Below are 72,089 nucleotides of genomic sequence, written 5' to 3'. Positions count from 1 at the left end.
CTACGGCCGCATCCCCACCTTGCTTTGTTGCGTGGCCACGGCCCCCACACCCTCCCCCAGCACAACTGGTAGGAACAGACGGCATATGCTAAAGGAATCTTTAAAAAAATATTAAAAATCTCCTCATCTGGTTTTACTGCTCTTGACTACTCTAGCTGCAAAGTAAGTCACTATTGTTTTAATTAATCTGCCTTTTCTTGATTGATTCAGACCTAATTGCCATTTGTAGGGATGAGCCACCCATTCTTTGCCCCTCACTACATTTCCCTACAACAAGCTGGGTTCAAGTTGTTGAACCCTCTTAAGGTCTTTCCAGCATGGGATGAACTCTGTTTTCCTTTCAAGTCAGTGGTAGAATTCCTACTGACTTTTACAAGATTTTGTCCATAGCGATTTCAGTATATGGCACCCCTTCATTATTTGTCTTTATATAAGACAATATATAAAAGTTTTAAATCTGCCAAAGCTGTATCTGAGAGTTTGCACTCTTTATAATAAGATCTACATGTTTTTCAGTCATCAACTTAAAAGAAAAAAGTCAATTTCTGCAGATCTTTTCCCTGGTTTTTGCACCCTTGTCCTTCCCTTCAGAAAGAATAAATACATTTCCAATGCAGTTAGATCTTTTCTACAATAGCACCTAAGAAATGGCCTCTGCCACCAGACATTTGCAGCAAAACTGTGTTATTACATTTAAATTTCCAAGACTCAGTAGTCAGCAAGTTACTAGAGTTCTATTATAGTTGTGATACATGAACTGCACATTGTTATGGTAATGACATTTTTTTTTCTTCCCCTTGAAGTAGCAGTGTAAATACAAAGAATATCACATTGGTCTTGGAACGATACCTCCTTCGCCGCAGCTTCGTGTACCACGCAGTACTCAGAATTGCATAAGAAAAAATTAAAACACGATATAGCTCATTCAGTGTTCCTGCTAGCTTAACAAAGGTCAAAACAAAACCAAAGCATATATGGGCATTAACTTCAAAATAAGTGAAGGGAAATATAAATGATACTTTACCTGGCCATCGGCCATGATGCCCAGGAAGCTGGTCCTCAGGTTCGAGGATGACCTTGGGGCAGAATCCAGATCTACGCAACTGTGCTCTGAAAGCATCATGGCGGTTTACAGTGGCGGCGAAAAACCAACATTGTTTCTTCATATATTCATCATAAAATATTACAGCTGACCAGATGGTGGAGCAATTACATTTCCATAGTTCTAAATGGCTATTTAGCTTATCCCCTTGTGAACTGTTAATTAAAATTGGAAAAGATATCTTTTACGTTCAAAGGTTAGACATAACTATATGGGGCACGTTTAAACAAAGGCTCAAAAATTTTATTAAACCAGAGATCCATCTCCTTCACCTTCCCACCCGCCCTAGTAAGAAACAAACAAACAAAAAGTCCTTGACATTATGGCTGTGGCCTAAACAGATGAAAGGCAGGAAGCTCAGGGAGATGAGGTGTCCTGAGAGCCCATGTGCGTAACGTATCACGTTTGCTGCCAACGAGCTGAACCCCTCCAGTTGCACGGGTGGACTCACGCTGCACTGAAGGTGACACAGACACACAGAGGGAGGGATGAGCTGCTGTGTGAGTGTACCCCCTCCCCCAGAACCAGCTAACATTGACACTACCGACACCCTGTACCATCAGGTCACGTTTGTCTGGGTGTTTGTCCTAATTCAGCTGCAACGAAGATACTTTGTGGGCTCAGCTTTACGCAATAGTTAATCAATGTTCTATTAAATTCTATTGCAAACAGGATTAATTTAGCTAAACAGTCATACAGTTCAAAATACTTATCTATTAGGGTAATGATGTATTCCTATAAAGTGAATTTTTGCGCCATTGCCTTGATACAGGTACACAAGAGCTAATTCATTAACAAACAACGGAGTCTTAGGGATGAAGTGAATAAGGCAGGGAAGGTTTTTAGGAAGAAGCAATATCTTTTATTGGACAATCTAATTTATATGGAAAAAGGACAGACAATACTTCTTTACGACTGAAAGAGATGAGAGAAGAGAGGGGTTTAATGTAGCTTAATGCATTCACTTTAAAACGCTCTGCTTAGTTGGTTCAAGTTAACTTTCCTGAGTGCCTCCATGTGGACTGACCCTCAGGCTTCTGAAGACCGAGCTGCGACGTGGTGGGTGTCCCCAGCTCCCAGCCGGCCTCCAGACGACGCAACGTGAGTCTCAGTTCTTCTGCGGTATTACTCCTTTGAAAGGGTAAGACACAGGTTCCCCGCCTCCAAGCTGTGCCCTGTGGTACCAGAGGGCAAGAAGGATGTGCGTGCTCGACAGCATGGTTTGTGCTATGTCCTGTCTCCCTTTTCCCCCTCCTGGTGAATCATGATCCTAATTCTGCTGGAGGACTGCAACTACCTCAAGCCTCCATGGGCTTCTCTCTGCCCATGGAGCAGGAAAGCACGGTCTGCTCTGGTTGTCCATGAGGGTAAAAGTACCCAAAACAGCTCAAACAAGAAAATGTAAAGAAAAAAAATGAGGAAGGGAGAGAGCTATGTCTCATCCACCATACAATGACTTCAGGCACCAGCAGAACTCTGTAGTTAACATGACCTTGGTAACCTGGGTTCATTGAGAAACAACAGACTTCAATAACTGAAGTGGAGTTTGATGTCATTTGAAAACAATTAACATACTAAATGCTTTTCTAGTTTACCTACTGGGGGTGCTCAATGCATATTGGTGATCATTTCTGCCCATTTGATTTGTCAGTCATTTTTAGATCCTTCTCCTATGAAATGTAAAATGTTTGAAGGAGCCACAGGAGAAGTGACCTGGACACCCATACCACCGTAGCTGCACCATTGCTGCTTAGGAGGAATCAGCCAAGTCTGTAATTCGCAATTTTTCTTCTTCAAAGGATTTCTGAAGTGTCTCCTGTTAGACTACCCTACGGCAGTACCTTAAAATATATGGAATTACATGTTAGAAATAATGTTCCTCTCCATTATGAAAGACCTTTAATTTAAAATGCTCTTTCATAGAGACCACCCTTTAAGACTTGTTCCCTCTTTCCGAGGAGCAGCTCATAGCTTTGTGCCTGCCCTTGCTCCAGGCCCCCAGGATCTGCTGCACAGTCCATCTAGCGGAGCAGCCCTCGTGCGCCCAGCTGGGGAGGAGATCGCAGCAAGGCTCTTCTCACTCCACTGAGCAAGAGCACTCCTTTTTCAGAGGACAGGCATGATACTTGAACTTCTCAGGCAATCTCCAGGGCAGTAATTGGAGGTAAATAAAATAGCAAGTGAACAGCTAAGGCAAGCTATTTTGTCCTTGCCATGGCAATTTCTGAATGCAGACCCAGAGCAAGAGCTCCTTCTCACAGCTCCTGGCGCCTTGGCTAGGACCTCATTAAGGTTATTTCTTGATGATTCCTTTGACTTTCTTTGTCATTTCCTGCCTCTTGTATCCCTTCCTTTTAATGCTGCGTCTGTCCTATAAAAGTATCTCAGGTAGTTTAAACGCTGGCTTGGATGGCACTGCCGGCACATAGCAAACCGGCACCTGCGTTCATACCCAAAGTCCTGAATAGACTTGTACAACCTGCCCTCAAGCCTGTGGCTTCACTCCCACATCAGTGAAAGCTAGCACACGATGTAAATATGAAGAACCGGATTTCTTAAAAGCATTAGAAGGCATGGGCTTTCAACGAAAAATGAGGGACAAAAGCAGAACTAACTGCTGCCTCTTTTTTTGAGCCATGTCTGTAAATGTTCCATTAAAGGAAAAGAGAATCTGACCTCCAGAAGCAGAGCCGGCTCGAGCCTTCGCACCAGGGGCTGCCAAGTGGTTTGATTTCTATTTTTAACGCTTTGTTTTTTGTGAAAAGCAGGTGAGTTGGGTCTAGCTGTATTTTACAGAAAATGCATCTTTAAGTGGAAACTGTACAAAACATACTGGTTCTCAAAACTCCCAAATTTAAGAGAGCTATAATTAGTATTGGATGGAAATGCTTAAGTGACGCAAGCTGTAGGTACCATCCTCACTTTTCTTCATCTAGAGAATCCCAAATTACCTCACAGTGAATTACTGTAGGAAGATTTTGGTGGCTGTTTCTTGTTCGGCAATGTTTGCGCTCATTCTGCATTTAGTGAAGTGGGGCACCCACATGACTGTGTGTGCTTTGAAGAGAACGACTGAAACCAGCGTGCCGAGAGAGTCTATGGGTATGACCTTTAGCAATATGTTAACAGTCCCACTTGCAGGCTATTTGCAGGAATTGGTTTTCTTTTCCTTCACTTCAAAGTTGGGTGCTGAATTATACGACTCTCCAATTCTTTTGACTGGTCTTTCTGTTCTCTGAAGATTGACTCATTTCCTGTATTTGAATAAGATAGTAAAAGTGGATATAAAATATTATTTTGCAATTGTAATCAGAATAGCTCTCAGTGCAGATATTAATAGTGAATTCTAAGACTCTGCCCGATAACAGCTGAGTTTATGGTTTCATGGGCTAGATTCTGCTCTCATTTATTTCATTGTAAACCCAGAGTAACTCCCAAAAGTCAATGGACTTACTCCGGATTTCTGCAAAGACAGCGGAGCTCTGCCTCTTCCTCTGTGTTTCTTCTGCGGCGGTGGGGGTGACATCATCAGTCTGGATATATGAATCAGGGCATAGATGAATCAGGCAAAATTAAAAGCGGCTCATTCTCTGAATTGAAGCTCCTGCTTTTTTTTTGATTAATTTGTATCAAGAGATCCATCACCTCACTGCTCCTCTGACCCAGGTAGATCCTATTTAAAGTCTACCACTCCTATCAACTTTTATCTGTCATTTTTTCGCTGCAGTTCATACAATGTTCTCCAAAACAACGAAGCGTTAAAACTTGCAGAATTCATAACAGAGGTACAGAAACAACAGGCAGAAATCAGGTATCTTTTATCAGCGAGGCATGTGGCTCTTAGTACTTTTAAGGAGAGGCTGTTGAGCAAGAGCTCTTTTGGAATGCAGTTTGGCTGTGAATTCTTGATTTTGCCAGCTGCTGTGTTGCTTCAGACTTTGCAGAAGTGTGTGCATATCCACATGTGCGTGTTTGAAGCAGTGTGGGAGGATCTCACGCTGAATCTTGTTTTGCTGGTTCGAGTTCAGAGGCTGAACCGCAGAGTGTAATTCCGAAATTTACCCCTCTCATTAATTCAGATCAGAAGTGTTCCTTTGGCACACCTGCCCTGAGCATACAGAGGAAAAACATCAAAACCGATAACACATTGGAATTTCATGAGCATCCCGTGCCAGTTGTTTCCTCTTTTGATGCCAATGTCTATCGTGGCTTCTTTATTCAGCCTAAAGAAGGAAGAGAAAACACAAACCTTGCTGACCACCAAGGCAAGTAGAGAAGAGCCTACTCTGCCCGCAGGCCGGGGCAACCACTGCAGTGCACATTTTGAGTTACTCTTTGGTCTCAGAGAAATTAGATGTTAAATACGGAGCTTCACATTTCTACATCACCCCCTCATTTCTGCGGTAACTTAAAGATACCTTTGGTGTCTCTTTTGTGGGCTACAGTGTGTGAAGTACATTGGCGGTCCGCTTGTTTCCTAGTCTGTATGTTTTCCATGTTTCAAAGATTGCCACTTCACATTATGAGCTGACCTTCTAGGAAAGCCAGGTGTGAAACAAACCACAGAAAACAAATTGCTCTCTTACGACTAGATACATTAGAGTATATGTATTAGCGTATATGTAATTTTTCTGAGGTCAGTATCTTACCCAGAAGTGTCATCCCAGACATATGTTAAGAATAACATTGGTCCTTTTTAAGGTTCATAGCAATGCAAGAGCATTCTGCAAGCTCCTGGTGGGTCTCACTTGTCCAAAGTAACTACAGCAGTTAGGGCTTAGCTGCAGTTCAAGTTTCCCATGTATTCCTCGACGTTGCAAAACAGCAGATTTTGAAGCATGGTTACAGGCTGGTTGCTCAAGCTGGATTTTGAAGCAATGCTGCGAGAGGTCTGCACGTGTTTAACCTGGTGCTGTGCCCAGATCCATATCATATCAGTCCTGTGATTAAACCAACAGGACAGACCCAGTAATTTAGTTATGGGTCTCATGTCCGAGGTTCTGCATATCTTACCCGTTGTCTGCATGCCCAATGGATTTTGGGAATCTGCACCTTCAGAGGGAACAAGTTTTAGGGAAAATGAGAAAAATTGCTGACCACATGGGCCAAGATTTGCAAACATTACTTATGATTAAATTTTGGGACAGACATAGATGTGGGAAGGAGGAAATGGAAGGAAAGAGGTTCACAGGACTCTAGGGTTCATGGAGGCTCCCAACGAGGTGCCAGAGACATGGGACTGCCTGGGTCCTCATAGTAGAGCAATGCCACGCCACAGTACATTGATACCTTCTGAGGGAAAGGAGAGGAAAGGCCAGTCTGGTGCTGAGGTCCTGTTAGAGAGTCTGCAAAGGTCAGGGAAGTTCAAGATCATCTCTTGACACACGTCAGTCTGCATGGATGACATACAATCTTCCTGATACCTCAGTTTCTCATCTGGATGTCTGGCTCCTGGGCCTTCTAGATAATCCTGAGAGGACTATTAGCGTGACCAATGTCAATATAACTGCCTTAAATCCTGCCCTTGCAGCCCTTAAAGCCACCATTCATCTGGTTGAAGGCCCTAGGGATCTTTGGAAGGAATTCTCCCTGAAACAATGAGTATGCACAACACATGCCAAATAGTAATGAACTACTTGATTACCTAAATGGGACTGTGGGAGGTAGGGCTGATGGACCTAGCTGAACGCCAGATCATTATTAAAGCTGGGTTTAAAAATGACACCATTTCAGTGTGTCATCTCTTGGCAGACTCTGCCCGTTCAGAGGACCCTTGCAAGGAATCTCACTGGGGGCTGCTGTAGAGTGGAGAGCTGTCAACTCGTGTGAGGAGTGGATGCTGTGGGAGAGCAAGGAGGCTTCGCCAGTGCTCTTCTCACCTTGTGTGAGAGAGGGCAACTGGAAATGGTCCAGTGCCCGCGGGAGCTTATAATCGTGGCAGAGAACGGTTAACATGTTGCTTTGCAATACAGCTCTAAGGGGTGGGGTACCTTTCTTGTCCAAAAATAAAAGATGATTGTGTGTTTCTCGGATGTCGTATACGTATATCAAATAAAACTAAATTCAGGAAAAAAATTGCATGCTAAGATACGTTTGGCCCATACAACAAAATGCACCGATGGACATAACCTGACATGGAGTAAGTCAGGCACAGCTACTTCTTAATGATATCTGTCTCCGTTGGTTCTGACTGTGATTGCAGTTACATTTCCAAATATGTACTTGCTGATGTTTTCATTTCTTCAGCGCTGATGACATAAAAGATCTTCACACTGGGTATGCTGTTTGCTGAGGAAAATTCCACTTGAACTCCGGAGCAATCTGAAGAATTCTGACAGAAAGTTTGAGGGGGCAGGATTTTACTTTGCGCTCTCTCTTGACTTCGGTCTGCTCCCTTTGAAAACAGCCGTAAAGCTAACATTGATTTTAATGGAAGTGTAAGTAAATCGATCCTGTTGCTTTTGGAAGCCCTGCCCTGAAAATTCTGAGTTCGCAAAACTTCTGATTTTATTTTTACTGCTCCTTTGTGCTTTACAGCTTAAAAAGAAAGACACCTGCCTACTTAGACTTTCCTTAATGTGAGTTAAACTCATTCATTATAATCTTTTTTAATGAGCAGTGTTGTTCCCCTTAGATTTGTAAGGTCTGGAAAAAGTAATGCTTCCAAGAGATTGAAGCAAAAAGAAAGAAAACACTGTGCCTGTGTTGAAACAACTTGTTTTAACATTTTGGAACAGGTTTTGATAATTAATTTTTATGTGCGTTTTTTTAAGAAGCAATACGTAAATAGAAGCAATATTAATTTTAAAATAAAAATGTGAATGAAATGTTTAAATTGTTTAAATAAATCATTTTTACCCGGAAAATTTTTCTGCCTGAAACTTCATTTGCAGGCTAACTTAAAAAATATTTGCCCTCCGTTTCAATTCCAATTTGGAATTTCCCAGAAAATAGAGAATGCCGTTCCTGACATTTGTAATATGTGGGAGATGTTTCGCTTAGCATTGCAGAATGATCGTTATACTTGCAAAGCTGTACGCTTTCTAACAAGATTTGTTATAACATGGTGGAATACAAGGTGTTTTCATCTTCTGGAAGAAGGAATGTTGCTCTTATTTTTAAAGAAGGGACATGCCTTTTGGAAAAAAGGGTTGAAATAATTGGGGCTAAAAATAATTGAGCTCTTAGCGTGGGAGTTGGCAGCTGAGAAGTTTTGGGGTGGATCAATGGGGAAAAACTAAGTAGAAGCCAGAGCCCTAATATCGAGCATTAGTGAGATTGCTACTGGAAGAACAGCTTGTGTTTGCCTATCTGCCCCTGAAGAGGACCCTGACATAGAAAGGGGTTACAAGAAAAAATCTGGGAAATCTGTCTATGGTAAGAAAGTAAAGAGGTACCATCTTTTCCAGTTTATCCAGAAGAAGATGAAGAGCAGGCTTGACCACAGTCTGTAATTTCTACAGAGAAATGATTTCTGATAGCCCGCAGCTCTTGAACTTTGCAGACCAAGACACAAGTAGGTAGAAAAAATTCAGACTAAAAATAAGGCAGTTTTATGGTGATGCTAATTAACTTTCAGAACAACTTGCCAAGAGATGGAGTGGATTTTCTGTCATTTGAAATCTCTAAATCAGGATTTTTTTTTTTTTTTTTTTTTTTTACTATGTGTCTTCCTGTTCATCCCTGGGATATAGGCGATGCACAGGAATTACCAGCTGGAAACCTCTGTCCCGTGTCATGCAAGGAATTAAGATAGCCCTTTCTGGCTGTAAGTCTGTGCATATATATTTTAGCTAGATGTGACAAATAAAAGAGTAGAAAGAACAGAATAGAAAAGTGTAGAGGTTGATGGTAGAATTGCCTGATTACTGCAGATATTATGCTTTAATATTCAATCTTTGATTCATTTCTTTTGGCCTCAATCTTGAAGGGCTCAGGTCTTAAAAATTAAACTAAATTAAAAATTAAATGGGATGGGTTTTGTACGTAAGGCAAAGCCGAAGGGCCTGGGGGTGGGGAGGGAAGGTAGAGAATTTGTGAATTAAGAGCAGGCAGCCAGCCTGCTTATCTTTGCTGTTGTTTTTAAATCTACAGATTCCAAAGGGAGAGGATTATATTTATATAGATGTATAGAAGGAGGCTTTTGCTCTAAACAGCTCCTAATGCAGGTGAAAACCATGTATTGATTACTTAAAGAAAGTTAAAATAAAAGCAATTTTTCTCCCATTTCCACACATTGCAGCTTTTGGCCTATCCACTCATAGCTAAAAAAGCATTCTTTCCTGATAATCAAGCTTCAGCTGTCTGAATTTCAGGCCGAGCCTCTCATCTTGAGCTTTGCTGAAGAGCTTCTTTAATTAACCATTATACCACAGATGTTATTGATTTTTTTTTTTTTTCAAATCTGGTTGAAACATCATTGTGCTGGATCGTCGCCAAGACGAAGGCCTGAATTTTTTGTGCACTGCTTTTACTCCTTCTGCATACCTTATTAGTCTCCATGTCTGTTAAGTGCAACCCTTAGTATTAACTCAGAAAATATAGCATTGATTTGTAGCCTTGCAGCCGTGATCTAAGGGCTCCTAATTTGGAATGTGGAAGCCAGAGTTCTGCGAGAAGCTATATTACTGTACACTGCCTACAAGTAAGACCTTTCAATCTCTTTACCTTTTTGCCAGACTTTTGATGTGGTTTAAAGTTCTCGGAATTGTTTTTTTGCAAGAGGAACAGAGCGGCGCGTCCAAAACATATCTGCTTACATGCCTATAAATAAATACAAGTTTATATATATTAAAAAATATATATGAGTAAATGAAAAGTCTGCTTTGCAAAGGTGCTGTTCACCACAGTTTCTAATGATTTCAGCTGGGTTGTGGCAGCTCAGTTTCTCTGCGAGCCAGTTTGCTCACTTTCAGCTGCCTAAGTGTAATTTGGGGAGTTAATTTTGCTGCCCAGGTTTCAATACTTTGGCAGCGTTGTTTTTAATTTGACTGTATTTTTCTCTTTTCCCTTGTCACTGGGATACTCGTGTTAGTTATTAGCACGGTGTAACATATCATAGAACGAATTCTTGAATTTAAGGACTCAGTTAAATCGAGCCTGCGTTGTCGGGGGTGGGGTTTATGCTTTAGCCTGGGGGAGAAGCTGAGTCCAAGCCTTGAGTGAATCTCAGCCTTTCTAACAACAAGGCATTCCTTTCAAAATACGTCTTCCTCTGATGATGAATTCAAGAACTAAAACAACGACAATAGGTTCTTAAATTCCGATAAGATTTCTCCGAGTTTAGCGATACGTTATTTAAACATAATTTGAAGCTTTTAAAATACTGTAATGGCACCTCTTGACCTTTCCAAAATCACATGGAGCAAGAGATGGTGAAAAATGTTTATTTACTCTGCATTAGAAGCTAAATCCCTGTTCCTTCTTAGAACCGGTAGTTCTTTTATACTGGGGAACTCATGCATGGCACTTCCATTCTTCAAACAAGAGCTAGACAGTCCTACTTGAACTGCAGAAACAATGACCTGCAGTCTATCCTATGCCTGAGTGATAAACAACAATGCAGACCTCTTGACAAGCTCTGGCATCAAGCGTGGAGTCTTGCAGCTCAACATGTCTGCTGAACAGAAGTTAGAAAAAGAAAAGATCATCTTGTAAACAATTAATTAATGTTTGTCATGAATTATCATTTTTACTTCCTTCTCAAGAGGCTCAAAGGGAATAAAAAGGCATTTTTGCAGGTGGTGGCATTCAAAGTAAGGGCAATCAAATGTTTGAGAGCAGTGGCACAGCACTTTGAGTCTCTAAGGGTGAATGGTGCTAGGATTAGAGCACAGCAGGGGGTTGAGGGTTTCAGGTGTGAAGCTTAATGTTTGTGATCAGCAAAAAAAAGTCTTGAATTTATCTAAACTGCTCTTCTGCTAACAGTACTTCTAGCACATAAATGTTCCGAAAGTGACAAGTGTTCTCATTGCTCTTCTAATGCAAACATGATCTGCATTTGAAAGATGCATCCCTTTTGCCTAAATTAGAATGTGCATCACAAAGAGCGTAAGATGATGACCCAAAAACACTTCTTTACACTCTCTCTCTCTCTCTCTCTCTCTCTCTCACACACACACACACACACACTTCAATTCAAGATACAGCCACAAAAATGCAAACTTCCACTCCTTTTTACGCAGCTACCGGAGCTGCCGCTCTGTCCATTATCCGCCTGCACCGCAGGTTTGTAATTAGGATGCTTTACCACCGGTGCTTCAGTTCTTGTCTAGCAGCATTCACACAGAGTTTCGGGTCTCCGCAGCGCTGTGCACGAGTAGCTCAATTTTATTTCGGCCAAGCAGTTTTCAGGGATTTTATGCTCTGCCGTCCTAACGCATGCACGCTCCTTACCTCCTCCCCCTGCCTATATTGCCGAGCACCACAGAGAAGATGGCATGATAGGAGTCTTAACAATAAATTTAAACTATTCTGAGGAAATTAATGGGTTTAGGATTTGTGTTAGAATGTTTGCTGAATCCTGGGAAAGAAAAAAAAGGGGGGGGGCGATGTTAATAAAAAGACTAATAAACGGATTGTACAAATTAATTTCTGTCTCTCCTGGGACCATCTATTTTGCTTTTTGGCAAAATATTTTTCCGCTATCTAACATCAAATACAATCTTAGTAAGCAGCAGGAAGAATTTGTCCCTAACAGAAAAAGCATTGTGCAACACTGGTTAGAAATGAAAGCAGCAAGGAAAAAAAACTCTCAGATGTATGTACAAATGTAGGAAAATTTGTACGGATCCTCTATTTTTGCTTCAGATGTTTTCATGATGCAATACGCTGTTACAATTTGGCAACCAGAGGGAGCGTGCTGCGTTCTAGAATTTGAGAACTATTGAGGCAGACAGTGCAGGCTGCAGACAGTAACCGTAAAGGTAACTATACATATATATATATATTTCCTACATCTTAATTAAACTATCAGAAGAGGGAGTGTTTTCTAATGATTTACTTCAGGGGCCTGAACTGGCCGTATAAGATTAGGTGAATAACTTCAGCTTTCAGTTCGTACGCTTGTCTGCTTGTAAAATAAGATATTTTAATTGGTGTAGAAGCTAATTACCTGGGAATTTTGACATTTGTCATTGTCATAAATTAATAAATTAATTTTATAAGATACTATTCAGATAAAAGAGAAAGAGTGGTAAAGTAAAATAACTTCATTTTTTTCCAGTCTCTCACATAAACTGATACGAATTGACAATAATTGATTAGTACACGTTTTCATCAGCTAACGTCTGAAGTCCAAGGACTAGATTTCTATTCACCCTAAGGTCCTTTCACCTCTCCTTGGCAGAGTGTCAGGGACTCCATGACGTAGCACTTTCTCATCAGAAAAATCTCTATTTGTCGAAACAAATTAGTTCTAATCCATGCCGTGGAAATATCTGTTCCTAGGCAGGAGAAAGCGTCTCAGCTCTAGTTCAGCCCAGGGGGATGCTCTGCGGGAATAACCAATCTCCAGCTCAGAGCTCTCACTCCACTTGATTTAGACAAGGGTCTGGACGTGGTCTTTCGTCCTCCAGTGAGTCTCTAAACCCCTCTTTTGGAGTGCCGATCAGCTGGGCTAGAGGGAGTCTCCCTCAGCCTCTCTGTTTTGGAGTTGTTCCTTGCTGGGTCATCCCTGACCCTCACTCAAGGAGAGGGCTGATCCCCAGGAACCATCCATCTATTCTCACCCTTCCTCGCTGGTTCTTTCTTGTTTGCTTGCTTTTCGCAGAAATAACTAAATAAGAAAGAAAGGTCTTCCTGAATCACAGTAAGTAATGGGGAAAGGTTTGCAGCCCGGGAAAAGTTTTCTGCCCAGCTTAGTGCAATTCCCAGGCAAAGACAATTCTGAATAGAGAACCTATGACTTATACCCCCACTTTAAGGACCTTTCTACACCCTCAAAGCGGCTCAAGGGGTCCCAGAAATGAAAGGGATCTGGTCCAAAATGTTTCTGCCTGAATTCCTGTTCCTGGCCACTCGTTAAGGTGGTGGCAGGAAATAAAAAATATCAGAAGGTGCTGTGGGACCGTTTGTGCGTTTGCTTTTCCCCCTCTCTCCCGCTGTCTCTCCTCCCCTGATTTCAGACATTTCTGAAATAACTCACCCCCCTCCCTCCCAGGGGGACCGACGTTTCGGGGGGACTGAGCCGGGACCTTTCCTCTCCGCCGGTCAGGCCCGGCGTCAAAACACTCCTGACTCCCGGGAAGCCGGCTCTGCTGAATCCCGAGGCTTGCCAGTGCCAGTCAGCTGCTGTTTGAACTAAGTCCTGACCGCAAAATCAAAAGTGGGTCCAAAGAAAGCTGTAAACAGTGTGCAATGAGCCATTTGAAGGCAGCTGATGCCTCATTTGGGGTGACATGTTGTGGCTGATGAGTGTGGATGATGTGGGGTTTTCGATAAGTGCCTCATCAGTATCCTCATCATGATCGTGTTGCTCAGCCACGGCGTGTGCCCTGACTTGATTGTAATTGCCTGAATCTGCTCCTGCTGCTCAGGAGCGCACAGTAATATGCAATAAAACAGCAAGAAGTGAATGTTAACCATCTGAGTTCTGACATGGCTGCTCGCAGTTCAAGTTTTCCATTAAGGACAAAAAAAAAAAAATCTATATAGACACACAAATATGGCTATATAATTGCATGTTTAGAATAATTATTGTTTGTATGTGCAATAAACTCGTTTTATAAACAATGCACGATGGTCATATACAGATACATAGACAAATGTATTTATATACATCGTGCCCCTGACACCTGTATATACCGTATACAAATGAATGTCACATGCTCATGGCATGTAGGTAAATAGTAGAGGGACGAAGAGCATCAGGACCATACTTTGATTCAAATGTTTAGGAATGGAAGCAGAACCTGTAGTTAAATCTATGCATAGCCTTCATAAACCTTAGTAACACGTGTGCATACAGATAAGTAATTGATTTTTAGATGCAGTTAATCTACTCACGTAAATGTGTGCGTGTGTGTACTTGTGCAGGTGTGTGTGGGGGGGTAAGGTACACATGCATATGTGCTTCGTGCTGCTAAATTATTCTTTGGAGAGAATACAATTTATTTTCACAATTCAGCCACTTTGGATTAATTCCGTAGCATCACCGGCTGGAAAAAAAAAAACCAAAAAACCACAAAAACCAAACAAAAAACAATCAAACCCCAAACTTTCTGAGCCCTGTGATTCTGACCATACAAAGTACTGACAACTTGTGCCCAAGGGAAGCTCTTCAGATCAGAGACTTTTTGTAAGGTGGGAACTGTCATTACCCTGTTGGGGTCCCCAGTGCACGAGAGGGGTTCCAAGGTGTTGTGTTCGTGCCCACCAGTGGCAACAGAAAGAGCAGGTTTGTTGATGGCTTGTCAAAAAATAAAATGTAATCAAAACATGGGCTATGCTCCTTTTTAATAAACAAGCGGCATGGGTAGTGTCCTTGACTTTAAAATTACGTTCAGCTTTGGTTATAGGTCAGAAAGGTAACAACACAAAGATAACCTGTATAATTGTAATCTGTGGTGTCTCAGAGTCCAATACTACACCCTCGCAGTCAACAGCTTTGGGGTTTCTGTATGCACCTCTTTTTTTGGCATACTTTGGGGACATTTAAATAATAAAATTTACACAGGCAAACTCTGTTTGCATTCAGTTAATGCTTGATGGAATGAACACGTGGGTTTTCTTCATCGCCACCGTGTTATTAAAGCATTTCAGTAAAAGTGCACAAAAGTGTTTCGAAAATGTCCTTTGCAGCTGCTGTTGCTACCGAGCATCGTCCTGCGAGCTCTGTGCCTGCGTACGGAGGCTACCGCTGTAAGGTACGGGTCCTGCTGCACTGAGGCAGAAAGATCAGTGCCAAAGTGAAGGCGGAGAAGAGAGAGATTGTTATTTGCAGACCAAAATCACCAGGGCATAAGATTTTTGAAACCCTTTAAAGATAATTGTCTTTCCCCAATTCAAGCGAAATTTGCACTGCCTTGGAAATATCCTTAATATCTTCATTAGAGAAAACAAATCTGTACAGATTAAACACTCTAAGTCTGACCATTTGAGAGGTAAGACAATCATTATAATTATAAATACTTCTGTTGTCATGTGTGATCAAGTGGATTCGCTGTTGTAGCTTAAATATATTAACTTTAACCCTTTTTAATTACGGATTTAGCACAATGCTGACGGAATCCCTCCTAGAATCCCGCATTCACCCTGGGCCTCTCTTTATGCTCAAAATATGTAGACAAATAGAGAGGAATTCCAAGGAGGATAGAAAACATGACTGAGAAGTTGGAAGGATTTGTTTATGAGGGAAGATTAAAAGAATGAAATGGGGAGATTTAGTTAAATGGGATTAAAAGCAACTAATCTGCATAGCGTTATATTTCAGCGGATGAAACTCACCGTTCCTATTAAATTAACTAAGCTTCATTCTCCAAACTTGTATATCAGATATCTGATTACTGCTTTACTTATTTAAAAAAAAAAAAAAGCTTTTACTATCAAGGACTCTGTTTTTTCATCATTTTCAGAAAAGAGCCTGCATTTCTTCAGCAAAGTGATAACAAAAGGATGGGTTATAACCGGGTACAAGCATACGGAGTGTTCAGACAAGGAATGGCATTTTTTGACTTGGTAAATATTGATTTTGACTATCAGCAGCGAGAATTTTTTAAAGGGAACGATAGCTGGGCAAAACCCCAGGTTTTCTCTCAGAAGCACCTACAGGTAGCAAAACAGTTTTTCAAAAGGGGGGCGAGGATCTCCATTGCAAGAAACACAGACTACCAGTGGGGATTAAGAACTGGGACAAGATTTAGCATTGAGAGCAACCTGACAGCCCTGAGTTACACAGTTTTGCTCTCCAATTAAATCATTCTTGCGATTTTTTCTTTTGTTTGTTTGTTTGTTTGTTTTTTTTTACTTTTTCCTCTCTCTCTTTTTTTTTTTTTTTAAATAAAGTACGCGTTGCCTTCACATGCACACGAACAACTTTGGATGTGATTTATTATTATTGTTAGAAACTAGCTTGAGAATAAATTCATTCTGATTTTTGCCAGGGACTTTCTAGATATTCAGAAAGAGGCAGCATGTGTCTTGAAAAGTTTTTGTACTAATTTAAATTAACTCAAAAGCAACAGCTTTATGCAAGAGAAAACTAAAATTAATGCAGTGATGAATCGGGCCCCACATCTTGGACCTTTCTGAGATCTAAATAGCAAACCACAGAATCTCGAACACAAGGAAGATGCAGTCTGGTGTGAACGGGCTGATTTGTTAACTTTGCAGGATTAACTTATCTTCACAAGAAAAGTTTTCTTAAAAAATGGAGCATAAACAATTCTTTCAAATTGTAGTTTCTACTTAAAACCCAGGACAAGAAAAATGGTTTTTTCGCCCTGAAGGTTTGTGTAACATCAGGATTCCTTTGCATAAAAGAAATACTCCCTAATAATAAGATATAAAAGAGAGTACAAAAAAAACCCCCGAAACCCAGGATGAAAACCTAAGATTCAGCATAAATCAATTGTAAAAAATTATTTTTCTAGCCCTTGGGTTCATAAACAAATGCATTGGCCTGGGTTTTTTTGATCTGTGTAGTTTAAAACTCCTCTTTAGTCCTGTCTGTGCCAGCTGTGATCAACCAATTCGATATGTTTGGATGCCACTTCTAATTCCAACCTGGTGCTCCGAGCCCATCCAGTATAGAAGTGTTAATGCAGCATTTCTTCATCAAATGATCAAAGAAATCCTGCCAGATCCAAGCTGGGCTGCAAATTCGTCCTTCCCTCCCTGCCTCCAACCCTCCATTTCAGCAACGTGCATGATATTACCCCCAATTTTGCTTTCCTCTGCCCAAACAATATTCCCAGGAGGGTGGAAGAAACCATCCCATGGGATAGATATGCTCACTAGGTTGCCATCCTTGAAACAAAGGAAATTTTGTGAGATCTTGGTTTTGCTCAAGCCAGCATAGCAATGACCGACAAAGGACTTAATTGTCGGTAATAGGGGATTTAACACTGCATAGGAAGAATGACATCAGATACAAATATGATTGTCCAGTAATAATGTTAGAAGTCACTCATATCTCCTTGCAAGTTGAAAAGGGTATTTGACTCATAAAGAACTTTTTCTTTCGTTAACTAGCTGTAGAATTCCAAATTAAACTTGGAATTAAATTCTTGCTTATTCAGAATTACACCTTTAGCACAGTACGTGTGAAGGCTGCAAGGAAGAAACGTGCCCGTGCTGCCCCTCAGGACACGGTTTGCAGAGCTTTACTCCTGCTCCAGAACGACTGTGCTGAAGCACAGGAGGATGATTTGTGACCCATCTCCTCCGAAGGAGTTTCAAGATCTCCCTTTTTTTCCTGTTCAGAGCATAAGCCTGCTGCGCGCCTGAATCTGACACCTTGCCGCCACCACCACCTCAGGCATCTCTTGGAGCACCAGCGGGGCTGGGTGGGGCTGTAACCATCCCTTGCACGCTTTCTGTAGGCATAAGGCCCAAACCTTATGTCTACATTACATCCGCCATCAACATCCAGCTCCTTCTCGGAGCGCTGCTGGCGTGGTCCCTGGGCAGGGGGGCTGCTCCTGGCCAGGCCCCCCCTGCTCGGCGCGGGGCACAGCAGAAGGAAGGTGCAGCTGGGCTCCGGGTGAATTTTTCTCTTGCTAAATGGTGGCGAGGGAAGGGATTCTTCTTGCCTCACCGTGGCAAATGTTCTGCCTTCGCCCTGAACACATGCCCCAAATATTTCCACGTTCTCAAGATAACTTCAGAGATAAGGAGCCATTTAACTCTGCCAAATCATGGCGTTTGTTCTACACGATGTATAACTGCCAAATATTTATGTGATTAATATCTGAATTCAAGCATACTTTAGTAGTACAAAGATGTGATTAGTCTCACCAGAATATGATTTTTTTAATGGACGTGGCTCCCACTTTCCAGCAAAGATTTAATAGCTGAGTCCTGCAGGGAAGTCTCCATTTACTGAACTTTTATAGATTTAAAAATATCCTAGGGTACATTTCCTAGCATGCAGCACGGCACAACACAGAATTTAAATGAAATGCGGTGTTCAAAATGAATGAACAAAGTGCGTGGTGTCAATCACTACCCTCGTCCTTTCCTTTTTTTAGCCAAAATCATTAAAATGACTGGTACTGACAGTGGGCATGGTTCTGGTGCTTGGGAGAAGAGTTTTTCCTCTTCAGTCTGAAGATCCGAAACGGGGGGCCTAAGAGGCTCTGAGCACACCTTGGGGTAGCTCCTCAGCCTTCTCCACTTCCCTGGAGATCCGCTGGCATCTCCAGTGTGCAAGGGAGAGGCATGGAGGCAGACCAGCTCCCACAGCTGTTTTTGAGTGTCCTCAATCCCAACGCACACAGGGAGACAGGAGCAGTGGCAAAGGCACGGGCACATCCCTTCCACCCCACCACATGTATCTGGTTGCCTGCCAAGGTCCAGCTCAATGAGGGCAGTTCTGACCCCTATCAGATGTCCCAGGGGACCTGGGCTCTCAGCACACAAGCTCTGGTAACAGTCCCTGGGCTGCAGGCGCCAGCCATTGGGACTTGCCATGAACCTCTCCCAGTTTGATTTTTAAACAAATGTGCCTTTTCCTGCTCCACACCACTTCCCTCAAGATCAGAAAGTGGCTCCAGAGCCACCTGCCAGAGGGCAGAGGCCAATTTGGATGTCAGTGCGTTTGCAGATGGAGAAATGTAGATAAAACAGCGGAATCGTCTCAAATTCCAAACCCCGCCACCTTCCGTGAGAAATTGTACGGTTAAGTAAACTACGAAAAATAAACAAGTTGGTTGTTATTCTGAGAAGAAAACCCGAACTAAACAGAACATATGTAACACGTTTTGTCCCTAACAATGGTGAGGACAGTCGGTGATCAGCCAAATTGCCTTCCACACGCAACCGAGGCCTCGGACTATGAATCTGACACAAGTAGCTGGGTGTGCAATAACTGCAGCATCAGCATCTTGTTTTGAAAGGACTCCTGCAAATCCTGCAGGAACATTTCAGTACTAGATGGTGTTGCTATGGGCACCAGAAAGAAGCTTAATATAAGAGAAACTGTCTTAGGAATTCACGGGGGATGGGTGTAAACAGAATACATGTAGGAACTGGAACGTCCCTAGCACTAAAAAGCGAATGGCATTTTGGGAGTTTTAATGTTCTCCTAAGACCATTTTGGCATAGGTCTTTCCAGAGGGAAAATATAAGGTGGTACCTTTTTTCAAGTTGCCTAAAGTGAAAAACAGGTAAACAGGCAGTCGAGTTCTGTAAGGTATATCTGCATCCTGTGTAGCAGAAGCATAATGAAATCTGGATGCTCCAAATAGATATAATTTCCCTGTAAAAACAGATGTTAAAAACGGAAATGGAAAATGAGAGAAATAGAAGAACTACAGTTCCCTCCAGCATTCAGGAAAAAGGATTCTGCTCTGCCTTTGAGCGCAGTTCAAACTTAAGGCAAAAATCACATTGGCGAGGCACAGCCGGATGATTTAATTCATGGCTAGATTTCTCCCATTCTGGCTGTCTCCCCACCAGTGTAGACTACCTAAGTGGATGAAAAGAAAGAAAAAGTAACCAGCGTAGAATAACTGCAAGTATGTCTCAAGACAGACAAAGAGAATGCAAAATTAAATTCTTGATGTGAAACGGATGGGACAATGAGCCCCTCTCCCCAAGATACCTTCAGAGAGGATTCCATTTCAGCGTTTTCTTTCTTGCTTGCTTGCATTATTTTTCATTGACACGTCCCAAAGAAAGCCTGAAAGCCTTTTATTATTTCTTATTTTCCTTTTCTTTTTAGTATGTGGCATAAGTTCTTTTATATATATATTATTTTCCTGCCAATGTTAAAGCAGTTCCCATTTTTCTAGTTTGTTTCTGACACCTAGCTGTGATCAACAATGCTTCCCACTGAATCACTTCTTTCATCTATTCAGCTTCTGTTATTTCCCTTATCTCCTCTCCCCCCTTCACCAGCTTACCTCTCATTAACCCTCAGGGTTCCAAACATATTGTATCTCTCCCAAAGATACATATTTTTATTCAGACATAAGTCATTTTTGCTCGCTAGCCTCAGTTTCCATAATTCCCTAATGGAATAGCTGTGTGTAGTACAGACTCTTTATGGCACAGTGAACAATAAACCCAGACATTAATTTATACTTGTGCATTGTACCCTCTTCCACTTCACCTTTTTCTCCCCTCTGAACTGATAGTCACATAAAAACTCATTCTTCTCTAACGTAGGAAATATAGTTCGGTCCACATGTAAAAGTCTGCTTGGCTAGCGATTTTGTTTGACCAACAGAACTATTATTTATATAGGAGTCACTTCAGCCCCTCGCGATATATTTAAAATCACGTTTTAAATTTTAAAAGTAGTGGTAGTGATACAGTAAGCTACATTTCTCCTAGTATAAAATATACAGGGGATTTCTAGGAAATAAGCTCTCTCTTATGTATACCACTGTATTTATGGCTCGTTTTCAGACGTACAACTGCCTTAACTTTTCCGAGGAAGAAAAATATGCAAAACCCAAGAGTTTTAATTCCTGAGTTTTAGCTATAACTTTTGTGATTGAAACCGGTGAAAACAGCTGGAAATATATCCAGCTATTCACGTAGACTTCCCTTTCTGCTACCCCTCCAGTTAATTGTGTAACCCAACTCCAATCCTGAAGTCCTTTCCCAGCTAAAAGTCATATAAAGTTTTTGGAAATGTGTGTTGTGTAGCATGAGGCGAGAGTGTAAGTTCAGATGCACACAGAGAAGGTTCGTTGCTCATCCTGCTAAATAATATATCTGTGTCAATAAGCTTATGCAGGCATCTATATTTAAGAAAAATTAAGGTAATATATGGGAGATTACGTAAGTAACTTCAGAACTCGTCGTGGATGTAAAAAGAAAACGTATTTTCAAAAACACTTTTGTTCCTTGCTACTTCAAGCATTATTAACTTTGGCTCTAAACAAAGGTCATTTAACACTCATGGAAAGATTTGCTTTGTTAATACATTAATGGGCATGTTTATTGGAAGCAGATAGAAGTTTTTATGTATGATATTAAAGATACTAAGCTGTGTGGATTCATCTGTCTCAACTTAAAAAATATCATTTGGATTATTGATGTTTATAAAGCACAAATTACTTTTTTAATTTGGGCAACATTTCTCCTAATTTTAGTATGTAAATAATCATTATTACTTGACTGTATAAAGTATCTTTTACCAAAAAAAAACCCCTTAGAAAAATGAGTACATCTTTCATATTTTTAAATGGTATGTTTATATTGGTTTACGGTAAACTTCCTCAAAATTCAGTAAGATTCTAGCACAATTCAGTGCAGCCTTTTGAGCAAAAGCAAATCACACCCAAGAACATTCTTACAGACATTGAAAATAATTGGCATCGCTGACAATTTCAAGTTCGTGCCAGGAGCAAAATAAATATTGAAGTTACATTTTGTGCAAGTAGTCCTGGCAAACGAAATCCTCAGAGATACTCAGTCCTGTATAACTTAATCTCTCCTTCATCTTATATTTATTTCTTCAAAAGGCTAGTTTTCTATTACAGAGGAACTTGTTGCTGCGTCAAAGGTTTAATTGAGCTCCTTTTAAAGTATCATGATTGTCACTATAAAATCATGCATCCGCAGTAAGCGCGTTTATAGAGAACTTACAGCTTTAAATTTCACTTAGAAAAAAAAGCCTTATACTCTCCTGCAGGTTCTGAATGCAGATTTACTATAAAATAAGTGAATAATAATACCAGGTTATTTTGGAAAGTGTTCTTTCATGCAATCACTGCATTTAGCACAATCCCAAAATGGCAGCCCAACAGGTGGTCCTTTCACAGCCTTCAGCCCAAACAATCGGAACAAAAAGGACACCAAGAATCGAATGTTCTTCAGGATTTAAAAAGCTGTTCACTTCCCTTTGTTCATTTTCAGATTTAGCCATGTTCATTATTGTTGAGCCACAAATGCAGGACATTCTTTTTTGACATTTTGCCATAAATAGACACTGACTGAGGCTGACTAGCCAGCTAGCTGCTTTGTCACATGCAAGCGGAAACTACTTCTTCACAAAGCGAATGCATTCCTGGTGCCTCAATGGCCCCGGCAAGCACCGGTTGTGACATGCTGCAAATCTGGCAAAGTCTAGGTTAACAAAAGTATGGGTGACAAAGGCTGAAGTTTCTCTTCCTATATTTCCCTCCGCGCTAAGTATTTAATTCTGGCCTAATGAATTTGCCTGGAAGGCCGGGTGTCACGTTGACAGGCTCTTGAATGTCTGAAAATATACTTCTGCATTGTGGGCTCTCTTTGGAGGGAACCGTTAGTTAACCGGTAATGACGGACTTTGGGGGCGAAATCTGGGATGAAATACTTGTCTCTCGGTATTTTAAAAGTTGTGAAAGTTCCTTGTTACAGTGATATCAGTCTCAACATACGTAACAAAAGATGGGCCCGGTCCTATGAGTCTCTAATGATGCGAGGAGCCGTTACAGCCGCCCCCACCGCGCTGCAAGGAGTTACTCACACAGGTCATGGGCGCAGAGGCACGGATCAAGCTCTTTTCCCTCACGTGTACGAATAAATCCGCAAAACGCACCTTTTGTAGAAAAGGCAGAGCTATAATGGCACCTAGCTGCTCAAGTATAGTAAGCGAATTTATTTTCAAAATTTTTAATTTACCGAGTCAAATCCTCTTCTGCTACTGTATATTTTAAATGTAGTGCACACAGCTTTTTTATTATTTTTTTTTTTTTTAAATCTCCAGCCAAATTCAAAACTTCCAGGCTCTCCCGCCGTTATTACCTCAGTGATTTTTCAATGCCCGTGGGAATCCAGGGCTTCTGACACCCACTGGGGTGTGGATGAGACAGACCTGTGTTTGTCGGCCGTGCTGGCTGCGAGCTTGAAACTGGACTCTTGTTAGATTGAAATTAGACCCTCTTAACCTCTTTACTTTCAGCATTCCGTTTCTGGCGGAAAACCTGACTTGCTTCCAACTGCCTTACGAAAAGATATGTTGTGGATATAAATAAGAGGTTAATGCATTTTAATTTTAAAACATCTATGTTCAGAATTGCTTATAACAGTAAAAAAAAGATATTTGATCGCTGCTGGTAACAATTCCAGCACAGGCACAAGGAAACACGTGTCCTTCAAGTCCCGTGGCTGCCAAAGTCAACAGCGCAGTCTGGAAGAAAACGACTTTTAGGTACAGACAGAGTCTCGCCTATGTGAGTAAGGCAGCAGCTACGCTGAGCAGCGGATTTTTCCTCTTCAGTTCAAAAACCTGAAATCTGTAATGAATAAAAGATTGGCGTTGAATATGTTATTGAATGAAGCCGATGTTCCATGTTGTTTGCCAACCGGATGTTTGTTCTGTTGTTTACCTGAGCCCGTTGTTATGTGGAGGAAGCAGTTTGTAAACGAACGAACAGGCGAAAGCCAAGGCCTGGGGTCGAGACCCTGAAGGTACTTGGGCAAACTCCTTCGCTGCGGGTCTCCCCTCCCAGGCTCCTGAACCCACTGGGGTGTTCTCTTTGCAAACCTTCATGGAGGGCTGTGAGTCCTCATGGTGTTCCTCCAAAGGAGGAGGCTCCTGCCTTTTCACGTAGTAGCAAAAGTAAAATTGTTCAACTTCTTAATACATGAATGTAAAATCCATAGCCCTCATAGATTTCAGGGGGAATCAGTTAGTAAGATGTTTAGGCAACCACCAGCCAAAATGATTATTGGGTGCTAAACGGTGAGTATGTGTTTTAAGAGGATTGTGGCTTATTTCAACCACAATGCAAACACAGGCCAGAAAAGTCAGCTTGTTAAAAAGAAACAAAACAGTACAATGACACAAAAGTGGGACTTGATACTCTTTCTGATCTTATCCTTATTTTTAGTTTTATTCTAGCCTTGCTATTATTCCAAAATTCCCTAACAACTGTTTTAAATCAAGATATCTTTCCTAAAGAAAAGTACTTACACAAAACAGCTGCATACATTTTTGCAAAGCCAAGTCCAAGTATCGATTTAAAACTCTGGGAAAAAATATAATTCTGTTTGTATGGCAGTGCTGATTTAAGGGCAGAAAAGTTGGAGTCACAGGACACAGAGAAACTTCACCAGAATAAATCAAACGGCACTGAAAGTCAATTAATGCGGAGGTAGAAGGAGGAAAGCATCCAGCTTTACCTCTCTCCAGACAGCAATAAGTCTCTTGCAAATTTAGCTGTCAGAAATGATTGCTTTGTTTTCGACAAGTGGCATTACTTCCTCTTATACTGGAATTAAAATTGATTGAAATTGATTCATGACTTTTCAATATTTCCCGCACCCCTTCATTCCTTTCAATTTGAAAACATTATTTCAGTGAAATAAACACAGATAGAAACAGCATATATATGTTTTTGGGTTTGGTTGTTTTTTTTTTCTTTGAGATATCTAAGTATTAAGATGAGAGAATGGTATAACTAGTGTTTTTTGACCCGGTATTAATTAATTTTCCATTAAAGAAATGCTTTCAAAAATGATGTCTTGCAAGGTTTTAAAAAAAGTTTTTTTACTGATTCTTCTGGGGGGAAAAAAAAAAAGGAATAAGGTAACTATAAATTTTTAAGCAGCCACACAGAAATGTTCAAGTCAGAACAAAAGTTTTGCTGTGCTGTTTGGAAGGGTTTCCCATTTGAAGTCTTGCTCTCGCTTTCGGGCCCACCTGGACGAAGGGCCACAAGCAGGCGGTGGTGCCAAGCGGTGGGCTCTCCCCTGGCAGCAGGGACAAGGCGGGACAAGGAACCTGCTCCAGGCAGGGACCCCTGGGGGAAAGCAAGAGTCTGGCAAAAGTGTGCTGATGGTTCAAGGAGCTCGAGATGACATTTCATGGTGGGACCGCCTGCAGCGTAGCTCTGCCTGAACTTCTTTGGCTTCAGCAGATGTGAAACTGTGCGTGTTTGGGTTCGGCTACAGGACCAGTTTACCTAAAGTCTCGCAGCAGCAGAATACAGTATAATTCAGGTATCTTTACTCTGTAGCATTATTAAAACAAGATCCTCTTAAAAAGTCTGCTTATTCTTGTCCCAGGTACTATATGTGATAGCACCATTTTAGGTGCAGGACCCAACCACATCCCGAACATTTCTTGATATATCATGACAGCAAACTTGGAAGACAGCCAGTCTCTCTGATCCCCATTTACCTACAGGGAACTAAGGGACAGAGCACGGAAAGACGAAATGATTTGCACAGAGCTTCACCAGCAGCTTGTGGATGTGGCAGGCACTGGACCAGTCCCTGCTAAATCTCAACAGAGAACTGTAATCACAAAACATCCTTTCCCCCAGAGCACAGAAGTTTGTATTTAGTCTAATTGAACTCTTCGTTTTTCAATGTTTCTACACCCTTGTATTTCACGCCTTTGCTGACTTTTGGGCCTCTGCAGAACCCCACATGAAGCCAGGGTGCCTTACTTTAAAACAGAGACCTGCGTGTCACCCACATATAGACCCACTGACAGCAGTCCAAAGACTTCCCTTACCCCAGTGGACATTTTCGCATGTTCCAAGCCGTGAGCAATGAGAAGATCACCAAAAGCATGGCAGAAAAAAGGGATGACAAGGGCAGTAATCTGAGCAAGGGAGAGCAGGTGGGAAAAGGTAGCAGTGATTGTGTCACTAAATTGTCAAGAATGGGCATGACTAACATAAATACAACGCAGCTGGAGCCACGGGGAACATGCTGGGTTATGGTGAGGAGTGTTGGATTGTGGAAGGATGGCAGGGCTTCTTTCTCACCATGTAGGTATGCTGTGTTCTTGGTGATTAGTACCAGGTAAACCTCTTTTTCTAACTCTTGCTGTAGTAAATCTATTCCCTCAGAAGCAGGCAGAGTTGCCTGTTGTCACACAGCAGTCTCTGAGTGACTGACAATTTAAATTGAAAGGCTATAACAAACACTTCGTAATTAATCAAATTTGTGCAGTTACAAAAATGACTGTAACATTCTCCCTATAAACTAGATTGCGAAGCCAATTCCTTCCTTAGTTAATCCTTCAAGAGCCCTGAACCCTGGTTATAAGCTGCAATGTTGATATTAACAGAGAGAAAACTGTTTCCTGAAGCCCGTAGCCATTGCAGGCAGAATCGTGGGGCTCTGCATCGCTAGGAGTCAGAAACACCTTTTGCACCAAGGCGTGCTGAGGGGCTAATAGTCTGGTTTTCTTCGGCACGGAAACAGCTCTCCTCTCTGCTGTTAATGACCTGATACCCTTTAGACTTCTTGGCGTCTGTGTAACCTGCAGCAGCAGCCTGTCAGAGTCACGTAACCAGAATTGGTTCCTTCCTCTCCTGTCAAACTGCTTTTTCTTTGTTTTCATCTCCTCTGTGCTAACAGCCCTTCTGTGTAGCATCCTGCAAGGTCAGTCTCTGACACTCTCCTTTGGCCCATCTTGTCTCACCCTGGTCTCTTCTCTACTTTCACAGCTATCTGTGCTGGCTAAGTGTCTTCTCTTCTGCAGCTCCACCACCTGGAACAACCTTATTTTGTCTCTTGTTGACTCTCTGTCTTGTTTCAAATTGCATTTGAAATAGCTTTTCACCTTTGCTATACCTATTTTTCTCGTTCCCTGCTGCTTGCTTGCCTTGTAATTGCGTTAGAGGCACTCAGTGAAACACTTTGGCACAGCTAAAAGACAAGTCCATATACACAAATATTACTGTGCTGTGTTAAAGTGGAACTCAGAAGCCAGAACAGTTTGTTGTTTGATATGTGTTATCATTGTAAAACCAAAGCAGAGATGAAATGCCCTCTGTGAGGGGGGGTTTTGAACTGATGCTTCCCACAACCTATGCTGGAGGGTGTATCAGTACTGTTTCTCCATGGTAAAAAGCAATTAGTGTTAGCAACTTTTAACATACTGATTTTTAAATACTCCAAAACATCTCCATTTTGCAATGTTTTTTCTCCTTTGCTGTTTGGGACATGCAATACTGAAGAATCGTGAGTGTTCACTCTAAGGGAGACTCTCTCTCATCCCCACAATGGAAGAAATGTTTTTGTCGTAAGCTATTGCAATGTGCCAGCAAAGATTTCCCCCCCCGCTGCGCTGAGGAATTCCTGTGTTTGGCTGTCTAACGTTAAGCTGTGGTAGATAACTCAAGCAAGCGTGACGCTTCTTCTTGCACCCTGTAACTGAAGTTACCGGCGGTACAATCTGCTCAGCGGCGTCATCTGAACAGGCTGCCTTCCCACGGCGGTAGTTTAGTCTGTATTAAGCAGAAAGCTCTTTCTGCTTTCCTCTCCCACTTTATGGCGTTATTATTTGGTGACATCAAGTTCTGAAAAATGAATGCGTACATGAAGGTGGCAATCCATACGTTTTTCTCTCCTTCACAAGTTTTGTGCTAAGGCTGTAGCTCAGGATTTGAGCTTGTTTGATGCTACACGCGCCCTCTTGGGCCAGAGAAGCATCTGGTTGGTACGACTCCTTGCTAGTTTTCTTCAAATTTATTAGTGGTGGCTGTTGCGACTGACCAAAAAATTAATTCCCTGTGTGGTGGTCAAGGAAAGCAGCTGGCATGCTTGAGCAAACGTCTACAGTATGGTGTGTACAAACTCACTGACATGAAAGTGTATCTCTCATTACTGCAATAATTCTGTATACATCTTGCTTTCTTGCTATTATACATACAGGTTACGCACACAAAGCTCCAACTACATAAAGCGGAGGTGGGTTGTCAGAAGGATGGGGCCAGGCTCTTTTCAGTGGTGCCCAGCGACAGGACAAGAGGTAATGGGCACAAACTTGAGCATAGGAAGCTCCACCTAAACATGAGGAGGAACTTCTTTACTTTGAGGGTGTCAGAGCACTGGAACAGGCTGCCCAGAGAGGTGGTGGAGTCTCCGTCTCTGGAGATATTCAAAACCCACCTGGACGCGTTTCTGTGCAACCTGCTCTGGGTGACCCTGCTCTGGCAGAGGGGTTGGTCTGGATGATCTCCAGAGGTCCCTTCCAACCCTACGATTCTGTGACTGCTGGGTAATGAAGGGCACTTTCTTCATTTTTTGGATGATTTGGATGATTCAGGGTCTGGGGTTGATAACAATTCTTCTGTATAAAGACAACTACAGCACAGGTTATCCCAACTACTCCCCATGTACCCGGAAGACTCAAAAAAGAAGCAGAGGAAGAGCTAGGTTTACAGGCCAGCACTTGGTGAAGGCTTGTCATGCAATGTGTTTTCACAGACGGAGAGGAGACTTTTTGGTGGAAAACACCAAGCCAACTTTTCATTTCGACAAGTCCAAGGGAAGTGAGAGAGTCTCCATCAAATGCAAAGTTCTCTATGTATAAAATAACGTAGTATATGCATCTACAGCTGCATGGGACACTATGTATAGACATCAGAATTGTCATAGAACAGGCTACAGGGGCATAGCTTTTATTCTCTTGCCAGTGTTAGTAGGGATATAATTCTAGTGTTGAGCCAAATGAGTTTGTGACAATTGATTTAGCCTGGCTGTTGCTACAAAACTTCATAATAACAGAGCATATTGTAGAACCGGTTAAATAGGTCATAATTAAGTAAGAAATTTTATTATATTTATGTATAAACAACTTATTTGTATTCATAGTGGATTGTCTCCACAAATCTATTCTTGTCTCGGAGCCAAATAGAAATTTAATGTCATTGTTATGTTTAGGTGAACATCACACTCTTGTGTTCCCCTCTGTTTGGCCTTGAATAAAAATCAGAGCAACAATAATATAAATGGTATGAAAGTAGTCATGAACAGTAGCCCATCTGTACTGGACAGAATTCTACAAATCAATTAGATGGTCATAAAAAGCTAAACAGATGTGGATGAATCAACTGTGGAAATAAAATGGATTGAACTCTTACGTTTATTGTTCATGTATAACCCTTTTTAATAACCAAGATGGGTAAATTACACTAATTAACCTTTAAAAATTTAGATGATTTCTAAATAATAGCTTCAAACAATGCCTATTCTTTTCATTGTTACTTCTAAGTGTTTTGTCCATGACAAGGCAGTTTCATTAGAAGATCTACAGAGGCAGTTGTTTAAATGTGCTTTTTCTTTTTTCTTAGTTCTCAATTAGACTTTCTACACTACTTACTCCCACCTCTCCCCATCAGGTAGCGCCTGAAGTCAGAAGAAATCAAATCCATATATCCTAGGAAGTAACAAGAAAACTCATCTCCTGGAGACCACTTGAGTTGGGTCTTGCTGCTCTTGGGTGGGATAGATTACCCGAGAGGACAGCAAATCCTATTCCTAGCCCCAGGAGCACGCTATCTGGGCTAAGGCAACGCTGGCAGCAGAGGCAACGTTGTGGCCCAATGCTTTTGGACAGGTTGTGGGGATCCCCACAGGACTGCGGGTAGTTTTCATCCACTTTCTGCCATGCTTCGAGGCAGCAAGCAATTGTGAGAGGATTATATGGGTTCATGTGATAGCACAGCTGAAATCAGGGTAGAGAGATTCCTACTGATACAGAAGCCTGAAGTACTCGGCAAGTCTTCAACAGGAAGGGTTAGGGGAAACACTCGCATTTCTGGGAGAAGGGAAAAAATATCTGTAAGGGAATCTTTCTGGAGACTTTCCCCCCCCCCCCCCCGCCTCTTCAAAGTCCCCTCTCCATGTCTTCATTCAGGAGAGGATGGTTCAGCATCTGTTACTGTAGAAAATGTTTTGTTTGTTCTAACTGGTGCAAATGATTTGCAAACTCATCAATCAAAAATATTTTTTAGTTCAGTGTTTTGACTACTTCTTCAAATAATGTATCTCTGGCATTCTGAGGTTAAAATTTCTCAGTGGTCATATAAGGTCTTAATTAAAACAAAAGAGATAACCTATGATGTGTTAAAAAAAAATAAATAAAAGACCCAGCACTGATCACAATACATTGGATGGAATGGTGAATGGTTTGGGTTTCCCAAATTACTGATATTACCTGCTGATACGAGGGCTGTTCAAAAGGGCACTTCACTTTTGGGTTTATTTATTAAAATCCTGCACTCAACTGCAAGAAATTAGCCTCCTAGCGCTGAATCGCTCCCTACTCAGGGGAGCCTGAAGCAAAGAGACGGATCACGCACATGTTGCAGAACTGTACGGTAACACGACCTCCAGCGCTTTACTGCAGCCCTCGCACAAGGTGCGAAACAGCAAAGGGAAGCAATCCCTAAGGGAAGCAAACGTTCTTGGCTTAGAAGTGATGCTCTTAGACATCTTCCTCAAACAATTAATGCCAAATTTACAGTGCTGTATGATTGTCTTTTTTGTCTTGTAACTGGAAGTCCTTAATAAGTGAGGTGGTGTGTGAAACACAGGCTATTGGACTCTGGCAAAACCGGGGAAGATGTCTAGATCAGCTTTCAGGTAAGCATGAATAAGGAGACAGAATGCCTCGTTTTATCTGTGAAATTTTACATATTGCAGATGGGATACAAATCTGTCTCGACTTCTTGCAGTGGAAACCAAGCTGTCCTTTCAGTTCTTCGCTGGCTACAGAGATTTTAAGTATTTCCTTCTTCAGGGCAGAGAGATGCAGCTCAGCCAAGAGCCTTGGCAGCCTGGAATGCTTTGCAATCTCTCCCTGGAGGACACACCGTGGTCATTCTTTCTTTTCCTGCCAGGGTACAGCAGAATGAGCTTGTTGGTGTTGGTAATGTGGAATAGCTGTAGACCAGAACAATGGTAAACCTGGCTCAATTAATTAAGCAATGCAATTGCCTGCAATTTTAACATATATAGATTATATATATGTGTGTGTGTATATCATATATATATATGTGTTTATATTATCTGTATATTATATATATGTATGTGTGGGAAAGGTTCACCAACTTTCATCTGAACCTTGTGATACAGCATCCTGCCATGGGTTGCAGTTACGTTCAGCGCAAGAGGCCCTCACCAGGGAAGCCCTGTAGACAAAATTACCGTCGTGTAACCCAAATCCGTGTGGTTTTGATCTACTACCAAGTTAGGGCTTCACACTGTCCTAAGAGAATTGCTTTTCTTCCTCTTGTGTGACTCCAGTAACGAATCCTAGAATCCAGCTATGGCATTCACGCATGACTGATGTCAATAGGATTTCTACTGCTGACTGGGGGTGGGGGCCGGTGCTGGGACCTCCTCTCAAATGTCCACGTCTTGAAGGCGGGATAGACTTTTAGTAAACAGCACGCTTGCTTGTGAGCCTGAGCTAATGAAGAATCTGCTCTATGTTTATCATTTTTATGGCAGTGTGTTTGCTCACGGACTGAGATACCATCTTACACGAAAACCAGAAGCAAACCTTCTCAAATTGCTTGCAAACTAGAGAGCTCTGGACTGCCAGCCAGGCAGAATGCTTGCTGCCATATGATAGCTGTTCTCACTGAGCTGCAGACAAGCTGCAGGAGTGGAGCTATTTCCACAGAAGCGCTACTGTCCTTTCCCAGGCGAACACTTAACATTACTAGGATTACGTATGCTGGAGGGTGGTGAGCTGGATCACCTAACTAACTGACCTACAAAAATGCTTCGGTATAGTTTTCTCTGTTCAGTAAATTCCTGTCTGGAATGAACTTGCACATCTAAACCAGTCCTTTGGCCAGTGTGGATTCAAAAATGGCCTTTTGCCACAGGAGAAATGTTTTGTAGTAGGCAGCAGGCACAGCAGCGCTTCTCGCTACACAGGCTTCTGGATGCCAGGAGCAGCCCGAGGAAAACCTTGTGTGCCGGAAGGTACCCTCAGTATTACATCATACTGCTACCTCTAGCTGGAAGTGGAGGAGGAAAAGATGATGTTTAACAAAGATAAAGTTCTCTTCTTAAGAACACCTTGGTGTGGCCCTTTAGAGGAAAGGGAGTGCAGATCAGCCCATCAGTAAAAAGGTCTTGGTCAAGGTGTTGAAACACACCACCAAGACAGTAAACACTTCCTCCGCTTCTGCTTCGTTTGTGGTTACCTTTCAGACTTTAGCTATTGCAGCCCCACCTGTCAGCAAGCACCGTAGTGTTTCAGGGGCAGAGGAAAAATGGCATAATTGGTAGTTCTGGAAAATGGATAGTGTAAGAAGTCTGTCTTGCATCTCCTTTATTATGGGGGTGTGGTGGATTAGGTAACGCATCTCTTGCTGCAGAAATAGTTCGTGCAGTGGAAGTTAGTTGCAGAAGCTAAAGCCCAAAGAGACAAAAGGCAAGCAAGGATAAACTGGTAAGACAGCAGCGCTGAATACAAGAATGATGTCCTGTTCCCCCATCCCTCTATGCATAAAAGTCACAGCGGAGGAAGGGAAACTTCCAACAGCTTGGCAGCCCTCTGAAATCTGCAACTACTTTTAACGTGCAACTTGTAGCAGAGAGAGTATCTTTCCAAAAAATTTTTATAGGATGTGCACATTAGCGTTAAGCATACAAGAAATTAACAACTTGAAACTGAAGAATGGCAAAGGTCCAATAACAAAGCCAGATGAATACCCTGACATTTTTCAAGTGTATCCGTAGCATTTATTTGATAAAGTATATAGGACTAGTAAATTATCATCCAGAGTACTTCTGCTGTTGTATCCTTAGCTATTGTCTTGCTACAATTCATCTTCATTATGCTTTCAACCCTTAACTGCTACGTTGCTGCCATCTTGAGAAGATGCAGAAGGAGAATCCTATGGCAAAGATCTTTCAAGTAGCAGGCAATTCACTACAGAAAAAGCCACTTTGAAACTGCTAATGCAGTCTTTTTGTACCAGTCTCCCTTGAGCAAATCAGCCATGTTTGCAATTTATTCCAAGAACTGACCTCAGATGAGGACTGAAGTATTTTTTTTTTATATATATATATATATGTATACACACACATGCACTTGTTTTAATGTAAACTAACAACACATAATTTAATATTAGACATATCTTTCAGACCTAGGTATCTGCCACAGGTTAATCTCTTCCAGGGCTTCACTCCAGAATTTTCCAGAGAAAACTGCGTAGTGCAAATGCAGTAGACTTAGCCAGCACGTCCCACCAGTAGTTGAATTATGATGTACATGAGTAGAAGCTACTGCTTTACAAAAGCTAAACCCCCTCTGGTCATCCTTCCTGTCCCCAGTTCTAGCAGACACCTCCCACCGCTCTTGCAAGCACTCCTGTGTGAACATTGCAGTGCTGGGCACATTATATCCACACTGTACTCTTTTGAGCTATGGCTCTCGGGACACAGTACCAAAAAAAAAAAAAAAAAAAAAAAGTTCTGTAGACAGCAAGTAAAGTTCACCTACTAGAGGCAAAAGTTGCAGCTCACTGTGCTGCTTCACCAAAATACCCCTAATAACATGAGCTGTCAGGATTTTCAACAACGGCAATACTTTGCATAACAAAAGAAGTCTCTGCAGGATACCGTACTGATATATAGCATACAATCTGAGTAATGGTCCTACACATAGGCAGGTCACAGTCTTCAACTGCAAAAGTACCTCTTTGTATCCAATGTTGTATTTGGGACACTCATGGCTGCTTGGGTTAATCTCTTTCTGGGTGGACGCTAAGCATCTGAACAGGCAACTATCATGCTGTCTTCTTTCCTGGAGCTAGGACCAGAGCTCAAGCAGCGCCCTCTCCCACCTCTGCTGGCTCACATTCAGAGAAACATAAGGTGCAGTTGCTACAATAAATGTTAGTCTAGATAAGAACACGAAATCACAGGAAATGCCTACAATTCTTCAAAGTGCAAGACTGTGTCCAGTCAGTGTTGTTCGTAACGCCTATCACAGAGACCAATAGAGGGCCATCGATAGAATGACTGCTGTAAGCAGAGCCCTTAACATAAAAGACTCCCTCCATAACTGATACTTTTCTTCTCAACTGGAATAAAGACAGAGACAGCAAATAAACTAAAGAACTGGTATAAATAGAAAATGGTTTATTTAAAAAAAACAAACAACACAACAACAAACAAAAATCACACTACAGTGTGTGGTCAAAGGTCTGACTTTAAACTATGTACCCAGCACCCATGCTTCAGAAGTCACGTAAGCATGCATATGGAAGGAAGGGAAGCTGTCATGCTTCTCAAAACCTCCCCTGGAGCAGTCTTTAGATATATTAAGTTCATTAGCAGGGTATGAAGTTTTAATTCCTACAGGACACTGAGGAAGCGAAGAACAGGTGTCTCTATTTACACATAGAGGTTTTCCATAACCATCCTTCAAACAGAAATGCAATTTGCTGCATTTCTAACAGCTGTGAAAACAGTGACAAATACAGAAAAAAATGCAGCTAAGCATGCATACTGCAAGTGGGTTTGTAATTTTTTTTCTTAAGACAGTTCACTTATGAGGAAGTATTTAATTTTATTTCACAAGTCTATGCAAACTACTTACATGAAAAGTATTCAAAGGATAGCCCTTTTGAATACTCAATCACCAAGAATTACACATGAAATGTAGCTTTTGTATGTGGGTTAAGACTTTCCACATATGAACAATGACGCGATCCTCCTTTATAACAGAAGGGAAGGGATTATTAGAATGCTATTCCTAAAACATTCTTCATTTTAAAGTAACTATTTCATTAATAAGACTGTTTTTAAATGAGTTCTTCTGAAAGAAACTTTCAAGATCATCCAAAAAAAGCTTATATGCATCCTTTGCTTTCATTGCTAAAGTCATCCCCGATGAACACTACTCAGGTCTATGGTTTAGGTATGCGTAAAGCGTGATGAGGATTCTGAAAAGACTTTTTTTCTTTTTTTTTATCGAAGCAGATGCTCAGCCTCCTTGGACTTGCTTTCTTTTGTTTTCCTCAGTAATGCCTGTTTTATAGCATTGATCTTTTCATCAAGTTCAGCCAAGGAATAGTTCTGCTAAAAGAACAAAATAAAACCCACAATCATTTACATCTTGTAATTGCTAGGGAAGTGGCCTAGCACTTGATACTTGAGGTCACTGCATATTGCACTAAATGATAGAAATACTTTTGCAGAATTGTCTGAATCTAGTCTATGGCTATTGAAACTTGAAAGAAAAAGAATGTAAACTCAGAAGAAACCGACGGTCCTAATCATGGATCAATATATCCAGGCTATTTCCATTAGATGCTTGTTTAACCCATTCATAAAAAAAAAACACCACAAAATTCTTTGATGTTAAAACACTGGACAAGATTATCTAGATCTTGTAGAACCTAGCTTTACAAATGAAGGATTTATTTCCTATTGCCCAACACCAATCTCCTCTGTGCCCAATTAACCTGACAATTTTTTTGATCTCTTCTTATACAAAGAACTGGTTATCATACTTTTTATAAAAAATATTTCAGGATATTTCAAAATATGGAGGATTTTTTTCTCATGTAAACAAGCCTACTTCCTCAGGTCTCAGATGGCCCACATCCCATTCTAAGCACTTTCCCCCATCCATCCGTCTCCAAGTGTGATGGCTAATAGCAGACAGTGTTCCAGCTACGGTCTCACTTGCACTGAGAAGAAATTCTCTCTTGTGGCCTGAAGTATGTGGTTAATGCATTCCCCGCATCCCCTGATGGTGGTGTGAAAATGGAAAGTCTCACTGACTTAGGTTAATATCTACCATAATGTCAGGTAGCTCTGCAACACTTTTTCCGAGCCAGACATTTCTACTTTTATTGTCTCTTCATAAACTAATAAAGTGAATAAAAAAAAAAATTAAAAATCAACAAAAAACACCAAGCCACAAAACAAAACCAGAAGATGTTACCAGGCGTCTGATCAGAATTCACATATTGCTTTTTACCCCCAGCTTGATTAACATAATTACAGATTTATTTTGTTCTATCATCCTTCTAACTGGTAAAAACACTAACTAACATACCCTAGTACAGACTCATACAAGACTCATTTCATTGTGACACACATTAACTTTCTTTCTCCTTCCCTCTCTTTTTTTGTCAGCGGCCTATCCAATACTGATGCAGCTGTTTCTGAGAAGTTAAGATACTTGCTTGGTACAACTTTTGATTACTTTTCACTCAGAACATCCTAAACTTAAGGTAAACAAAAGTTAACAGCACTTACATGGGGAGGTTGAATCTTTCTCCTCTTGCCAGAACAGCTCTAAAGAAAAGACATAATCAAAACAGCCTTAATGTTGCACTGACAGAGGACCACAAGTAATTCTGTAACAACGTTGACAAGAGTCTTTAAAGTACAGAAAGAACACTGACTGCCATTCCATGAATTAAAGAAATCTTTTTTATAATTAAGTGTACTTTGGATCACGAGAAATACTACTGGAGAGCAGTCAGAAGCTGTTGAAGCTTCTCTGTGCTTGGCAGCCAACAAATAACAACTTAACTGAAGCTTCCTTCAGACAAAACCAAGATCAATACCCAGCTTTTGAAACTGTCAGTATTTTTCTCCCTAAAATTTTCCTGTATCCACACCAATATGTATGCAACACTACTACTGCCACCATCACAAATTTTTCCCAGATCCCCATTCTACAGAAGATCCTAAAGCACTTTCTGCGGAAATTTCAGCCTATAAAAGTATATGTTTTAACTTCTGGTTTCCAACAACTTGAAGGAATAGCCTCACAAATACAGGACTTCATTGGTCTCCAACACAAACAAAAAAAACGAAACAAAAATTGATCAATATTGTTATTGATTTTTAATTGTTCACTCTTCTTTGGCTGGTCTCAAGGGAGAAGATATAAATTAAAATATGATCAACACTAAAAGAGGCATTCTTACTGTTATGTGGGGAAAGAAGAGCAAGATAACAGACAAGAAATTTCTACAGCCAAGCAGACCCTGATTTAGTAACGACCAAAGTTCTCTTTGCCCTAATCATCTTTGGTGAGTGAAGAATAAGGTTTACTGTTCAGGCTGCCCAAAGACTCTGCCCGAAGACTAGCAACAAAGAAACCAAGAGTCATAAAATCACACAAACTAACCTTTTAAAGGTTTACTCTCTCATCCTATTGGAAGTTATTTCACATAGCTGATCTTTAGTAATCAAATCCTGTACAGGAGCCCAAAGGATTTCAGCTGATTTAAGCCATTAACGATTTGCACTGAGATCAAAAGTTTAGTCAATTTTCTTGTCATAAGAAACAAAAGGCAGGGGGGGACATGACATACAAATACAACCTGTATGATACATTTCATACAATACATGGCAGGCGGCTGGAACTAGATGATCTTTAAGGTCCCTTCCAACCTAAACCATTCTATGATTCTATAACTCTGGAAGTGTTCAAGGCCAGGCTGGATGGGGCTTTGAGGAACCTGGTCTAGTGGGAGGTATCCCTGCCCATGGCAGGGGGAGTGGAACTGGATGATCTTTAAGGTCCCGTCCAACCTAAAACATTCTATGATTTCTTACACATTAGTTAAGCTTGGGTGGCTGCAATTCGTCCCCCCTCCCCCCACAAATACTATTTTCTTTCAAATGAGAAATTAGGCAGAGAAATATGAACTTACATAGATGGTCCACATGAAATATAACCGTTACACCAAGCCAGAGTTGTCTACCAAAAGTATCTGCTCTCTGACTCCTTAGGTTTTTGTCCATACACCAAAGATTTAAGCACAAAAGTCCCAAATGCATTTAGCTATGCTAAAAGAAGTTGAGAGAATTTCTTACTACAGATTGAAAATATTCAGGAGACAGTCCTTCCAGCTCAAGGATTTTATCTTCAAGCTTCTTAATTCTCTGATAAATGTCTCTTGGCACAGGACCACCTAAACACACCAGTACAAACACAAAGAAATCAGGAAAAGCACTTGAATAACTTTTTAAACTAAAGATTGCAAGTTTTGCAGGTGAATTCTTCGAGTCCAGCTATCAAGCAGTAGCTGAAACAGAATGAGCGGATGGAATAAAAAGGAAGGGTAATTAAAATGATTCAGGGTAAAACCTGATTGATAAGCCAGTGCAGTCAGTGAAGCCAACAGACAACTTTATGGAAGTGACTGAAATATGTCTGACAAGGTCCCTGGAACAACTTATGATCACTGTTACAATACATTGATCACACACCAAATGTTACCACTTCAAAACTGACAGCAGCACCAGGAGGAAGCAAATGGGATGGCAGACCACACATTAATTCAGCATTGATATCTAAGATTGTTCTGAAGGAAACTTATCTCCTCTGAGCATCAGAAGTTAGAGGACAGGTATGAGTTGTGCTTGACACAGAACAGTGCTTACCTGGCGACAGATGAGAGAAGCAGGGGTGGGGAATGTGTGTGTGGAATGGAATACCAGAGCTTTGGCAAAAACAAACAAACAAAAAACCAAATCCAAACAACAACAAAAAAACCCAACAAAACCCTCAAACACCACAAAAAAACAACTGCAACAAAAAAACCCACCTCAACCCATTTGCTGTTTGCAGCTATACTACAGCAGCTTGGGCTTATTTCCCCATGTAAGAACAGAACTGATCAAAAGACACGCCAGACATTTCCATTTATTTTCTAGGTCTGTTAGGTAAGACAATTCTATTCCACAAACTACTGAAATAAGCACTAATGGGTTTTTTTTACCATTCATCTATTTCCTCACTTCAGACAGGCAATTTTGCGGGTAGCTTCCCTCCTTCAGTTCTGCTCTCTACTCATCACTCAGCAGCTACTAATTAAATCGGCTAACCTCTCACTCTTCTGAATATTGCTGTCTCTTAATGTAAAGGGAAAAGAGCAGTACTAGCACTAGAAGAAGCCATTCTGAAAAACAGCAGGTGAGTCAAGAACAACTCTTTCAGCCATCAGAAACAAAAACTGGCCAGCAGGTAGCTAAGGCAGGTCACCAGTTCAGATGAATACTTTTTGCACAGCTACTGAGGTAAGTAACAAATGACCTTGAGACCTTCCCCAGGAATGCTGATTTGGACAGGAGTTGAGCTGGAATTGCACACTTTCATGCTCTTCCCCTATACTGTAGTTTAGCTGACCTGTTCTTTCAAACAAAATTATAGGCACAACTTGGAAGCAAGGGCCCCTCCTTAGCTACCCCCAATCATTATCCCTGATATGCATAATACACATTGTTACCTTAATGCTGGCCATCTACTTGCAAATTCTATTTCCATGCACAAAAACCACCTTATTTTTGAGATAGCTCTACAGCTGAGAGTCAAGTTCTGACTGCTGCCTCAACAGTATTTATGAGTAGCTTACTCTACTTGCTGCCAGAGGACTTTGATCCGGTATGCATTCACAGGAGTCTAGTAATCTAGTCAATGTTCACCATATTCTTAGAGAATGGACTGGCATCTATTCAGTATTCAGAAGAGAAAAAAAGTCAGTGCGTCTGCAGCACAATGCTTAGAACGTTCACTTTATTAGGTGAAGATCTGGACTTCTGTTCTGTTTTGAAAACATTTTTCAGGAAAAATACAGATTCCTCCTTCATAAGTGCCTCATTGATTTATATTCTAGAAAGCTGGAGTGAGGAAAGCAACTACTTAAAACAAGTCATTAGCCTGGTGGCTACAGCTTTTACTTTAGTGAAAGGTGTGGACTCATGTTTGCATGGCTAAAGGGAAGTATTGACAACAAGCTTCCCACATTCTGGGAAATAAGCTTCTCACCTAACTGTATTTCAAGAATCATCCACCTTTAGGAAAAGGTTTCAGGTTGTCTTTTGGGTTCATCCCTTTCCCAGCCCACAAGATGTCCATGAAGCAGGACTGAGTCCTAACCTCAGCTTTTCCTGTTTGGTGGGTCAAGGCAGAAAGACTCCACTGGCTGTGGAGAAGCCCTACCTCCAAATATTCCAGATTGTTTTAAATCCTGTTCTGAAGTGCCTCTCGTTTGCCACTACCACAAGTGTAGATTTACTAACTCTGCATCCTAATTTGCGCATACATATGGGTTCCATTTTGGGTATAAGAACCTAAACATTAGACTGTAGTACTTAGGGTTACTAAAACCTTCAGTGGATCTATCCACTGTTTTTAAAGTCACAGTTTTCATAGACTTGCCCAGTTTTACTACAGTAATGATAACTGCGGTACAAACTGGCATGCTGACGTCGCAATTAAAACATGATACAAACCTGTTTGTAACCGTAAGTGTGCTTCAATGTTTTGCAATCTCTCCTCAACAGCTTGGTTTCCACAATCATGAATGGGTACAGTGGCTTTGTGACTGGACCCATGTGCTCCTTCAGATCTAGTCTGAGGTCCGTATGTATTTACTACCCTAGAAACTAGGTAAAGAGAACACAAATTTAACATATATGCAGATGAAAGACAAAGTACATCTAACTAAAACAATCAATATTAAAATATGAAAACCTGTGTTAAATCATTTTCACACCAGTCTCTCACGTGAAGGGTCCACACACATTAAGATCAAAGGTTCAAGTATTTTCTTATTTTTGCATGAATAACTAAACTAAACAAAAACCTAGGACCTTACATATGCAAAGTAAAAGAATTACTCATACATTCATGTAGAATGGCAGTATCAAGAATTTGTCATCAGCTGCTGATAAATAGCAGAAAACCCGATATCTATGTCAGCAGTTGCACATGTGAGCTGTTATGAATGCAAAGAAGAGGCCAGACCTAATACTACAGGAAGCATCATAAATACATGAAGATGAGGGGAGGTATACAACTAGAAGAACCGCTCCGAATCTCAGCAAGAAAAGTTCTCTTCTTATTTTTGTTATTCAGGGAACAGCTTTAATGACTGGTTCAGCTGCTTCTGGGTCTATCTTCTCCCCCTCTGAACCATGCCTTCATCAGAAGATTTTGGTCACTTCTCTTTAAATCACAGTCATTTCTCATGTCCTTCCTGATAGGACTTCTGCAGTGTACTGCAGACTTAAAGACTGTGCTGTCAACTCCAGACACTGAAGCACACACTTCCTTATTCAGTACTTCATGAAGGCCCCATGTTACATTTTTGCTTCAGTTTATGCTGGTTTTATTTCCAATTCCTTTCTAAGTGTTATTCATGTTTCAGTTATGAACTGTTCAGGTTTTAGTTACTTGAAGCGCAAACTTTTCTTTTTTCCTATAATACACTACCATCCAAGTTACAAACTAGCACTCAGCTTAAAAAAGTGACCACTGAAAGGAGTTCTTAGTGAAAGTTTCTAAACTCAAACTCACTTCCCCACCTCCCTCTTAGCTCATCAGACCTTTTAATGCTTATACCTATCATTGTGCTTCACAGTATTATTCTGAATTTTAGAATTCAGTATAATGAATTAGTTTCTAGAACCAATATCAAGTGGATAACTGAATACTACCACTCTCAAAAATGGAAGAGGGTTACTTTCATTCTCACTTTGCAGATTTTACTTGCTTGTTTTTAAACACAGAGCAACTTGCATACACCTAAAGAGTAGTAGATGGCCAAGCAATCTTTGATACATAACTTCTGCTGGACAATCATTTCTACACTATTTACTCCTTTCCAAAAAGGTAGTGCAGTGGTAAGCTTGTTCCCCAGCATGTCGCTTCCCATAAACCTATCTCGCAACTTCCACTGTGTCCCAAAACTATTTTCTAATTCAATATACTTACACTAACTAACACAAAAATAGAAGACAATTTTATTTAATCTCAATTCTTTAACTGGATGCTGGTTTCACCTTAGAAGAAAAGCCAAGAATAGTTCAGCTTCTCTGTCCTGCTTTATGTTTTGCATCTTTCCTTTCAGACAATGAAAATAGGCCACTTTTTTTTTTTTTTGATCTTTAGTGCACAACCATCAGCTTAACGAAACAGTTACAGGATTGAAAAACTTGGAGAAGTAAGTGAAGATGTAAAACTACTCACTAGAGTAAAAAAATCAGTACGTTTGCATTTCTTGAGCATTTTATAAGAAGTTTTTAAATCAAAAATTCATCAGTGCTGTTCTATCTGGACACTTTTAATAAATGGGTATTAAAATAGTTGCTTACCCTTTATATGGCTTTTAAATCCAGGATAGGGTGTGAAAATTGCATCTGTTCTGGCACAGCTATTTTCTAAACAAATAATAATAATAATATAAAAAGTGAGGTCCTAATTAGGTATTTATAATTTAAAATATTCTAACCATCATCAGCTTTGAGGCTTTTAACAAGTCTAATTAAAATTTTTCATACAATAAAAGCATAAGAACTATTTCATTCATTCTACAAACACTTGCTCACTAATAATTTCACACACTTGCATGGACCTACTGGTTTTAATTGGGTAAGTCACTTATATAAATGTATGCACATGTGTATATAAAAGTTTATTGGATCAGGACCAAGTTTATTCAAATTTACATTTTATTTGGTTTTTACTTTTCACTGCGTTTCTCTTTAACTTATTTCTTTCTTCCTGGATAGAAGTCTTTTCCCTGCTTACCACTGTTACTCTGGTTTTTATGTCCTTTTTTGAAACTGTTCTCCTATTTTTAGACTGCTCTGGTTTACTCATGAGCATTCTTTTCTCACCTTCCTGCATTTATTCTGATGCCTGTGACATCTTTCATTTGTTTAACCATAAAAACCTACAGTACAGACCATCTAACTTTATTCTTATGTTTATATTTTAATCTCTGTTCATTACACCAAAGCTTTACATATATTTTGTTATGCCTGAACATACAAAGGAGGGTCTTATCATCATTTCTTCTGTATGTAATTAACAATCTTAGGAATCAGTATTTTACTATCTAGCATATTCTACTAGACTTCAGATGTCATTTTCATTCCAACTAATATTCAAGGAGTTAAATTCTCTTCCTATAAAGCTTACAGAACAATAAGCTTTGATCTCTAAAAGCATAAGTACATCACAGAGACAATGCACATCTGGGTTCACGGGTACTTAGAAAATGTCTCCGTACTACTTATGTATATAAAAGTGTCTTCACTTTTAAGACGCATTCGGTTACACAGTTACTGATCGTGCTAATGGGATCCAGCCTAGCAGATGGATGTAAGATTGTTTGGTTACTTTGTGCCAGTTGCTGCATTAAAAAACACCAGTAGTGTGAGTAATGTTGAAAGTAAAAAGTTATTCTAAGTAGTTAGTAATTCAAATTGATTGCAAAAAATACTTCTTTGTAATTTAACTAGCATTAAAGTAACTTCAATTTGAATATGCAATTCACAAGGCGTCTCTGAATTGCAATTCTGTTGATTTTGTAAGGAACATCTAGTTAAAACGTTGGGAACAATAGCTATGAAGTCACCTGATTTAAGATAGCAGTTCTTAAAATGAAGGCAGCAATAGCTATAATCTTTCTGTATGGGATGCATTAAACATTGTCATCCAGTGACTACTTTCTTTTTTTATCTGACAACATCTGCAGTTCACATGCAAGTTCTTAACTCTAAAACAAAGTTACTCTTAAAATAAAGTTCTGTTTTAAATACAGAGTAGTGCTTTTGGAAAAAAAAAAAAAAAAAACAGAAAACAAAAAAACACTTAAATTGCTATGAAGATTAAAGTCTGGCTAGCCAGTTACCTTGATTACAATCAATAACATTGCAAAATTCCCTGACATTATTTTCATTGATCTCAGCTTGTTTCCTCTCGATGAAGGCTGATATCCGCCTGTCAATCTGCAGGTAATAAACATGATGGCATATATCTATTTCATTCTTTAAATTTAAAATGTACAAAGGTCTTTTACTTTTCTTTTTTTTTTTTTTTTTTTTAAATATAGGTAAATCACTTACTTCTGCTTTTCCAGCTTTTATTTGGACCACCTCTGGATCAAAATTAATATGAGAATCCTTCAGATCTCCCAAGTCATAACTTGCATACTTTTCTTCAGTCTGACAGTTACCATCATAAACATCTAAACTTGTTTCACAAGTTTGGCCTTCTGTTTTACCTGCAAGTTCAACACGGCCTACATTTTCCTCTTTAATCAATGACTGGAGTTTTTCTAAAAGAGGCTGAACAAAGAAAACAGTATGTTAGGTGTCAAAAAAAAGCCAAAAAATCCCAAAAGCAAAGAGCCGAATACTATTACAATTTCTAAAACAGACCAACGGAAATAATTTTAGGAATTAAAACATCTGCCTCTGACGGAACACAGTAATAAAATGAAAAAAAAAAAAAGCTATAGTTTCAAATATTGTGCACACCACAATTCTGACCTTTTTGACCTGTGCCTTTTAGAGGTTTGTATAGGAAAAGTCCCAAATTTCTGCAAAAATCTGCCTGCTACTCATCTGTTACTAGCTAAATCAAAGCTTCAATCACTGGCACCAATGCCACTTAATTAACATGTCATTCAAATGCCTACTCAGAACAGTAAGGCTTAGTATTTTTCCTCCTTAACATGAAAGCCAGTGCTTTCACACTGTAAAGCCTTTACTTTATCACCACAGCACTACATTCTCCACTTGAAACTGCAGTTGCCCAAGTGAATGAGAGAACACAGACATGAAATATATAGGTGTTATCCTTAACCCATGCTTTTCTTGACACGGTTGATTATCTACTTAGGTCATGAAATTAAATGAGAGAATGCACTGACATTTGTAGCAGCAAAAATAAACGCTTATTATTCTACTGCAGTAACTCCTACACAAGATGTAGTAACAAAACCTCAATACATATATATGTCACACCTTTTTTAATTTTTACCAGTTTCATCTAGTCTGAATTTCACTGCTTATTTTCCCTTTATAAATTATTTTTATTTTTTTAAAGACTACGTGATTTTTACCAGTCACATTTCCTGAAATGGAATCAAATTCCTATTTGCAGTGTTCTTCAGTTGGATGTAATTTTTACTTGCTTTTATCTTGCATATTTTCTCTTTTTGTTTATCCCACCAAAGATTTGGTGGATGTCTGGAAAACATAAAGGGTCTTTCTTTTACCTACAGACAAGCAAATACAGTAACTTCCTTTTTCACCCTCTCAGTACTACACACCTGAAATAATTCATTGACTAGCTCAAGCAAAAAAATGGTATTCAAATCCCCACCTTTTGCAGATGAACTATCAAGGTCAAAACCAGCTGACAAACTGCTCATGCATTTTGTTGAGCCATGCAACTAAATTACATGTACTTTTGGCAGGGTTGGAAAGTTTCAAATAGTTAAAAAGAAATGACAGTAATGGTGACTGGCTACTTGGCAAGATGAGACATTAATGTCAAAGAAATTACTCTTTAAAAAAAAAAAAACCTACGCTGAAAATATATTTAATTGCAGTAAGACACTCCAGGATGTGTCATGCTGGGATAATGCCACTTCTTGAACCACTGAAAGCACTCCATGAGCCTCAAAACTCACCCAACGCATGGAATCATTATCATAGCATGACACACACCTGCCGTGTCTTATTGCTTAATTATAACCCACCATAGATGGAAATGTATCACATTTACAATGCAAGTCTAGAAATCAATGAGGCTGCATTTATTCAGCCTGCTCAACTACAGTGGCTATTTCCACCACTAATCTGAAAAATCTGAAAGTGTGAGTACCTATGAAGCACAGTGGAATCCCAAACGTGTAATACTTTTACATGCTTTTTTGTTGGATATAGCAATATAAGATCAAAACAACTGAAATTTTACAGTTTAGTTGTTGATGACTTTTGACAAGTCGAATGTGTCCAATGAAATATTTACCTGCAAACATGAAATATGCTGCTGAAGTGCACTAAAGAGCAATGTTGGCTGAAGTGCTGATGTGCTTTGAAGCTTGCTCCAATCGATTACAACTTTCACGATATCATCTCCAAGGTTAAGCTTCAAGAGGGCAAAAGAAACACAAAAAAAAAAATTACGTTGTTATTAACATCACAAAAGTATACAAGACTTCTACAGGACAACAATTACGCTCAATCTCATACAGCCCCCATTTTTATATGAGGACATTGGAGAGGTTTGACATTAATTATAATTGAAGCAGCTGTCATTTTCAAAGTAAGCTACTATTTGTACAGTATATTGAAAAATTCAAAATTCCTTACTGCCTCATCACACTTCCATTGTATTAATTTGATCTTTAACATTAGTCAATTCTCAATTCATTAGCTATCATACAAAAACATGCTGTTCATGTTAATCGCTCAAATCTTTTCTTTTAGCAGGTGACAGAACCACAAGTAGGAAGAAACGCGCCCTGAATGGCAGTCTCCTGTACATTCATCTATTTTATTCTGAGATTTGCAAGGCTATCTAAGCCTTTATGACCAAGGTCTTGATACTGCACCATGCCACATTCTTGAAATTTTTACTTGCTGCTAATCCAAAGGAGGCTTTATAGTAAAAATAAGCATTTAAAAAAAAAAATCTTTAAAAAAATCTCAAGAGTAAACCAACTCTAGACTACACAGCACCACTATGAAACCCATTTCCAAATCACACTATTCTCCTTTATAAGCATTCAGATCAAAATAACAATTGCCATAGTCTATTCTCTTTGGCAAGGAATTGCAATATTTAACTCCCAAAGCAATAAAGAGAAATACACACAGTGAATCTGGTATTTTATTTAAATGATCTATGTATCTTCTATAAGTTAAAAATAAACTTTCACTTTCTAATACAAAGCTGATTGTTAAAAATCACTTATGAACTACACACTTTGACACCCATCTTTGCCATTTTTGTTACACTAAAGGTCTTCTCAAGATCTTGAACTAATGAGCACTTTTATTTCCCAAAGCCAAGCAGGTTGTTCTCCAACCAAACAACCCATAAGCAATCCCCCAAATTCCAAATACAGATAAAACTCTTGTTTAAAATCAAGAGGACATACAAGTACTCTGAGACACAGAATTCCAACTCATATGCATATTTGTACATCTACATATCACTCCTTCTATTTTATTTCTTTTAAATAATAAAAAAAAAGTTAAAAAAGAGACCTCAGGCAGAAGACAAAAGTGACCTTTAACATATGGTATACAGATATCTAACTTCTAACAGCATCAAATATTATGGACAAGAACACAGATGCATATGCACTTCTTTCCTGAATCCACCTCACAGTGTATGAGTAAACAATGAGAACTAAACATAAGAATGCCCCCGTCACTCTGAAGGCAAAGCAGGGCACACTAAGTTGTTCTACGCTAGTTTTAAACCCCAGCATTACCACAATTTTGTATGTAAGGAACTATAAGCTTGAGCCTTCCTTCTTTAGTCAAAGAACAGCCTTGTTAAATCCAATGTTAAGATTCCAAATTACATATCAAAGGAGATGGTCTGACTAAATATATAGTGTATTTTAGATAATTTTCATACAAATGGTTATTACTGTTTAGTACTTAAACTACACAGGAGGTAGGAAACGTAATTGTTTTAGGAAATACTAGTTTTAAACACCTTGCAAAATCAAGAATGTATTTAGAATTCAGTAAGAATAGAACTTTATTTTAAGAATTAAGCCACTGTGCACACATGGTCATCTGAAGCACGTATTTCTTCCCAAAGTTTCTAGAGTAACATCTGCTGTATGCTGCATTACAGTCCACTGACAAGGTAAAAAAGGTGTAGATGTAAGACATCGTAATGCAACAAAATAGGAGTCCTGCTGCAATTTCCTAATAAGCCTCCTTTTTCAAAAAGAATCAGATGATGTGTGCCTTCATATCATAGCATGTAACTCCTGTCCAGGGAGTTCAATGTGCGAAACCAGTAGAGCTTTTCTCTTAGAATAATTTAGAGACCAGCGATATTTTAAACTCATAGACAGCATTTTTAAATATAAGCAAAGAATAAACCCCGCCTTCATCCAAACATGTTTCTAGTACAACAGAATTAGTTTTCTCAGTGTTTCATATCCTTCTACCCATAAGAACTGTGACAAGAGGTTTATAAATTCTGTGATTTGGTAACTTCAAAGCCTTTGCATATTTACAAGTCCACAGACTATTCTGTAGCAATTTACAGGATCATAAGTCATTTCAGCCCTTTGAAACTGTTTTATGAAAGACACTGACTGTCACTTGGGGTTTAAAGAACTTTTCACGATCAGTCATATTGGTTTTAAGAGCTGTTATGCCCAGATGTCCTCCTAGTCACTGTGCTGCAAGTGATAGCTCTAGTAAAAAAATTCATGTGCCAGAAATATTCCTGTTTACAGTCCAATCTGCTAGCATAAATCCAACTCAAACTACCACGATGGATCACAAACTGTGACAGCTAACAATCTGGCATGTGTTCACTGATCTCTATAAAATGGACATGGGAATCCATAGTTTCAGTCAAAAATGCCAGATGGATTGCTAGAGTCAGTAAGCTGGTAAAACATCACAGTTAAATCTACCAGAACTCAAGTCTTGGCAGACAAGAGTGTAACTCAACAACTGGAACCAATCATGACTTTGCAATTAAAAGGGCCTTCTCAGCTAAAAGGGAGCAACCAGACCCCTACTTACAGTTCAGTGCAGTGCACAGTAAAATGGCTTTGTTTCCATGGAAAGAATACACTCCAAATGCCAATGAAGACACTTTTACTCTGCGCCACAACTACTGTAACTCCACTGAGGGGATGCAGCAATTCTAAACTAGTCTCTTGCAATTGTCTGTGCACACCCATATCTTGTTAAAAACCACTAAGCTCTCTCCAGTGACATGCTAGACGTACAGCAAACTTTGGAGAACAAGTAAGCCACTGAAGAAGAGAGAGAAACTAGTGTGTTTAATTAATTGTTTTCAAAACTACATTCAACTTGTGGTGGGTACCCTAGTTAAGAGCTTAGGAAACTTTTTCTTTATTCTTCTTTGCGTTTTTCATAAATACAAGAGTTCAGCTTTTCACTCATGTTAACACTGTAAGAACAATAGCATGAATGACAGTTTCGCATCTGGATAAAATGACAGTCACTAGTTCTTCATTGATTACACTTAGAATTTTCACCAGGAAGAATTATGGGATATTTCTTCCTCAATACACAGATAGTTTTCCCATTTCACTAATCCTACGGATCAGCAGTGTATGATCATCAAGTTGTTCAGCACTGCAGTCTTGTTCAAAAGCTAGGGTAGATTTTAATCACTTTAGAGAGAGGAATTTTCAGGCACTTAATTTTGGATGACTTTTGTTTGAAAACAGAGACAATTACTAGCAGACTTTGAGGTGAGAAGGAAATACACAATTCTATTCAGATGAGAGCTGAAATGCTCTAAAAAAATAATTGCAGATCAGCCAGCAGCTACTACTAAACTGCCTCTGTATCCGAGTCCATTTCTGAGTATTTTTGTAATGTAAACATATATTAAGTTATATAATCTCCTGCAGATCTCACTCATCATCTGACCCCCCAACCTTCAAAATGCTGTCTAATTTCAGAAGCAAGACTGTGCTTCTACTGCCTTCACAGAACCACATACACACTTCCACAGTGGAAAAGGAATTAATCTGTAAATTATTTATGGTAATAATTAAGTTGTTACTAAAACCTTCTCCTGATAAGGGCCTCCCACCACTACCGTAACATCTGTTAAATAATTCATAGCCATTACTAAACCTAAAGTAGGTGTTTCAACTTAAGTACCACAGAGCAAAGCTGCTTTAAAAATTCTGACCCACTGAGATGCACTGTGTGTTTCATAGTACGTTATTACCAAGGCAAGGCTAACTTCAAGCTCCTGATCATTTATTTTGATTTAATGCACAGTAAGCTTTTAGTAGCTTTTCAATTCAGAATCATTAATTGTTAAGATACAGCAATTAGGCAGATTGCAGTTTCTCATGGGAGAGATCATCCGTCACGCTACAAGGTGGCATGAGGCGTCCCAAGAGGCGAAGGCACGGCCAGGACGGTGAGAGGCAGCAGCAGGACACCCACCCTGGGGCTGCCCAGGCCAGGAGGGCTGCAGCCGGCCCCGTCGGCCCCCAGCCCTCATAGGAGGCAGGCGTCAAACAGCCCCAAGAAGCGAGGCCGCTCCCTCGTTTGCGGCAGGCTTCTTTTCTCTCCGGCGCCGTCCTTCACCCTTGCGGCCCACAAAGGCCCCGCAGGCCGGGGAGAGGCATAAACAGGCCCTACTCGGGCCCCCAAGGCGGGGCGGGCGGGGCGAGCCGGGCGCGCTGCGGGGCCCGCGGCGCCCGGGCCAGCCCTGCCCCAGGCCACCCTCTCCGCCCGCCCCACACTCACCTGCCCCGCCAGCCCGGCCAGGGAGCGCAGGGCGCTGCTCACCACCTCCGAGGCCGCGGGGTCGGCGCCCATCTCCGTAGCGTGGTCGCCGGGCTGGAGCGAGCTCGGCGCCGCCGCCGCTGCCGCCGCCATGACACCGGGCCCGGCCGCCAACAGCGTCCCCGCCGTCGCGCCGCGATGACGAACCCCTCGGGTGGCCGTGCCCGCTGGCCCCGCCCCCGGGGATGATGGACAGGCGCGGCAGCCAATTGGGGGCTGCGCCCCTGCGGCCGGCTAACATGGCCGGGCCGGGGGGATAACGGCTGGCCCCGGGGTCGAGGGGTTCTTCTTGGTCTGCCTTGCTCGAGTAAGGCCTGCTCTGCCCCAGCGCGTAGGAGCGGGCGGCTCGGGGCAGCTTCTCGGCTGCGGCAGCAGGGCCCGGTCTTGTGAGGCAGCCTCAGGCCTGGCAGTCCTGGATAGGCTCTGCCCGGTCCCCTCTGTCCCCCAGGGCTGCCGTGCTGTGGTGTGAGGGGGATCTTCTCCCGCAGTACCTGTCTCTCCAGCCCCGTTTTCCAAGCCTGAGGAAGCATCTCAACTTTTGCTCTTTTACTCTGGCCTCTCTGGGACCCTGAAGCTCTTCTCAGCTCGGGTCCATTGCAGCCATCAGGCAAAAGACCACCTCAGTGGTCACAGTCATGGTGTGTTGGCCCAGGGGTGTAGGCCCACCTCTGTGTGCTGCTTTGGCAACTTTGGTTCAAGCAGGCTTTGAACTCCTTTGGGACATCCTCTCCCTGCGAGCTCACCTTACTCCCTCACCCTTTTCTTTGCCTCCTGGCTCCTTCCAGCCCTTCAGCAGCCTCCACAGAGCTGTCAGCATAGGCCTGTGGCAGGCACGCTTATAGGAGTGCTTCCACTGAGCACTTATTCACGGAGGGAAGGACAATGTGTTTATTTAAGTATATCAGGTTACTGCACTTGTTTCAGCTGTGCTTATGTGGTTATACCTTCACTTTTTTACATCCGTATGTGCTTCTCTTCAGAGCCTTAACTCTTCTGGTTACAGCAAGCTTATTTGTCAGAGTACTCTAGTTATGGGGCTTGCAAGACTGTATTCCCTCTAAGACAGTCTGCTTGACTTCTTTCCTAGGATAGAATGAATGCTGACAAAGGTTTTCTACCTGATGTTTCCTTTGATACCCTTATCTTTAACCTTCCTGTTCCCCCCCAATATTTTTTATTCCATTGGGAAATGGTGAGTGCTGTTGTATATGCAAATGTTAAAGCATTCTTACATAAAAGTGTTCAAATGGCAGATTAATTTGTTTCACTGATATTTTGGGGGGTATTTTAAAGGCATTCCTCTCTAAAGTATCGAGATAAAACCTTAATTTAGTGAAAATAAATCCCACTAAACTGAAGACATAGAATTCTGTGTCTCCATTCAGCAACCAACTTAAATATTTGAGAAGACTCAAGTAGAAAAAGTCCTACTCTGTTCCAGAGGAAAATTAGTTCCAAAGAAGACTTCAGTGCTAATGATTACAAGCATATTTCATGGAGAGCTGTGTTTTGCAAGAATACCTTATCTAGGGTGAGCTAGATGGCATTTGGCTGGATTCAGGTGACGAGAACTGGTCTTTGGATTCAGAAATGCTAACTGCAGAATGTGTTCTTGATTTGGAAGCTCTGAAACGTAGAGAAATTTTACTTAATTCCTGCCAGGATACTGTTTTTTGTCAAATGACAATATCTTGAACACATATACAGAACATGGTAGTCAGTTAAGAAAGACTGTGAAATTTTATTTTGCAGTTCTGTTCAACAATGCTAATTCCAGCTCATTGTCAAGGTTTCCCTGCTTCAGCCTGCCATGTCTCTTGCAGCTCTATCTCTGGGCAGGCAGCTGAAGCAACTCTGCAAAATGTAATCCCCTCATTTGGATCAAACCATGAAGCTTTCAAGAATAAAGGAAAATACAATCTCTTTTCCCTTTCCCCACCAGCACTATAACACTGAATAAACATGTAAGTAATTTGCTGGCCAGAACAGAGTATGGAGCACAGATGTAACACCCTGGCACTGACTGTTGGTTCTCAGTGTCAGAGGAGGCAGTTTGCCCTGACCGAATCTCCAGTGACCTGCAAAGACAGATCAAGTCCAGACATTCAAACCAAGTTTTAACTTCAAGTGATGAATGGTCAGCTACCTGAGAAATTACACTTCTGAAAAATGCGGCTTTCCTAGAGTGATGGAGCAGGCGTATGCCCACGTTAGCAGTGGTTAGATGTAGCTTTATTAGTTGAGAGACCTGCGATCTTTCCTTTGTTTTTGAGCATGTTGTCTTTACCTCTAGCAAGAGGTTGTTTTGGGGTACAAAATGTTTGAAATAAAAAATAAAGAGATAAGCACATAAACGTCAGAAAGATACTGGAGGTTATGCTGCCATATACATGGAAATATAAGGGGGGATGAATGGATGTGGAGGTTATCAAGAGATGGTGGAGGTGATGCACCATTATTTATTCAGTGATCATTACCAGAAAAGCAGGCAAAAGACTATGAAGTAGTCTGCAGAGTTGTTGATGTCCACCTAGTATTTACTAAGCAGAAGCTGGATCTTGGCCTTCTTCCTGTTGGTGGCAAATGCCTTCTCTTAGAGAAACAGGAGTGATTCCTATGGATAAAGAGGGCACAGATTTTCTTCCTGCTTTCGCCATTTCAAAAGGCCTTGAGCCGTGTTGCAGCTGCTAGCTGAATAAATTTGGGATCATCTGAAATTTCACAAATTGAATTATGCAACGCATTATGCAAGCATGAGCAGAACAGAAATAATCCAAAGCGATTTAAGAGATTAGAAAAATGAAAGCATGTGAGAAAATGAGAATAGGGGAAAACCATGTGCAAATACAGCTAAGACAAAGTATGTTAAACATTCATATCTAATGGAAGAGACAGACCAGAGGGGAATGGTTCCAAAAGATGATTATATGCTCACTGCGTGTAGTGCGCAGTAAAAATGAATACACTTGCAATCGCCTCTGGCAGTAAAGCTGGCCACAGTAAATCCAGGCCTCCCATAAAGACAGAGGAAATTACATGGCATGCTCACTAAAGCTGGGGAAACAATAAAATATTGGAAGCTCTCATTGCTGGAAAGATACTGGTAATTTGGAGGGAATTTGTAGAAAACTGGCAAGAAGTGAGTTGCCGGAGATAGACATACTAGTTTAGAAAGAGGGATCAGAAGATTTAAATATGTGTAACTTGGCAGTTATGTCCGCTATCAGATATTTTAATAATGTGTCTACCAAGGGAGGGAATAATCTGGAATTGCTTTCAACATTCAGGGATAGAGTTATCATGGTAATATTAAATCTTTTGCAGCTTTGATCCCTGAAATAGATCTCTGAGGTGTATAAAAGCCTTTCTCACCAAAACCATCTTGTAAAATGTAAACATTAAACCACTAAGCTCTTCAATAGCAAATATCATTGGTTGAGTGAAAATGATTTTGAAATGGAAAAGGATTTTCATTTGGTTTTGGACTATTGCTCCTTTTTATTTGGTTTGTAAAATGATAAAGGTATACACCTCTTTCCAACTCTAGATGCCTTTAAACACTTTAAAATCACAGTAAACTTTAATAAATTGACACAAGTTCTGCTTGCTGGTCCCCACTGTCATAATTGCTAGCACTATTTCTTCTGCTGAATATTACATTAACGTAATTTCTGAACTCGCACTTTGATTCTGTCCCTAACTAACACCCAGAGAAAGGTGGGGGCTTTGCAGGCTGTACCGGTGCTTGAGGTTTGTTGTGCTAAAGAGTGAAGTGCTGAGCTAAGGAGCCTGTGTAATGTATAAGCAGATTCTTCTACTGAATTGAAAAGCTCACGCTGTGTACTTCTGTTTGTGTCAGCTGTAGCACATAGAAAGGCAAAAGAGACAACACTTCAGGAAAAAAAAAACTAAACTGAAATCATTTGGAGCTTCAAAGATAAAAACAATACCCTGAATTCCGCCCAGAGCCCCAGGCGAGTGGTGCAGCTTTAGCACTGACTGCTGTAAATGTCGCTTTCCTTAATATTCAGGTTATCAGTGCTGCTCTAAATTATCTCAGTTTATAAATAGAAAATTGACAGTATCCTATCCGTTGGATTAAAATAGAATAGGACACAACAAGTCCCCCCCAGAACAGAAGTTTTTATTTATTTTTACAAGCATTAATTTCAGAAGAAGAGCACTTCTGTTGCTACCCGACTGCCCAGGAAAAGGCATCACTCCAACCAAGGTTATGGATCCTGGTTCAATAAGAAGCTTAAGCTGCTGCCTAATTTTAAGCGCTACCCCAGCTGAAAAAACTCAGCCTGCTTCCCTAAAATGTAGCCATGTGCTTATTAACTTCATCAAATAAAGGCTCTGAATTGCAAACCTAGTTCTCCAATAGGAGCTGCATTCCTTCAAAGCAAATGTCTTTGCTGACCTTTTGGTGTTTCTCTCGCTCTATCAAATTTTAGAAAGCCCTGTTCAGACAGGACTGGAATGGGATTTGCATGAAACATCCTGTGGGAAATACAGCTGTGATGTATTTGCATTTAAAGAAAAAAACAAATCTATCTTCTATTTATGACTTGCAGTCATTTCATCATTCCTAACAAAATGCAAAATCATGTAAGGCTGTTGCCCGCTTTCCGTTTATTGTCCTTATCCTGCCATGCACATAGACCCATGGTCCTTCCATCCTGAATTTTTTTACCCTTGGGTTTTTGTAGTACCGCTCCATGCCTTGCCTTACTTTGGTCATTATTTTTCATGCCTTTGTATAGTAATTTTACACCACATTTAAGTTTTATCTACCTGCCTGCCCCCTCTTTCTTGCTGACATCTGCAAATAGGTTTAGCACCCTCTGCACAAAATTCTTCAGTTCAGTTACAAAATTTGGGATCAAGAACTGAACTCTGTGAGGCCCAGCTCAACAGTTCTTCTTAGAAGTCAGTGAACTACTATTAAAATTATTCTGTGTTCACAAATTTTAGACTTCTAGAGCGACTTTGAAAGGTTTGGTTATAAACCTCCTTTCTATAATTTCCTTTTGAGACCATCACACAAAAATGCAGAAGGCGTCTTGCGGAGTAGGTGTCTATGCTCACAGTGTTTCCCTTGTCTGTAAACTGTTGGTAAATTGACACAAGCATTGTGAAGTTAAGCACTCATACCTGAAGATAGTCTAAAAATTAATAATTTTCCACTGCATTAATATGTACATGCTGCACATATTATATATTTAACTCAGGCTTAATGGGCTACTTGAAAATCTATATTTAACAGGGAAACAGGAATATAGCACATTTACTTCAGAGAAACTTTTAACTTTTGGGATTCCTTGATTGCTGAGTGCTTGATTTTAAAAGCTGTAGCTTGCATCTTTATTAGTATAATTCGACTATTATTTTAAAAGAAATAATAGTGATGGATGCTTAGGAATATTTAAAATAGGGTTCTTCAGCTGTGCTATGTACAAGCTTTTCACACAGTTTAGCTGGGAGCCAAGTCCTTTTCTAAACTCATATAGTCTCCCTAGCCTTTTCTGTGGAACTGTTAAGTTTCTCAGATTTGAATTTACCTCCTGCTTCAGCAGTTTAGCTTATCCATTTCTATCCCCCAGTAGCTGGACAGTTATCATCTAATAGGCCACATCTGTCATTATCGGTCCGATCAATCATTCAGTATCCCAGCAGGCTCCTCCACGGACTTCAGGAACCAGACCCAGATCTGCTTTAGATATCAGATTCATGGACTGATAGTTGAAATTAGGGACCTGTATTATGTAGTTGAGTTGAGCCTCTTAAAATAGCCTTAAGGGGTTAATACAGCCATATTACAACATAAGGACAGGCACCTAAATCCTTTAAGATCCTCTGGATATATCACTGTGTTCACACCACCTGCAGTATTCTTCAACTTCTACATCTGTACGAGTAAATACATAATGCCCTTTTTGGATATAAAGTAACTATGAAGTTATTTGAATGATCGCCATTATATTATAGTAAACAGACAAAACAAAAGATCACACTCATCTTTACACTGTCAGTATTTTGCTAATGCAGAAGAGGCATTTGTTAATAGGGAATATGGAGTCTTTGACATTTTGGGTCCCAATCCTTCAGTGAAGCTAGTCGTGCACCTGCTTACTTTGTGCACAAATCATTCTAATGAATTCTAAAGGACTATTCATGTGCATAAAGCTAAGCCTGTGTGTAAAAGCCTTTGCAAGACTGGGCCTAGGTTGTAAGTTTGATAATGACCTGAGGCTGATTCAAGAGAGAACAAGCAGTCCTTTTTGAATGTTGAGAAGTGTAACTCCAGCTCAGCCGCACAGGTATGGGCAGTGCTAAGAAACCTTGTGGTACATGGAGCTCTCAAAACTGACCCCCAAAAAAATGACAAGGGGTATCATGGATATTTTTTCATTTACTTACCTTAATCTTTTTAATTCTTGGCTTCAGCTTAATTTCATTATGGCTATGAATTCCATTTCAATAGCTTTATTGCAGGAGCTAAGAAACTTTCCTGTTTTAAATTCATATAAATACATATATAGCCTGTATGAAAGAGTAGATCTGCTTAGAGAACGGTAATTGTGAGAAATCGTACCTGTGCTCTTTGGAACATTTTTGCTTGAGGAGAAGGCAAGACATCAGCACTGTTTCATAAAGAAGTGCACGGAAGAGCTTCCCATGCTTATTTGCTCATACCATGCCATATTCTGCCTTCTGCCGCAAGTGCTTTGTGCTGCTCTGCAGCAGTTTATGTTCTCAGAGACAGTGCATCAGCTTCAGCAGCCTCCCAGCAATACCAGGGCAATTCCAGTGGTTGCGATACATCTCCTGAAACCTTTTCCTCGACATCGCTTCCATGAGTTGCTTCCATCAGGAACTTCTATAGAATTTGATAAAGGTTTTTTTTCATGTGTTTAACATTAAACATGCAGGCAGTGCTACTAAAATCACCATGAAAAAACAATGAGATTCCTTAAATGTAAACTGAATTCCTGCTCGGGGCTATAGTTTTTTGGCATTTAATATGCTGAGTGTATGAAATAGATATGTTTATGCACAATAACAAATGAGAAATGTTTTCTTTTGCATAAAGCTAACTGTTGTCTTATCATTGTCTAGTCACTGCTAAAATGATTGCTGTACTTAGTGGCCTTTAGAAAACATTGACTGTGGCACGTCACTTGTTTGTTAGGGTCACTAAGATAAAGTGGGTAAAAAGAGGGAAAGGGTCTTTATCCTGCAGCTTAATCAACTTTTAGTCACACTAGACTGGTCCACCAGAAAATTCCAGTTTTCCCAGTTAAAGGATGAATTTAATAATCTCAGCTGGGTGAAGAAACGAGCAGATTAGGTGTGGAAAAAAACATACCAACGCTGCAGTGGGTGAAGGTGATAGTCCTGGGACCACCACTGCTGGCTTTGTTCTAGTTGTTGGCCTTGAGGACATGACAGATCTTTTGCTCGGTATGATGCAGGAAAAAGAATGAAGAAGGTACCTCTTATAAGGCACGGGGCTCCTTCACTAACCTTTTAATTATTATTTAAACGAAGATTAAAGTTATGGAGTTGGAGAGTATTTTGCTGTTTTATAATTTAGCGGTTCAGGCTAAAGTTTCCTTTATGTTCCTTCTGTTTTTATGCAGGCAGCCTAGAAGATGGACATTTGACAGGCCACAATAGACTGCTCCTTTCCCAGGTATCTCCTGCTTGTTTCCTTTATCTGTGAATAGGAAATGGCTTAAAGGCACCTGTGTTATGAAGGTCCCAGGGGCAGCTGCCTGACTAGTGAATGCCTGATTATGTGTTAACATGCTTTGTCAGATATTGGCAGAATCTGTTCTCTTCTTTTGCCTTTTCAGCAAGGGTACCATTGACAGACTGGCTACCCATTTATAGAAATGTTGTCCATCAAACTGTGAGGAAGGACAATGGTGTTTTTCTGTGGCCAGTGACTGTGGGAAACTTTTCTTTGGCTATTCAGGCAATTTTTGTAGCTTGCTCTGAAGAGGAGAGACTGATGAGTGCAAAAAGTACAATTAAGCAAAGCCAGACTTCAATTGAAGGCTGTAGTGTAGTCTGCTGTTCTCATTTTTTTATTTGGAAAAAAATCTATGGGTTTTCACGTTGCTGTGTGGCATTCAGCGGGGGGCTATTACAATCCTAAATTTTTTTTCTAGACCACCTAATTCTAAGTAAAAATTAAATGTAATGAGAGCCACTTGGAGTTCTGAATATTTTAAAGCATAATTCCCACAGAAGGGATTCGACCTAAACTGCGTAGAGCATCAGTTGGCTAATTATAGCTGCATTTTATATTACAGCAGGTGTCAGATGCAGTCATCTCAATAAAGTCCACATAATACTCTGGAAAATAACAAAAGCTTTTCTTTGAATGTGGGTACTAATTTCTGCTAGGTGTCATACGAGCGCTGATACTTCTTATTGGCGTTAACAAGAGCACTGCAGCACTCAAACATGCTTTTTGCTTAGGATGAATTGATACTGTAAAGCACTTGCTAGTCAGCCTTGGCAGATGTCAGTAGTTAATACTAGCGTTGCAGAGGTTGGTATATAATGCAAAGACTCTTATGTAAATACATTTAGATGATGGGCTGGTTTTGAGAATGACTGAGAGCCGTGCACCAACTTACTTAATGAAAGCTAAATAGACAACAGCAGGATAATGGCATTTCCTTCAGCTTCTATCATTTTAAGTTCTCTGCAAATAAAGGGCAGATGGGAAGGCAGTAAACTAGGTGAACAAAAACATTAAACTTAAGCACTTCACGCTTTCATACCATTTTCCCAATTCAATGGAAGCAGCAAGTTTGAGTTACTGAAGTGATGGGTGATAAAGGTCTTTCCTAAGCCTTGAAACTGAGATTCTCTAAAGAGCGTGTCTTCAGAACAGCCTGCATGTGGTGAAACTACAATCTATAGGCATTTGATGGTCACCTGACTTTTTAGTTAAAAGATGGGATCCTCTGATTCCAAGACGAATGTGTTTTAAAATATTCATGAATCGGTAAAATAAATACTGAAGTGGGTAGCTAGCACAGAAGCCCTTGAATACAAGGAATTGTGATGACATTGAAGTGGAACTGCAGGCACAATGGGCAGGGTGAAAAGCACAGGCAGCAAAGCCTGCCCAGCTGATTGGGCTTGGCCTAACATGCAACAGAGGCACTTCCCAAGCTTGCCAGGTACCCTGAGCAGCAGTAAGACAGCAGAAGCCTCAGTAGGGAACAGCGGGGTCGGCTCATGGGAGGCTTGCTGCTTCTCCTGAAGGGGATAGGACGTTCCTGGTTCAAGCATGGGCGAGAAGGAATTCAACAAAGAATAATGTCGAATGTTAGGCTAGTCACGCAGGAGGAACAAGCATCTACCACATGCTACCAAAACAAAGGAAATCTGACAAATGATGAAAATCCCTCCACATCTGAGTCTTCCATAAGAGCAACAAGCCACTTAATGAACTACTATCTGGTGCTATATACCTTTCCCCTACATCGTCTCACCTGAGAAAAAGTACTCCCAAACACCCGGCTGCCTTTGTCTCTGGCATAGAAGCCCATGGAGAATGGCAGAGGTTATAGAAATAATAAATACAAGTTAATATAATAAATCTTTTATTTTTAAATTGTGATAAATAGTCAGCTGAATAAAACTGAGCCACAAGTTCCAGCATGTTACCTTGGCAACTCTGTAAGAAAGAGCAATCACAGGTTATGAAATATCATTTAATATTTTGCAGAACTGCAGATTAGTTTAAATTATAATCTTACCACATTACATACTGAATATGCTAACATGTAGGAAGAGCCTGGGTTTGGCCTGAAGAGTAGGTGCAATAAGTAATTTGTAAAAAACAAGTGAAAGTAAATTAGAGAAGTATATTAATGTTAAGAATACATGTATTTCTGGACTAACATACACATACTGTTCAAAAAAGTTTCTAAATACAATAATGAGCACCTATAATCCATACAGCCTCTACACCTGGACAAAACCAGATACAGTAACCAAACACAGAGGTAGAGAGAAGAAAACGAAGGGAGAAATAATTCCTCGGCTCCTCTGTGCCTGGCATCTGGGGAGCAGAGGGCTGTCTGCGAGAGAACTGCTTTAGCTCTCACGCATGAGGTTACCTCGAAGGAAAAGACATATAAAAAGGCCTGAGAACAAAAGCCCAATTATAAAAGCTGAAGGCATGATTGCCATTGTACAAATGAATTTACTAATTAACTCCATTTATTCCACATAGCCACTTGCTGGAACCTTTTAATATTGAGAGCAGCCCAGCTTAACTTGGAAAGCTCTGAGGAGTTCTGTGAAAGGTTGGGAAGGCAAACAAAAGGTAGAGTTAACTGCAGCAACTGTCAGCCTAGTCGTCCTTTGGTTATCTCCCTTTTAGCTCAAAAGGCATGAGGAGACCACCACTGTCTTACGTTGCCTTTGCACTATTGCTTTCCCCTGTCTTAAATTTCTGGTGCTGGGAAGCGCTCCCGTGCATGTGATACAGAGCCGGGTATTAAAGAATAAAAGCTCTTCCTGCTGGTAGGCATCCTAATTTTTTTTTCATTTCAGGGGGAGAAGGCAAGGGGTAGTTATCAGCAAGTAGAGACACTGTTGTAAAAAGTAACTACCAATAGCGTCACTCAGAATTTATTACCCTCTGCAGATGACAAAAACCTAATGGCTTCTCCTTGTGATGTCTCTGAAGGATTCTTTGGAAGCAGGCATCTGACAGACAGTTCCTATGGTAATGACGGTTACTGCCCTAGATATAACATGAGTTTTTTGTGTGTGTAATTCTCCTCGATTATTCTAAAAAACTGAATGAGTCTAGGATAATTTTGTGTATCACCTACTGTGAAAATTGCTTTGGTGGCAAGCAAAATCAACTACTCCGTGACCTACACTTCTTGATATTAGAGGTTATATGAAACTTACTGCACTCTCCTTTCTCCACAGTTATTGCTACTTCTTCCCCTCCATTTTTACTCTAAGATTACAGGGATGTGATTGCACAATACAGGCAGCACAGATGGCAGCTGAAGGTCTGTATCTGCCAGGTGTCCGCGTAACAGCTGAGTCAGTGTATGCAGCTGAGCACAGCTCACTTTCTGACATAGATGTTCAGCGCCATTTCTCTGAATCGTGGTCCTTGGAAGTGCCTCTGGCAAATTTTAGACTATACTCAAGTGCACAGTACTTTGGCAGGCAGAAGTCAGAGGATGTCTTGCTCTGAATTCATTGTAAATGCTCAGAAAACAGAAATGCTTCCTGCATTTGCTACTGTGGATGCAAAGGATGGACTTGATGCAAAACACTGGGAAAGCGTAGGCCCTTTATAAATATATCACCTATAAATATAAACAGTATATAAATAATCACCTATATTCAAAGAAAGTTTGCGGGAGATTTGCTCAGGTTTGCTGACAGACTCCAGAGAATCTTTACCAACGAGGAGGAAGTCATGTAGTCCTATGATAGCTAGGAGAGAAGAACTGGTTCTTGTAATTTGGGAAGGCAGGATGATGTCATTCTGAGCTTTGTAGAATTGCCTTCCTCTTGATAGGGCTCACTCAGATACATCCAACAGCTCCTTTCTGATAGCTGAGGTTCACAAATCAGGTGTCATGGGGAGAGAAGTGGTGTGATGCAATATAGTCACTGTCCTGTGACGATACCACTGTGAAATACACTTTTCTGTTGGTATTGCAGTTATACACCAGTAGACAGTGCAGATATAAGCTCTTCCAGCCTAATGCTGCTGGTCCCTATGTGCAAACAGACGCAAGAGGTGGGAGACCAGGAACCTCGACTGAAGGGCGAAAAGAAATCTGAGGAAGAAAGAAACCAGGTGATGGCTAACGTAAGAAGTAGTTTGGGAAAGAAGAGAAAGTTTGCACCTCATAGGTCCAAGAACTTCCAATAGCTTAGGGAACAAAGGAAGGTAGGAAATACAAGAGGGAGTTCTGGGCATAGTGCCTGCTGTGACTGACACACTAAGGGATGAGAAATGAAGCCAAAGCCTGATGTCTGAGAAGGTTTTGTGCTTCTCCAGTAGTTTTATAGGCAACATTATTTCATTGTCTGCATGAAACATTAGAGATGATTATAATGCTGTAGATCCAAACTGGGGAGATTTGGGGAGGAATGTTGTTCCTTTGAGTAGCTTCACCAGATCAGCTTACAGAAGGGGGTGGGTGGTGGGGAGTGGGAGAAAAAAAAACACATGGAAAAGAACTGAAAAATTCCAAAGACTTCCACTGACCATCATAGGTGTCAGGAAGGTGGTATGTGCGTAAGAGTGGCAAGGTCCCAAGGGTGCCGGCAGTGCTGTACACTATTTGTAATGATTTTGTCATGAGATACAGGGACAAGTTCATCCATTACCAGCTCTTCAAAGAACTGAGCTATGGAGTCTAGTGGTGGGCAGTTTAATTCTTAGATCCAAGCCTATGAGAATGAAACAATGATGCTTGCTGCTCCATGTGAAAGATGTAGCTTCTTTGAGAACTCACTTCTTTTCTTTTCTTAAAGGAGAAAATAAAAATATTTTTGTAAAACAAAGACTTGATAATATGTCTGTGGGCATACTTTCATTTTACTACAGCTGTGGCATGAAAGACCATGAAATATCATCGTCTGGCCTTTCATTAAACCACACTATCTTTAAACATATTTCAAGGAAAGCAAAGAGTTTGGAGGATTAAAAATGTATACAAAGATTTTGCAGGTAATGTGTATGTGAAGGTTCAAGCAATGATCCAAGGCCAGAGCACCTGAAGAATAGAGGGACTGTTAAATTACTATGATCTTAAGAATAATTACTGTAATACTTTGGAGAATACATTTGCCATAACAGATATAGAACATATTTTCTAATTTCTATTATGGTTATCAAGGTCATTCACTGACAGAATGCAATATCTTTTATTTTTCTCATTCAGATGCTGTCAGGTGCACAAATTCTATAGCTAGTGTAGAAAGGCATTTAAAAATTGGAATTCATTAATGAAGAAATTATGTCTTTGCCCAATATCACACAATAATTTTTATCTTGTGAACAGAGTTCAACAATACGTAGGCTCAGGCTGGCTTTATTCCACTAATACATGCCATTTCTGAAAGTGTGTTGCCAATATATTAAACACAGTGCACACACAAGCACCCTAGCATTCCTTGAAAATGAATTTCAAATCCACATTTATTGTAAGTGCTTTGGGCAAGAACCATCTTTTGTTATTAAACAATGCAAATGGGATCTTGGCCCATAATTGGGGCTCCTAAGCACTGTGAATTCTTTCACCAATGTCTCACATTCTCTTTCTCCCTCTCTTTGTCCCTCTGCAGATTATGCCAGTGTTTACAAAGGTTGGGATCCCCTGCATCCTCATCAGTTTTTACATTTGCCCAGGAATCAGATTCAGTTAGCCTAGCATTCTTCACAAAGATAAAAGGGCGACAGATCCTGACACGTTTGTGCTTTTGAAAAGTAGAAAAGCTGATTTCATGCATAAACCCTATCCTAAAGCTGTCTCCAAGGCGAAATTGTACCAGTCTTGGTATAAAAAGTGGAAGGAGACAGATATTTAAACTACATACAGTGATGTGCTTGAGCACTCTTTCTTGTACTATAACCAGAAAATGCTGTAATAGCCTTATTTTACAGTTTTTAACCACTGAAACTTTGCTTTAAATCTCATTTCCTTGTGATTAAAAGACACCTAAGACATCTCATTTGTGTCTTTGGTTATAGCCAATCTTCTTCACATGTATGAGCTTCTATCAGTATTATTTAAACCTATAATAATGGGCAAGAAGATATATTATCGAAAGCTTATTTTACAGTTGCATTACCTGCATAGACATATGCATGTAAGTCACGCATTAATCACTGAATTACTAAACTTTAATGGTCGGTTTATACATGACAGATCAGTATGTTCTATCATAAATAAATGAGTGAATTTACTAAAGTATTGGTCATTCTTTGTGATTTTATTCAGTGATAGTGATTTGGTAAAACTAGAAAGAAATGAGAAATTATTAAAGGCATACAAAGAGGCAGAATGGGCGATACTGCCAAATTAGAAGTCTCTTTCTAAGGTCTGGTACTTTAGCCTGTAGTTAAAATGAGCTTTGCCACTGAAAGAGCATTGTGACCATAATGCTTTTTCCCCAAACAGGAGTGGTGTAGCAACAACTATTCAGCCACAGGTTCTTAGGTTGTTTGTATAGTATAAAGCCAGCAGAAACCATTGCAATTCTCTAGCTGGACCTCCCACGTAACATAGATCTAAGAAGTTCCTGGAATTAATTCCTTCTGGAATTAGAGTGTATGTTTGAGAAAACACACTATTCTTGATTATAACATTTCCAGAGACAAAAAAAATCTACCAAAAATTCTGAGTATGATGTTTCAATGATTATCATAACAATGAAAAATAAGGGACCTTTAAGTTTAACTTTATGTAGCCTTTCATTTCTGGCACTGAGTCCTGTTACACATTGATTTGCCCAGATTGAAGACATCGATCAAACTTCGTCTTTCTTTTGTAAAAACTTTATAGAACTTGGACAAATCATTCTTTAACCTCCTTTCTGGACTTCCCTACAGACAGAACTTAGTGTGCAGAAAGCATATGAATTCACAGTGCTTGAGCTAGTCGGCTCGAGTTTACCAGGCACACCCATCTGATGAATGCTAAGTAGCTAAGACACAAACTACCTCACCTTAAAGACAATTTAAATGTCATATACATGAGATTTTTTTTCTTTCACTTTGCAATGAAACAAACTGCCTCCAAAAAAGGCTGAATCAGCAGCAAGGGAAAAAAGTGATGTACACCCTCTCCCTGTGCTCAATACTCCTCTACTCGTACGCGCAGATCACATGAGGCCACAGTTATTGTTGGCATGTATGCATCGGGCCAGGCTAAACCTTATATTCTCAGAGGTATTCATGATGTTTATACTTCCATCTGGTCTGGCCAGGGAGCAGAACTATATCATTTCAGTTATAGTCTGCATTGCACATAGGCTATAGCTGTAGTTAGGATTGTTCCTAAAGCCCAAGTATTAGCTTTAAATGATTTAGGGGGGATAAAAAAGTTGTCAGGGAAGGAAAACATTTGATGCGAAAATCATTTCTAACCAAAAGTTCATTATTAATAGCAAGACATCAGTGGAAGCCTCACCTTCAAGGAAGTCATGATTAGAGGCTGGAAAAGGGTTAAAGAAGTATAGCAGAATGCCAAGGGAATCTTGATATTGCTTTATCTCACGGGACATGTAGTAGCCTGGATATGGCTTTGGATTGCTAGAACCAAAGATTTGGATGGTAAAACCACTGACAGGCATGTGACTGCAGATGACTTGGTATCTGGTTTCTCCTCAGGCACTTCTGCCTGAGACACCTTTAGGATGACCCCGCCGCAGGACTATGCTCCCAGTTGTATGGCAGTTCTGAGCAGAAATGTCCTCCCCTTCTGTAGAAGCAGGGTCGGTGTGCATGCCGGTGTGCAAGGAACGTGGGTCAGAGATGTGTGCACAAGTATGGGGGAGTAGGGTCCAGAAACCCAAGTTCCTCCTTCCATCTGGGTCCTCTGATCACGTTAGCTGAAGTCAGACTTGGTCGTGCTTTGCCTCTACCTGAGCCAATGACTTTTATTTTCCTCGCTGTTTTAACAAGAGAGGGAAGAGGTCTCCCTATCAAAAAATCCAAGGCCTTGTGATGAGATCTGGTCATATTGGGCCCTTGTAGTTATGCCACTTGTTTGGGAGGTAGGACCTTTGAGTAAGGAGGCCTAAGCCAAATTTTTCTTAATTACTCTTGGAATTCATATCATCAGATGATAATATGAATATATCATCTTGCTCTTCCAAATATAGAATCTAAATATTGATACAGAACTTATGTTTAATTATAACTAGTTCTGCCATTTCAATCTAATAAAGTCCCAATATCTCTTTGAATTTCTTTTGTTCCCAATTTTTTAAATGTATTTTTTTCATTTAACTCTATGTAGTTTTAATTCTTGTTAGTTTGCTCTGATTTCTCTTCTCTGATCTGTATCTATTACCCTTAACTTTTCTGTTCTTCCATTTGTTTTACATGAAGTGTGAATTCGCTTATCAATTATTTTTACAGCTGCTTTCACTTGGCTGTAGGCTAGATTTGTTTCATAATTAGTCTGCCCTTCTTTCCTTGTTATGCTAATGTTTTGGGAGATATCTATTAAAATGTTCTGAAGCAGCTCACAATTAGTGGTCACATTTTTCCATTCGTGTTCTTCTCACATCTGATTTGATTGATTTGTTTCCAGATTGAATTTTATTCAGTTCAGCCATCAAATTTCCTCACGATCCCTTGCACCCAGGCAACCACTAATGTTTAGTTCTGCAAATAATTCCCCTTTACCTCTTCACCGTGAGGTCCAAGATGGAAACCTGCATGGTGGAGGCAAGAGTCTGAATAAAGACATCATCACCTAGGATTTCTAGGAAATCTGCTAATGTTTTTATATTGGAAACATGAGAAACTTGAGAGCTCTTGTATTGGAGCCCTCTGAGGGGAAGCAGAGTTCAGCCAGTCCAAGCCTTATGCCAGACTTCCACCTCTCCCCTTCAGTCTTTATGTAAGCAATAACCGTTAATTTTAACATCCCGGTTATGTGAGTTTCCTTTCAGGTCTCAGTATCATAGAATCATAGAATGATAGGATGGTTTGGGTTGGAAGGGACCTTAAAGATCATCTAGTTCCAACCCCCCTGCCTTGGGCAGGGACACCTCCCACTAGACCAGGCTGCTCAAAGCCCCATCCAGCCTGGTCTTGAACACTTCCAGGGATGCGGCATCCACCACTTCTCTGGGCAACCTGTTCCAGTGCCTCACCACTCTCAGAGTAAAGAATTTCTTCCTAATACCTCATCTAAATCTCCCCTCTTTCAGTTTAAAGTCATTACCCCTTCTCTTGTCACTACATGCCCTTGTAAAAAGCCCCTCTCCAGCTTTCTTGTATGCCCCCTTTAGCTACTAGATGGCTGCTATAAGTCTCCCTGGAGCCTTCTCTTCTCCAGGCTGAACAACCCCAACCCTCTCAGCCTGCCTTCATAGGAGAGGTGCTCCAGCGCTCGGATCATCTTCTGGACTCGCTCCAACAGGTCCATGTCCTTCTTATGTTGTGGGCCCCAGAGCTGTACGCAGTACTCCAGATGGGGTCTCACCAGAGTGGAGTAGAGGGGCAGAGTCACCTCCCTCGACCTGCTGGCCATGTTTCTTTTGATGCAGCCCAGGATACGGTTGGCTTTCTGGGCTGCAAGTGCACATTGCCTGCTCTTGTTGAGTTTCTCATCAGCCAACACCCCCAAGTCCTTCTCCTCAGGGCTGCTCTTGATCCATTCTCCGCCCAGTTTGTATTTGTGCTTGGGATTGCCCTGGCCCATGTGCAGGACCTTCCACTTGGCCATGTTGAACTTCATGAGGTTCACATGGGCCCATCTATCAAGCCTATTAAGGTCCCTCTGGATGGCATCCCTCCCCTCCAGCATGCTGACTGCACCACACAGCTTGGTGTCATTGGCAAATTTGCTGAGGGTGCACTCAATGCCATTGTCCATGTCAACAACAAAGATGTTGAACAGCGCCAGTCCCAATACCAACCCCTAAGGAATGCCACTCATCGTTGATCTCCACTTGGACGTTTGAGCTGTTGCCCACAACTCTTTGAGTAATACCAATGATTTTAGGCTCATAATTGACCTATTCCAACTCCCCCCCACCCCTTTTTTTTCAGCTGGGCTTCCAGCAGTGGTACTTTAGTAATTCCACAATTTCTTCTCTTGGTGCTCTTCGATGTCTTAAGTCTGTTCTCAACATTTTGAGTTTTTGTACTGTGTAAGTGCTCATTTGTTTCCTCTTCCACTCTGTCCCATAAAAGTGCAACACCTCCTCTGACTCCTGTAGTTGGTCCATCTGCTAAATGACTGGTTCTTCTTCCATGCTAGAAACCACTCAAACTGTGCAGCCCCCATCCACCCACAAGATAAACTGGTACTCCTTGCATCATTCATCTAATAAATCACTTTTTGTTGTATATTTTCTATTCTCTTAGAGTAGGCTTGCAGTATTCTGTGATAAAGTCTAGTATTGCACCAAGCTAATTACCATCTTGTGAGCACTGTGTTGTACTAGTACTCACAGAACACATTTCCATTAACTTCATAATCTCAGGATATATTTTAAATGGAGGTATAAATAAGCAGGGCTTAGAAAAGTGAGTAGTTATATGATTTATCCTGCATATAGCTTTTAGCTTCACTTTCCTCTAAACATCCTCTGCCAGTCTTGCCTACCTTCAGCTGGAAACAGTAGTGCAGTTGTAGCAGTGGTGATCTAAGAACAGGCAGAGATACAGGGCATGGAGAAAGAGGTAGATCAGATCAGCTGGTGTAGTTGCAAAAGAGAGGCAAGGTTTTTGGAGCAGCCTCCTCACCAAACCATTACCTCTGCAGAGCTGTGATCAGGGACTGCCTGAAAGCTCGTCCCCCTTTCCCACCACCACTGGCTTGTCTTATGGAAGATATTCTTTCTCGGTACAAACTGTGTGTTTCCTAAATGATGTTGTTTGCTATAACTAATTGATGAGTTTTGCCTTGACTTCTTTATTCAGAATCTGAGTGACCAATTTTGCATGTCCAAGATCTCTTCTTTGAGAGAGAGATCTATCTTGTATTCTTCTTTTTTGGAGCACTGTCTTTAGCAAATGATTTGGAGAATGTTTAAATTCCCAGATTAAGGCTATATCAAGGGTAATTGTTAAAAATCTTCCTACATATTGTAATTCTTTTAATCCTGTCAGTCTCCCCCAGGTTTTCCCTGGTTAGGATTTCTGCTATCAGACACTCAAAAAAAGTAAGATGTTGAAGGGTAACGTGATGTTAACACATTTATAATATATTAACTACAACATGTGTGTCTCAAACAGATGTCTGCATAGGTCGTGGAAGAAATGAAAAGCAAAATGCTGCTGTGCAAACTAATTCACTGTTTTGTCATAATATTTCCAGAATTGCAGTCAGCTATAAATTAGTTCGAAGGATTTTTTCTGTAATAGCAATTTTCAGCATGAAGCTTGGCGTTCAAGTTGAAATCTCAAACTACTACTGATATTGGAGAAGAAACAGAAAAAGATTAGAGGGAAAAACAGAAATTTTTTTAGCTAAATCTGTTCTGGTTTATATTATGTAATATGTAATTGTGTATTTGGGCCTTGTGGTAGTGATATGTTTAATGTAAATTGATACAATAATGAACTTTACAGAACGGATTTTATAGTACTCTAAATTTGACTAATATCTATATATGTCTATCTCTAAATTTGATAATTCTACATCATAAAAATATATTTCTATTGTGTGCTGCACAGTTAATCTTAGATACTTTAAATACAGTTCATCTTTGTTAAGAATTTCAAGAATTTTGAGACACTCAAAATTTTCAGTTGGTTTTTAAAAATCTTGATCATACCACATTTTTGTATTTTAAAGCACACTAAACTTTCTGAGCCAAGGCACAACAAATGGCAGAGGATGGGATCATGAAGTTGGATGTATCAGAAACTCGTAAGTGAAATATCAGTATTTTGCAAGTGTTGAGAGGGGAGAGGTTAAAAAACTGTGTCTTGTAATTGTCAGATTAGCTTCCTGGTGAACATGGTGCAGACATTGCTTTTTTTTCATATGAATGATTTATTTCTTTTTAGTCTGGATTCTGTGAGCTTGTGTTAGAAGGGGCTGAGCATGCCGTTCTCTATAAATCATTTAAGCACCTGAGTAATTCCACTTACTTTAACAATACTGTTTTAGCATCTGCTTAGAGTTATATATATGCTTAAGCACTCTGTTGGGACTTAAATGATGTGGTTTTGGATAGCCCGATCTTGTTATTACTATTGTCACTAAATATATATAAAATGAAAGTACAAAGCCCTATCATTAATACCCTATTATGCTCTATTCCTATTTATTTCAGAATAATAAAGTTTTCCTCTAAGAAAAATTATTTGCTTTATTCCTTTACCAACATCACAGTGCGGTATATTAGTCCTTGATTTAAAATTTTCCTGAATACTCTCTGAGAACAAAAACCAAACGCATGCTATCTAGTTTTTCCTTTGATTATGTATCACCTGAAAGAAACTCAGAAGGTAGCGAAGCATGACCTCTCATTCCTGAGGCAATATCGGCTATCCTTCATCAAGCTGTGCGTTTCTAAGTGGTACCCATTTAATGTCCAAAAATGCTTTTTAAGATTCCCTCCTCCCAAAAGGCATCCAAACTAAATGGCCTATAATTTCCTGAAGTGTTCCCAGAGTCTGTCTTCAATAATGACATTATGTTGGCCATTTTCCAGGCATCAGGTCTTTTCCTGAATAGAATGACTTTGTAAAATGTCTGCAAAACTTGCAATAATAACACCTCTACTTTTTAAAAGAAATATTGAATATCGGTAACTATTGATTAGTGGAATGCTGTTATTAAATGTCAATATATTATTATACCATATTATAGATGAATTATTAGTTTCCCTTTCCCAAAAACAAATCCATTGTCTGTTTCATCTAGAAACTACTCACTTCAGGCATTTACTATAAATACATATTTGAATTCTGTACTTACTTGCATATAGTCGTTTATAGTAAACGTCCTTAAAACCATGTGTTGTTTTACAAATAGGAAAAGAGCTAAATCACCTTGTTTAATACATTGTTTCGTAAACTGAAATACAGTCTTTACAGAACACATTAAAAAAGGAAACTAGCAGAAAGTTAGAGAGATAGCCTTGCTATTTAAAATAGAATTTCATTTAAAGTGCTTCAAAACTAAAATAAAAAATAACCAGAAAAAAGTAGATGTGGGACATGTACAACAATGTTACGTAAAAAGATGGGTATTAGGAATGCCTCTAGCACACTTGCAGGTGTCGTGGCCTGTACGCTCTAGCTATAAGCCAATAGCTTGCTAACACAGACCCTGGAGTGTCATTTTCCTTTCTCAAGATGGTAAGTTTAGTAGTAGTAGTACTATCACTGATATTTCTCTGTACTGGATCATATGCCGATACCGGAGTTTAAGCCTAACTGTTCTACATTGATGTAATAAAACAGTGTCTACTGCCCCACAGAACCTACATTTGAAATGTTGGAAGAGAAAAAAATCTGGATATTGCAAAAAGAGGGCACAGGATAAGAGTTAGATGTCAGTCCCTAGCAGTCGCTATGAAACTACTGGTGAGGGCTCCTTGTTAAGTCAGTGTTAACTGACTGACCTATGGTCGTACTCCTCTCTGCACCAAATGCAAGGTAAAATGTGTTACGTGAAACTGCTTTCCATGAAAATAAGGCCACATGCACATACGGTCAATTACTACAGCTCAGTTGATGCTCAATACTTTGCTAAGAGGTGGTACTGCAAGATGTGTAAGCTGTCTGTTTTGGTTAGTAATTTTTGTGAGTTTTTTGGTGGTTTGTTCAATATATTGCTCCAGCACTTCATTTGCAATACAAATTTTTCATTTTAAATAATTCATACTTAATTACAGTAGTTGTCAGTTTATGTGGTCCTTTTCATTCTTGAAATGCTTTAGAAGCATTAATTCCCACAAAGTTTTGAGAAGCAATTAAGTATTAATGTTCCATTTTTACAAACAAAAACCAGAAAATACAGAGGTTGGGCAAACATTTCTGAATATCAACTGTAAAATTAGGCACTGACTAGATAGATAC

The 72,089-nt window shown here is 40.3% G+C and overlaps 1 protein-coding gene across 12 annotated transcripts; it reads right to left on the bottom strand.

The window, feature by feature from the left end:
• Nucleotides 1–34,091: 34,091 nt before the first annotated feature.
• MBIP (MAP3K12 binding inhibitory protein 1) lies at nucleotides 34,092–50,419 on the bottom strand. Of its 12 annotated transcripts, XR_008466102.1 has the most exons (10): nucleotides 50,252–50,418; nucleotides 45,774–45,893; nucleotides 43,859–44,080; nucleotides 43,645–43,741; nucleotides 42,101–42,166; nucleotides 40,238–40,390; nucleotides 37,817–37,914; nucleotides 37,125–37,192; nucleotides 36,242–36,280; nucleotides 34,986–35,053 (listed from the first exon to the last, which is right to left on the bottom strand). XR_008466102.1 is itself a non-coding variant. In XM_054199634.1 (9 exons), exons 1-9 carry the CDS (start codon nucleotides 50,381–50,383, stop codon nucleotides 34,943–34,945), a joined length of 1,038 nt encoding a protein of 345 aa, XP_054055609.1. In that variant the 5' UTR covers nucleotides 50,384–50,418; the 3' UTR covers nucleotides 34,092–34,942. The 12 variants fall into 12 exon arrangements, 9 of the variants coding, with proteins under 9 accessions (XP_054055609.1, XP_054055610.1, XP_054055616.1 ...); XM_054199634.1 differs by lacking the exon at nucleotides 37,125–37,192 and having other exon boundaries at nucleotides 34,092–35,053; XM_054199635.1 differs by lacking the exon at nucleotides 37,125–37,192 and having other exon boundaries at nucleotides 34,092–35,050.
• Nucleotides 50,420–72,089: the final 21,670 nt, after the last annotated feature.

This window comes from Rissa tridactyla, chromosome 4, assembly GCF_028500815.1.
Source record: "Rissa tridactyla isolate bRisTri1 chromosome 4, bRisTri1.patW.cur.20221130, whole genome shotgun sequence".
Lineage (NCBI taxonomy): Eukaryota > Metazoa > Chordata > Aves > Charadriiformes > Laridae > Rissa > Rissa tridactyla.
The sequence above is the reverse complement of the archived record's forward strand: the minus strand, read 5'-3'. Positions and strand labels throughout refer to the sequence as shown.

Excerpts from the sequence above, each read along its gene's own strand:
- MBIP (XM_054199634.1), bottom strand. The coding sequence starts at position 50,383 with ATGGCGGCGGCAGCGGCGGCGGCGCCGAGCTCGCTCCAGCCCGGCGAC. Across the intron at positions 43,742-43,858 it reads TAAAAGCTGGAAAAGCAGAA|ATTGACAGGCGGATATCAGC; the intron begins GTAAGTGATTTA and ends TATTACCTGCAG. Across the intron at positions 35,054-36,241 it reads GAAAGATTCAACCTCCCCAT|CAGAACTATTCCTTGGCTGA; the intron begins GTAAGTGCTGTT and ends TTGTTCTTTTAG.